Below are 69,849 nucleotides of genomic sequence, written 5' to 3' on the forward strand. Positions count from 1 at the left end.
GTTCTGCAGCCACTGCTCATCATCCCAGACATGCATGACGATGTGATCCCACCACTCAATGCTTGTTTCCCGCGCCCAAAAGCAGCGTTCCACTGTGGTCAGCACCTCCGGGAATGCCACAAGCAATCTCGTGTCGTAGCTACTACGTGTGGTGAGATCAATGTCGCACTCCTCTTGCATTTGTAGTTTAAGGAATAACTCCACTGCCACTTGTGACACGTTATCGAGAGCAAGCAGCATATTGGTCAGCAGTGCGGGATCCATTCCTGCAGACCGAAGAGGCAGGGTGCGTAGAACACAAACCATTGAAAGATGGCGCCAAATGCGGACGGAAGCACAGGTATTGCTGGGACGCGAAGCAATGCATCACGGGTCATTGGGACAGGACCCAGGATGCCCTGCGACCCCTCTGCCTTCCCACAATTCTTAGCGTCAGAAGAGGAAGAGATGCTCAGTGGGAATAGCTGTCCAGAGTGCACCGCTCCGAATACTGCTGCCTCAAGTGTGAACACGCTATTGTGCAGGCATCTGACAGTGTGAACACACAACCGCAGTTTCCCTTCAGTGCTCTCTGAGCGGCGATGGAACCGCCGGTGATGTAACTCTGCCAATGTAGACATACCCTTAGACAGGCACGTGCAGCCCTCTGGGACGTATTTGTGCCATCCTTTCCAACTGAGACTGAGCTTGTGATCGTGACTCTTTGGTGAATCTTTCACACTCTGGCCCTGGGGAAAGCCCCTGCACCTACAAACTGCATCAGGTGCCTTTAACATCTGCACAAAGGAAAATGAGCTTCCCGCTTTTAAAGGGGCCTACGAAGAGTTCTTGCTTCTTTACGATGGATAGGAAGGGTCTGAACGGTCTATGGATTTATTTTTCTTGCTTCTTATTTACCCTGTAAGTAGCAGGAATGTCAAGTCTGCTCTACCCTGGGGTCTCTGGAGGACTGGCTGGGTATCCCACAGCATGTACATTCGGCTCTCACACCGTGGTTGACTGGGGCTAGACCTTGACTTTCACAGAGTTCGCCTTTCCCCACAGTGTTCATTGGTCCGTGGAATTAAACAGATGGTAACAAAACACAAACAGAACAAGCAAGACTTGTAAGGAGTCGGACAAGCTATTCCTCCCTCTCTCAGGCCTTCGCTTTTAAAATCAGTTTAGTCCAACCCATGCAAGCCGGTGGAGGAGCTCCTGTCGGTCTGAGAGAAGAGTTGATTCTGGTTTAGCTTCAATTCCTAATTGATTGAACGTAAACTAAAATAACCTCCGTCACACCACAATAAGTGCATCCACACTGGGGTTTTCACAGGTGTAAGTAAACTGGTTTCAAAACTAATTTCAGTTCAACTGGTTCCATTTTCATGTAGACGTGCGTAACGAGGGCAGCTCTGCCAGGCGGGGCTGGAACCCGGGGGGCTGTCGCTGACGCTGCCCTCCCCAGGGTTAAAGCCAAACCCCACAGCAATGACCGAAGGGCTGGGGAAGGGGACAGAGTCATGGTTACAGGATCTGGCTCCTCTAAGGATGCACAGGAGCCGTGTGAGGAGCAGCAGCAGGGCAGGAACAAAGCGACAAAACAGCCTCACAAAGAGGTGGGTTTTTGTATTTTGTTTTACACTGAACCTGCTGCTCCAGGCAGGACGGGCAGCAAACCCCAGGGGTCCCCACTGCAGCCGCTGGTCCCCGCGTGTGACAGACAGCTGGGATCACGCGGGCCAGTCTGGAGGCTGAGAGATGGGAGAGCAGGTGGGATGTTTGCACAGCGAACAGGGAGGCGTTGGCTGAAGAAGGTGCTAAGGGGGATAGTGCAGCTGGTTCGGGGAAGAGCAGCAGCTGAGACGAGGCCTGTCCGTGCCCCCCCGATCCTGGGGTGTCTGGCTCCTGGTGCGGCGCTCTCAGGATGGGAGGGGAGGGGGCTGCCCAGCAGGGGAGGGGGCTTCAGCGGGAATTTTCCATCGTGTCGGCGTCAGGGGCTTTAAACAAACACAAACATCCCCTGAGACAGAATCAAAATCACCCCCCCACACACCCGGCAGACACCTGTGGACATGGCCCCCCAGAACTCTCCCAACCCCACAAAGACTGTCCCCTCAGAGTCACCCCCCACCCTCAAGACAGATTCCCTTGTGCCCCACATAGACCCTTCCCCCAAGATGTCTCTCCCCCCACACACATGGTCCTGGTGGGTTCCATGCTCCCATCTCCCGTCCTTTGCCCTCTACAACACACACAGACCTCTCCGGCCCATGGACTCCCCCCAACCATAAAGTTGTAGGGACTGGAGTTGTGTGTGGGTGCAACATACCTACCTGAGCCGCAGGGGGCGCTGTACTCAGCCGCTGTGTGTTCACCTGCAACAGCAAGGGATGTAAGGAATGGAGGAGAGACCCAGTGGGGGGATGAGAACCCCTCCCCCTAATCCCACACAGGCAGAGTCTGTTACCCCAGCCCCAGGGGATCCCTGATGTAGGTCTGAGCCCTACAAGGGAGTGAGAGGTCGCCCCCAGCTGTCTGAGTGGGGCTGTGCGCTCTCTCCCATCCCCCATCTCCAAGTAAGTCAGACGGGCCCAGCAATCACCACTGAGTCACCCCTCAAAACGCTCAAGGAAACCGTCCTGCCACCTCCTGGCCCAGCACAAAGGGTTCTGGGGGCGTCTGAGGAGCTGGATGGCAGGGGAAATGTGGGGGGCCCTGAAGGGGCGGGACTCGCCTGCTCCTGCTGGGACGGCCCCGTTACACCAGCCGCACCATCCCCACTAGCCCAATGAGCACATGGCTCCCGTGTCCCTCGCGGTGAGCGACCCCACAGATCGAACCCGGGAAGGCTGTGACCTGAGTAGGATTTATGGAAATGGGGCACTTGGCACCTGGGGAGATTTCAGTGACCCCACGCCCTGAGTGTGACACAGAGCCCACGAGAACAGCTGTAATGGGGTGGAGCCAGGGCAGGACATGCCCACCCAGCCACTGACTGTGACACAGAGCCTAGAGAGTAGCTGTAATGGGGGCGGAGCTAGGACGGGACTCACCCGTCTCGTAGTAATCGTACAGTCTCACTGGGGCTGCTCTGAGATTCTTCACGGGGAAATCCTGCTCCAGGGAGAAGGTGAAACTCGCCGCCTCCTTCGTCAGCTACCGAGAGAGCGACAGAGTGAGCACCTGGGCTGAATGGCTGCAATGGCAACTCGAACCCCCTTCTCCCCGAGGCTCGGCCTGGCCCAGCCGCTTCTCCCTGCCCCTGCGGCCTGAAGCAGTGAGAAAATGCTCCCTCCGAATCCCTGTTCCACCGTCCTGCAAAATGTGACCCCTTTCATCACACTCAGGGCCCAGCTCCAGCCCCCCAACCCTGAGCTCCCCGTCGCTCCGTTCACAGCCCTCCCTGGGGTTTGGCTGAGTCTGGTCCCATCTCCCCGTCCTTTATGGATACGGGTCACTTGGAACCAGGGGAGATTTCAGTGACCCCACGCCGTGCGTGTGACACAGAGCCCACGAGAGCAACCGTAATGGGGTGGAGCCAGGGCAGGACACGCCCTCCCCGTTCACACCAGGCCCCCAGAGCCCCGAGCCGCCCGCACTCACCTGGTCCAGATAGAGCGTCACCTGGTCGTTCTGCACCTTCAGCCACTTCACCAAACGCTGCTTCTCCAGCTAGGAGCAGAGGGAGGAAACGGCTGAGCCAGGAACGGAGGGGCTGGGGCCGGAGTCACTACTCTGCTGGGGCTGGGACATGGGGCACCAAACGCCCCCGTGGCCGAGGGGCCTGGCTGCCACCCCCCATGTCAGACACACCTGAGCACTGGGTGTCTGCTGGGGGAGGGGCGGGAGTCTAGACATGGGCGTTGTGTTGTAGGGGAAGCTAAGCAGGGTCAGGGAGTGCGTCTATATCGTGATGCCAACTTTTCCCAAGCTAGCACTGAAAATTTCCCAAATCTGGTGAAAAATTCCCAGATAAAGTTTTTTATTTCAAAATCTCAAAGGAACATAATATGTGTTTTTTTAATAATTATATAATATATATTATATCCAAATTATTCTTATTCGTTCGAGATATTTCACATTTATTATAATTTTTATACATATAGATGTTTTTCAATTTTAAATTTATGTTACTTATACAGTAAATAAAATATTTAACACGTGAGGAGTAGGCTTGAAATTATAGAAAACAATGTATTTTACACAAATTTCACTATTTAAAAAACAAAAGTATTAATAAGTACAGCATGTGGCCTGCAGTGAACTGTACATCAAGTATCAGGGGGTAGCCGTGTTAGTCTGTATCTACAAAAACAACAAGGAGTCCGGTGGCACCTTAAAGACTAACAGATTTATTTGGGCATAAGCTTTCGTGGGTAAAAACCTCACTTCTTCGGATCCACTGTACATCAAAGTTACTTTGAAAAAATAAAAAGTAAACATATGATTATAAAATAAGATAAAAAAGCAAACAGAAAGAACAAATAACACTCTTTTATATAATTTTCCTTATTATTATAATCTCTGAGTTTTATCCATTTTCCGACTCATGGTCTGAGTCATCACTGGGAACATCATTAATATTTTAACTAGTTTTATCACTGTCATTTTTACTGTACATATTTTTACAATGTAAATACAAGTGCTTAAAAGTAATTATAAAATTAGAACATTTCTCTTGCTTTGCTTTCAAAGCTGATGTTATAATTACACTAGAATTGAGTGCTTTGGTTGTCCGACAGTTTCTTTTTTTGGTTTTTATGTCAGTTACCAGGGAAAAAATTCCCAAGTTGAAACATTTTACTCAAAAATTCCCAGATTTTGGGAAATTTCCCAGGATATAGAAGCACTGGGGTCCGGACCTGCTCAGTGACTGGATGGGAGACCCAGGGCTGCACAGTGCCCCACGGCAGGGGGCAGGGCTCTGCAGGGGGAGCTCCCCCTGGGGGTCAGAGCTGCAATCTGTGCTCTCCTGGGGGTCTGGCTCTCCCCCATGGATCAGCCCCTGGTTTCATGCTGTGTGACTGGCCCGGCCTGTTCTCCTCCCTGGGAAGCTCACCTGCCGCAGGGAGCTCTTGACGGGGGTGTAGCCGGACGGCAGCTTGGCCTCGATGATGGCCATGTTGGAGGCTGGGCGCTCCCCGCTGTACCTGCAACAGGAGCCGTGCGCTGAGCTCGGGGTTTGCCCTGGATACAGACCCCAGGGGGATGGAGGGGGAGGGGAGGCCCCCCCGTCTTCTCGGCCCTGCAAGCGTCTCTAATGCCCTCTGCCTGCTCTGGGCTGTGAGCCCCGCTAGCCCCCGGCCAGCCCTGAGCTCCCCAGGCAAGGGGCCCGGTGCCAGGAGCTCCTTGGGAGCCGACTGTCCATTAGATCAGCCCCGGGACCAGCCCTTTAGTCCCTGGCACATCCCAAGGGGCCCTGCCTCTGCCCCGAGCCCTGTGGGGGGATGGCTCCCCCGACGATCGATTCCCGGCCCTGCAGTGGGGCGGCTCTGCCCCGGCCATTTCCCCGCTGCCTGGGGCCTGCCCCTGCCCCCGGGCGCTCGGACCCAGCAGGGGTGGAGGGTTGGGGCTCGTACCGGGCATGCAGCACGAGGCTGAAGCGGGATCTGGCGCTCTCGGTGCACTCCTTTGGCTCCGTCTCCACCCGCAGGTCAAAGGTCGCGGCGCTCTTTGGGGGCGGCACGTTGTAGCGCAGAGTCAGCTGGGAGAAAAGCAAGAGAGTTGGGGCAGAGCCTGCTGCCTCCGTCACAGCAGATCAGAGCCTGGGCCCAGAGCCAGGCGCTGTGGGGCAGGGCAAGGGCACAGGTAGTCACCGCTGGGGCGGCTGGTCCCCGGGGCTCCTGCACTCACCTGCACAAAGACACAGCCCTTGCCGCTGGCCCGCACCGTGTACTGCCCGGGGATCTCCTGCAGGGCCGCTCGCTGCAGCACCAGCCGGTTGGCGTTCTCCACGTGGAATTGCTGCCGGGCCCCGGCCTGGGAGCTCACTGTCACCGACACAGCCATGCTCGCGCTGTACGTCAGGGCCGCGTATTTGGCCAGGGCTTGCAGGGCCACCACCGTGTCCTGGGGAGGAGAGTCACCGAGCTGCTGTCACGCTCTGGGGAGAGGAGCCCGGCTCAGACTCACTGCAGCAGGATCAGGACCCGCCGGGGCGCTGACACCGGGATCCCAGCTCCCAGCCCCTGAGGGCAGGGGGCTCTGCCCCCACGACTTCCTCTCCCAGGAAGGGCCCCAGGTCAGCTGTGGAGATGTAGCCCCTGGGGGGCTCCTGGCCCCTTCCTGCACCAGGGCCCCAGCGCTGGTTTGCCCCGAGGGCAGGGGTATTACCTGCGTGGAGGCGAAGCCCCCAAAGGGTTCCTGCTGCTTGCTGAGCCAGCGGACGATCTGAGCGGCAGTCATGTCAGCAGCGGACACATTGGGCAGGGAGAGATAGGCCAGGAGCACGTAAGCTGTCATCTCCACCTCCGCCGACAGGGCCTGGTTCCTGTAGGGGCTGGGCAGCGCCTTCACCTTCCTCTGCCAGTAGAGCTGTCCCCCTAGGAGAGGGACCGAGGGAAGGGCAGCCCCACGGCTGCAGTTACAACACAGTGGGTCACCTGTTTGCTTTCCAAAGGGGCCCCAAGGGCTTCCCAGGCCAGTGGTACTCCTGCTCCCCACTGAATGCAGCCACCTCTGGGGCAGGACACGGCAGGTGATTCACAGTGCACAGGAGGGCTACACAAGTGTAACACGACACCCCTGGGTGGATCGTCAGCAGGGACTGAACCCTGGATGTCTGTCTCGAAACCCCTGAGCCTCTCCTGCCTGAGCTAAAAACCCAGCTCCGGTGGGTCACTGGCTGCAAGTGACCCCTAAACCTATGTGGTGCGGCCGCTCAGGGGCAAAGGTGGTGCTAACCCAAAGGGGGGCCTAACAGGAATATTCCCCCCCACCACCAGCCCATTACAAATATTAGCTGCATTATATCCACAAACCAAGAAATAGCCCTGTGATGTTGCACTCCATATTCTTTTTGAAAATATGCTTATGAGACGAATATGACATCACTGAGATACACGTTACGCAAGATGGCTCATGTGAGATATCATTGGAAAGGTTCTGATTTACTGAATGTGATTATCCAATTCGTATGCATGTATCATCTCTGTATCTAAAGTTAGGCATATGGACTATGTAACCATTACAAGTGGATGTGTATTGGGAAGACACCCACTTACGACAGGCCATCAGATCTGATGGGCCGTCAGGAAGGAACAACAAGACCATGAGGATACTAATCTCTCTCCCTGCTGGGAAGCATCCAGGGATGTAACTGTGACACTGCTAGGTCAGGTGGTCTTGTCACCTGATACTAAACATTACCTGGGACTTCTTGTAACATTCCACTGGAAGGGAAAGAGGGTCAAGTCTGGGAAACAAAGGATTCCCACCTTATGTAAATGCTAGTTAAGGGTGGGGAGGAAGGCAAATGGGGGGACTCCTCTCCATGGCCTGTCTGCCCAAAAAGAAAGACTGCTAAAGCCACCTGGAGGGCAGGCAAGGGGGGAGTCTAGACTGAGACAGGGGTCCAGTCTGAAAAGAAATATAACTGGAACTCCAAACCACAGAAACTTTGAAACCTGCCTAAAATAACATTTAGGGTAAAAAATTACATTTTGTAACCTGTTTCTTAAGTATATTGAGCTTAGCTTGTGCACTTTGTTTTATTTGCTCAGTAATCTGCTTTGTTCTGGCTGTTCTCTGTTATGTTCCCTTACAATTCACCTTTTGTAGTTAATAAACTTATTTCTTATTTATAATATAACCCAATTTGTTCACTTTCGAACTGGGGGGAGGGGGCAGGAAGTCAGGCACATCTCTCTTCACATTGAGGAAGAGGGCGGATTTTTACGAGTTTGCGCTGTGCAGATTTTTCTATACAGCGCCAGACAGTATTATTCTGGGTTTATCTCCCAAAGGGGTGTGCACGTGAGTGCTGAGGGAGTCCTCTCACACAGAGCTGACGTCAGTCTGTGTCTGCAGCAGGGTGTGGCCCTACCTGTGTGCATGCTGCAAGAGGCCAGAGAGCCTAATTCAGCAACGCACGGAGAGGGAACCCTGGGGATTGAGCAGGGGAGGCTCAGGCCTAGTCTACACTGGAAATGTTAAAGCTTTAATGTGACTTGTGTGGTCGCGGCGCAGCGCTGGGAGAGAGTTCTCCCAGTGCTCTAAAAACCCACCTCCACGAGGGGTGCAGCTCCCAGTGTTGGGGCACTGTCTACACTGGCGCTTTACAGCGCTGCAACTTGCTGTGATCAGGGCGGTGTTTTCCCACACCCCTGAGCGAGAAAGCTGCAGCGCTGTTAATTGCCAGTGTAGACAAGCCCTCAGTGAAATCCCAGTACATCAGATGGTATCCCAGAAGGGGGGTCCATCCCATCACAATCCCAACCCCCCCCCCCCCCCCGCAACACTGACACCCTGGTAAACAGGCCATGTTACATTAGATGAACGGGTTTTGGGGATAATACCAAACTGGGGGACCCATGAGCTTCTTGGGACCCTAAGCAATTGCTTAGTCTGCTTGTGCCTCGTGCCACCACTGCTAGAGGGGGGCAGAGAGCCCCTGAGAGACTGCGGGACCCCCTGGGGCTGGGGGCAAGAGGGGAGCACGACCCAGGTGAAGGGCAGGGATGGCACTGACGCCTGATAAACACGCCCCTCCACAGGGTCTTTGTGACCTCGGAGACAGGTCCTGTTACCCGAGGGCTGTTTTACCCCAGTACCTGGCGGCCCCTTGGTGGCCCTGGGAGCAGAGCCCCCACCTCTCCCCTCTCTGGGGCAGGAGCCACGTGCTGCTCCCAGCACTTCTTACCCACCTCGGGGAGGGGCAGGAGGCGACACACACAACTCGCTGGAACAGACCAGCTGCAGCCGCCGCACCAGGGCTTGGAGAGAAGGGACTTTTCACCTGAGCCGAGACACGACAGAGCCACCCGGACCACACAGGTGGCTCCTCTCTGTGGGGGGACGTCTCCCCAGGACCTGGCAGGAACCGAGTGCTCCAGGCCTCAGCTCCAGGCATGGCTCAGTCTGAGCTCGAATGGCGCCGAGGAGACACACAGAGATCACTGGGGCGTGTTCATGAGGAGTGTGAGGGACTCAACCTGGGACTCCCAGCGCCCCCTGGCCTCATGCCGAGGGCTCCTTCAGCTCAGCACCGACGCGGGGCAGCACCGCCTCCTGCAGCCCCAGCCGCACTCCCAGTGGGCCTCAGGCCTCCCATGGGACCTCCCGCCCTATGGGCAGCTGGCCCCAGGCTGCATCACTCACACCGGGGCTGGGCTGGGAATGGCACAAACCCAAGAGCATCTGTGAAGGGAAAGGCTAGGGGAACTGGAGCTGGGGGACGGGCAGCCTCCCATGGGTCCCTGGGGGGCACATGGTGCAGACAAGGGGGCACCCAGAGACCTGCTTCCCTGTACAACCCCCTCTCCCAGAGACAGAAGGCCCTAGCCGGCCCTGGCTCAGTGATGCCCGTTCCCTTCCCAGTATTAGCCAGGCCAAGCTGAGAAGCCTCGGGCAGGGACTCCCCAGCTGGATGTCCCCAACACAGGATGGGGGCTGGGATCCTCTGGCATCTCCCCAGGGCTCGGTTATGGCCCGTTCCCCTTGGGAGCTGCCTACGCAAGGCCCTGCCCCACAGGCTCTGAGCCCACTGGACCCCGTCACGCTCCTGGCCCCGGGCGCTTTAGAGGGCTGGGTTGGGACATGGGGCTTTGCCCCTCTAGGTTCTCAGCTCCGATCCCCCCAGGCTGACAGCGACCCAGCCTCGTCCCCCTTCGCTCCGTGCGCTGGGCCCTGGGAAATGGCGGGACGATCTCACTCCAGCTCTGAGGGGAGAAGTGTCCCCACGACGGAGCCCAGCGCGTCGGCCCCTCGCTGGCAGCCTCAGCAGAGACCACGGACTGACTGGGACACGGAGACCCAGCTCCCCTGCCAGGCTGAGGAGGCCCCGGGGCAGGGGGCACCTGGGTGGGCAGGGCTGCAGGGGGCAGCTGGCCCTGCCCTGTGTCTAGAGGCCGGCAGCGAGGAGAGCACTAGAGCGAGGTGCTGCCGGTACCGGTGCTGCCGCTGTGCTGGGCCAGGCGCTGCAGAAGGGTGCCCCGGAGCTCAGTGCTCCCCGCCAGCCCGAAGGCGTAGGCCAGCAGCGCCTGCGTATAGAGGTCGCTGGTGCTCGACTCCCGGAGGCATTGGAGGGCCCTGGTCACCATGGGGTCCTGGGACGGGGGAGACACCGAACAGACACCCCGTCAGGCTGAGCCGGCCAGAGGAGACGCCCCACGCCTGGGTGTGTCCCCCGGCAACCACCCCATGGGGCACAAATACCCCCTCCCGCCAGCCTGTCGTCACCTCCCCCGACCCATGCCCCCACCGCCACCCGCACCCTGCACCCCCCAAGCCTTGCCAGACCCCCTCCCCCGAGCGCTAGACACCAAAACAGCCCAGCCCCACCCGGACCTACTGAACCTTCCTCCGACCCTGACCCCAGCCCAACTCTCCACAGCACCCTGACCCCCACCTTGGTAACAACCCCCCCGACCTGTCAATTTCCCCTCCCCCCACTAACCCGCCTCCTCACTGCGCCCCACAGCACCCTGTCACCCCCAAATCTTGCCGGCCCCTCCCCGGGGACAGCCAGGCTTGGCCTCACCGTGAGCGGCTGCCCCAGCTCCAGCAGCACCACCGTGATGTAAGCCGAGAGAGAGAGCTCGTCCACCACGCCGCCCTGAGGGGGATGGAGACACCGGGAGCTGGCTCAGACCGAGCTGCGGGACCTTGTTGCCAGGAGCAGGTGAGCCGCTGCCCAGGACAGGCCCATTGGGCCTGAGAAGACCTGGCTCCAGCGCTCCGAGTGGCTGCGTTTGTGTCCTGCCTCCTGCTGGGTCCTGTCAGGCCCATCTGGGTCCCGAGCAGCTGCCCCCAGTCGTAGCAGCCAGGGAGGCCACACGGTGGCAGTGAGTTCCACAGGCTACTTTAGGAGAGGTGGTAGCGGCTCCATAGCCATGGCTGCACTGGGCTCCCAGCATAAAACCCTATCTGAGCCCCCCTGGAACCAGAGGTTGGGAAGTTGGTTTGAACTGACATTTGCCAGATTTCCTGTGAAGACCAAGGGCCGTTTCTGCAGAGGCTGAGGGATTCACCCCTCGCTGGGTGAGTCGATGCTCATTAAATAGTCCCCCTGTGCGGGAATCCGGACTTTGCCTAAGATTTGTCTCCTTCTATCTCCCAAACGGCTGGATACAGCCCCAGCCCATTGTGACGTTATGAGTGTAATATAATATCTCACTGAAAGGTGACAGGGCCAGAACGAGTTAATTAACTCACAGACTGACCTGGCCCATGGCCGAACTTTAGAGACTGGTTAGGAAGATATGTAAATGAATAGAGCTTTGAAATGCAAGTCTGCATTGTTAGAGATCGAATGGGAGATGTTTGCTCAGGTCTTGTGATGTAAGCAAACGAGTCTTGTCTATTGCTATAACTTTAATTCAAAGATCAAAAAAGGAATATTAACATTTATGAAGACACTTGAGAGAAATAGTATTATTGTCTCTATGTCTCTTTGAAGGTTGTGGTAACCTGTATCTGAACTGTTTAATGGATAAATTACCCTGTGCTAATTGCCATGATGTTTAGGAGAAGGAGAGTTAAGCCTATTGTTTTCTCAGGCCAAAAGGCTGCTGGAAATGTATAAAAACCTTGGGACACGATCCTTCTTCATCTCAGATCTGCTTTGGGTTTCAAGAGAAGGAAAACTTAATCCACAAGGATTGAGATCCCCAGTCATTGACTGGAGTCACCCTGAATATGGACATTGGATTATAACCTATGGATTTTTTCCAAAAGGACTTTTGGCAACTACAAGCTCATCTCTGCTATGTATCAGAACCTCAAGAATTGAACTCAAGTCGGTGTGTATATTGATCTTTTAACCAACACTCTTTCTCTTTTCTTTTTTAATAAATTTTAGTTTAGTGAATAAGAATTGACTATAAAGGTGTATTTTGGGTAAGATCTAAGTTATCATTTGACCTGGGTCTGAGGCTTGGTCCTTTGGGATCAGAAGAACCTTTTCTTTTATATGATGAGATAAGATTTTCAGTAATCATCATCATATCTGACATGTGTGTCTGGATGGCGGCCTGAGGCTGGGCACTTTAAGGGAACTGTGTTGTTTGGACGTCTGCATAACCAGTGAGGTAATACAGAATCTGTTTTGGGCTGGCTTGGTAAATCTAAGTATTGGAATATCCACCAGCATTTAGGATTTGTCTGCCCCGTTCTGTCTGCAGTTCATCCTGATTGAGTGACCTCAGCTGGCTCCCACGGGCAGCATCGTCACACCCCACTTGTAGATTCCCGGCTCCCTGCAAACTCCGGGCAGTGGCAGGAATTAGGCTGTGACTCGAGCTGGGTGGGAATTTCCTGCTGAAATGATTTCTCGACAGATGATGCAGTCTCCACAAAACCAAAACTTTGAGGGAAAACGTTACTTTTGCTGAAACGTTTCGATTTCCGTTGGGAAAATAGAAACGCAACATTCTGCTGTGGGTCGGCGGGGCCCAAATCGCAGCCTCTCGGGTTGGTGACCTGAATCTAAACCTTCCACTGCGAACCGGTTCAACATTCAGCTGCACAGGCCTCGTGCACCCGTTCCCCCATGGACTCGGGCTTCTTTGGACTACATCTCCCATGATGCACCGCGACCGCCCTTCTGACTGAGCCGCATGGGGAGTTATGGGAGTCACCCTCAGGCTCTCCGTGCCAGGCAATGAGTGCGGGGTCTGCTCAGTGCCTGCAGGGAGACCGGGCTGTGCAGGAGCCAGGGGGGCTGGGCCAGGGCTGCTCCCTCGTTCGGTGCAATAACCCGCTGCCCCGGCCGTTCCAGCCATTCAGCCATTCCAAAAACCCAGGGAAATCCCCCAAACCGACACGGGTCACAACAACCAGCTGCCATGAGGGGCCCCCACCCCTTCCCCAGCTTGTCCCCTCCTCCCCCATCCCATCAGCCCATCCCCCCAGCCTCCCACCTGCAGGGCGTTGTTCAACAGCTTCCCCACACTGCGGAAGCAGCCGGTCTTCCGCTGGCGGCGCTGCAGCCACCTTAGGGCGTCCTCTAGGTGCTTCTTGTCGATGGAGATGTAGGGTCTGGCCTGGCCAAAGGACTTGAGAACGAAGGCCGTCAGCCTGGGCGGGGAGAGACCCCGTGAGAGGGACACTCTGCAGGAGATGCTGCGGGCCAGGAGGGAGGTGTGTGGGGGACGGGCTGGGGGTCAGCATTGTAGGGGGTGAGCAGAGCTGTCAGGGGAGCCCAATATGGGAATGGGAGGATTTGGAGTGAGTAAGTGGGGCAGAGCTGTGTGGGGAGCAGGACTGGAATAGCAGTGGGGCTGGGGGTCAGGCTGCAGCCCGGTAGGCCCTGCCCACCCAGAGCCCTGACTCGCCCATGCCGTGCGGCCCCTCACCAGGTGTTGCCCCTGGCATCTCTCTTCCTAGAGGCGCTGTAAGAGCCGTCGTTGTGTTTATAGAGCAGCTCGTGCTGGTAGCCTGCGGGGACGGGAGAGAGACAGCTAGTCCTGGATCCGCTCACCCCCCGAGGGGCTAGAATCCACGCCCAGCCTGCGCCCCGTGGGGCCCGCCAGCCCTCCCCTCCCCCACAACGCTGAGACTCAGAGATTCCAGGGGTCGGTTTGAATACGGGTATGGAGTTAAGGCTGAATAGGGCCCTGATCCCCCCAAACGCTCCAGTGCCCCGACCTGGGGCTCGATCCCAACCAGCGCCCCCTAGAGGGGAAAGGGCTCCTCTCCCATTCCCTGAACCCTGAGTCAAACAGTCCTTATGACCTGGGCCTCGGGACTGGTGCCCCAGAGAGGAAAGGCCAAGGATCTAATTCACTGACCCCCAGAGTCAGCCAGGGCCCTGATCTGGGTCCGGATTGGAACCCGGGCCCCAGAGGTGGCATGTGCAGGGCCCTCGCATGGCCCCGCCATGCCCTGGGGGCGCAGGGGTGGGAGGACACTCACCGCTCTGGAGGAATCCCTGGGCCTTGTCTCTGATCTCCGGGCTCAGCTGCCCGCTCTTCTCCAGGTACTGCTGGATATAGATGTTGGGAGCGAACCAGACCATGTTCTCCTCTCCGGATCCGTCGGGCATGGCCAGCAGGTGATCTATGTTCTGCAGAGCCGTGCCCATTATGTCTCCTGGCACCAAGGGAGTTGGGGAAGCAGAGAATTACCAGGCTGCACAATAGCTGCCCCGTCCCTAACACCACATCAGTGGAGCCCTGGCACACAGGGGCCCAGAGCCCCCAGTTTGATTCAGGCCTGGTGGGGATACGCAGATACGTGGTGATGAATGGCCAAGACGCCAATGCCCTGGCACAACTTCATGGCATCACCACAGGAGTCTATTGCCCCTCGCTGGGGACAAGGCCCTGGAGCACAGACTGCAGGGACCACTCCTGCCCTGGCCCCAGACACCCACAAGACATCATTGGTCTTTTCCATCCGTGATGCCCCGGCCTCTCTGATCAGAGCCCTGGGCCACAGATGGGCTGGCTGGTGAAGGGCACCGTGCCCTGGCAGGGATGTGTGGTGTTTAGATGCTGCTGTAATTATTAGAACTGGGAGCACTGGCTGTTGGGAGTCTGAAAGGACAGGAAATAGGAAGGAAGGGGGAGGAGTTGAGGAGACAGAGTGAGCGTTACAGAGGGTGCAGCAGCAGCTTGGTAAAGAGGTTTCCACTGTAAAAATAAAGTCCTGTTGAAGTTTGTTAGTACCTTGCCTGGTTGATACAACATTTTGGCGACGAGGATGGATCTTCTGCCTATGAACCCACCTGCACCCTTTCTGCAAAGCCCAGGTGAGCCTCCAATTGCTTTTACTGTCTGGAGCCATATGTTTGAGCCTTATCTGCTTGCAATCAGTGCTACAGAGATTTCTGAAGTAAGAAAGCCATGCTTCGTGTAAGAGAACGCTTACTTCTAGAACCACAACTTACACTAGAAAAAGCAATAACCATTGCTACTCAGATTGAGTCAGCTACAGATACAGGAGGCACAGTCCAGGCTGTGACTCCTTTGCAGAAAAGTTCACTATCGCTGCAGACAAACAATTGCAAGAGGAAAACTAATGAAAAGCCACTGAATCAGCAAATTCGAAATACAGTAAAAGCATACTTTCGCTGTGGATCCCCACACCATCTTGCAAGCTACACAGGATGTCCAGCAAAACTAGCTCAGTGCAATCATTGCAAAAAGATTGGGCATTTTGCTAAAGTATGTCACAGTAGCCAGTCCAATCAACAGGTGCATGCAGTTACAATACCAGATGTTACTGTGCTGCGTGTGGACAAAATCACTACTGCACATATTCCAGAACAGATAATCATAGAATCTCAGGGTTGGAAGGGACCTCAGGAGGTCATCTAGTCTAATCCCCTGCTCAAAACAGGACTAATCCCCAGACAGATTTTTACCCCAGTTCCTTAAACAGCCCCCTCAAGGATTAAGCTCACAACCCTGGGTTTAGCAGGCCAATGCTCAAACCACTAAGCTATCTCTCCCCCACTGCATTGTAAATGTTTCCACCATACCCACAGGCAAATCACACTCTGTTCAGCTAATGTTGGACACTGGCTCAGCAGTATCTATACTACCTGATTCCATTTATTTGCATTACTTTAAAGATGTGCCTCTTACTGAACCCAAACTTCAGTTGGTGTGCTATTTGCAAAACCATATTCCAGTACATGGCTGCCTGCCAGCAATAGTTACTTTTGGTGATTGCTGTGTAACTGCAGAGTTCTACGTTGTCCACAAAGGCACTCCTATCCTTGGCAGAGATTTATTGTCTGCTTTAAATCTCAGGGTAGTTAATGGATGAATTGATCTTCCTCAGCAAAGCACTCTTGCGGTACACACACCAGTTTCAGCTGGGACCCAACACCAGGTTGAGGAGAAACTCAGCTGTGCTTATGGGTTTCTGCATAATGTTAAAATGCGGAATAATGTGATGCCTGTACGACAGAAATTACAGTGCTTACCATTTTCAGTCAGGGAAGCTCTTTCAGAGGAACTTAGAAAACTTGTTCAAAAGGACATTATTGAAGAGATTAACTCCTCGGAATGGGTTTCACCTATAGTAGTGACGCAGAAGAAGTGTGGAGACATTTGCCTTTGTGTGGATTTAAGGGAGCCAAATAAAGCTATTGTGATTGACAGCCATCCTCTTCCTCACATAGAAGAAGTATTTGCAGAACTCCGTGAAGGAAAGATGTTTTCTACTCTTGATTTGCAGAGTGCATACCACCAGGTTATGTTGCATGAAGATAGCAGAGACCTCACAGCATTTATTACACATGATGGACTATTTCATTTTAAAAGTGTTCCATACGGTCTCACATCAGCCCCAAGTGCCTTCCAAAAAATGATGTCAGTGATTCTGAAGAATCAACATGGAGTTCAGTGCTATGTGGATGATATTATCGTGTTTGAAAATACTACTGAGGAGCATGACAATAACCTGCAGTCTGTACTAAACTGCATCAGCAAAGCAGGCCTCAAGCTCAATAGATCCAAATGCAAATTTAGACAAACAGAACTCTCTTTTCTGGGGCATACAATTTCACAGGCTGGACTAAAACCTGACCCAGATCATATCATGGCAATTTCAAATGCTCCTCCTCCAACAGATTTGCAAATCTTACATTCCTTCTTGGGTCTTACCTCCTGGTATGCAAAATTCATTCCCTATTATGCCTCTGTCATTGAACCGTTACAAGAATTACTACGGAGCAGTTCAACCTTAGTGTGGACAACGGATGCACAAGCTAGTTTCGAAACCGTGAAAGACTTGATTGTACATAGTTCAGTACTTGCACTATTCAGTCCCGCATTGCCCACAATTGTAACTACTGATGCTTCTGATTATGGACTTGGGGCTGTCCTCACACAACTTCATGAGGACAGCACAGAGAGGACTGTTGCATTTGCTTCAAGGACACTAAGAAATGCTGAGAGAAAATATTCTACAGTCGAAAAAGAAGCACTTGCTTGTGTCTGAGCTACTGAAAAATGGAGAACTTACCTGTGGGGCCGCACGTTCAAGTTGTGCACAGACCACAGCCCTTTGACAACGTTGCTTACCACAAAAGGACTGGGAAGAGCAGGATATCGTATTGCTAGATGGTCTGCAAGACTACTCTCTTTCAATTATGAACTGGAATATAAGCCTGGAAACAAAAATGTGGTAGCTGATTGCCTTTCTCGCCTGTCTTTGCCTTCACCAGATGGTCCACCGGAGGATGAGGATGTAGTAGTTGCGCTTATTACAAGCACTCTTACTGCAGCTACAAGAGAACAATTTCAAGCTGCTTGTTCAGCGTGTCCAATTCAACAAAAACTACGGGAATTTCTGACAAAGAGATGTCCCAGTAACCCTAAAAGCCTTGACCCAGTTTTGCTACCTTGTTTTAGAGTTCGGGATGAACTTTCTTTGCTCGATGGCTGTGTGCTACAAGGTACACACCGGCTACTTGTGCCAGAAGAATTACAGTCAAAACTCATACACCTGGCACACGATACTCATCAAGGAATTGTCAGAACCAAACAACGACTACGGGATCTGTATTGGTGGCCAGGGATGTACTCTCAAACTGAAGCACTCATAAAATCCTGTGTCACTTGTCAAATGCATGATAAGACAGCAGTGACATGTACCCTTCCATTACAGCCTGTTCCTCTTCCTGAATCTGCATGGGAAAAAGTGGCGATTGACATTGTAGGACCCTTTGATACTGCTCCAATTGACTGTCGTTATGCCATCACCTTAATAGACTATTTCAGTAAATGGCCTGAGGTAGCGTTTACATCGCAAATCTCTTCTGCTACAGTAATTAAGTTCCTCTCTTCAGTTTTTAGCAGGGAAGGTAACCCCAAAGAACTGGTTTCAGATAATGGTAGTCAATTTACTTCCCTGGAGTTTGAAACTTTTCTAGCAGAGAGGAACATTTTACACAGAAGGTCATCCCTATATTACCCTCAAGCCAATGGGGAAATTGAACGGTTTAACAGAAGTTTGAAAGAGAGTTTGCAAACAGCTAAACTGGAAGGGCGATTGTGGATACCCTTCACTACTGATTTCTTGCAAGCATACCGGGCTACACGACATGCCACAATGCAAAGATCACCTGCAGAGTTACTGCATGGGAAACAGATGACTACTAAACTGAACATTGCTGGATTGTTAAAGGCACTACCTGATGCCCCAAACGAGGATGATGTGAGAAAAACAGTTGAACAGAACCAAGCAAAGTCTAAGGCTTTCACAGACAAGCGGTGGAGTGCTAAGGAACCAAAGTTTGAGTGTGGTTCCTTCGTTAGAATACGAAAACCTGGAATCTTACGCAAAGGGGACCATAAATTCACAGCTCCTCTTAAAATCATACAGAAGAAGGGACCTTACACCTATCGACTTTCTGATGGGAGGGTATGGAATGCTTCTTATCTTGCACCTGCCTATGCACCAAGAGGAGATTATGCCAACACCCAGTCTGCATTGGATGATTTCACTGTAGAACCACCACAACAAGACATTGCACTGGAACCGGGGCTTGAGAGACGGCCTGTCAGACCCAGACGACCACCTGCCTGGACTAGAGACTATGTTATGTACTATCTACAGTGTTTTCAGTGTAATATTTCTGCCAACAGTATAGTGTCTTGTTTCATATTTGTTCCTGTGGTTAGAACAATGTTTATTTTAATTGGGAAATTTTCTTAAGAGAGGAGGGACTGTGGTGTTTAGATGCTGCTGTAATTATTAAAACTGGGAGCACTGGCTGTTGGGAGTCTGAAAGGACAGGAAACAGGAAGGAGGGGGGAGGAGTTGAGGCTGAGTGAGAGTTACAGAGGATGCAGCAGCAGCTTGGTAAAGAGGTTTCCACTGTAAAAATAAAGTCCTGTTGAAGTTTGTTAGTACCTTGCCTGGTTGATACAACAGGATGGGGCAGGGGAATTCCTTACCCAGGACAGTCACGTGGGCCCGCTCGGACCCCGCCAGGACGTTCGCTGGCAGCTGCAAGTAGATTTCTTCGGAGGCTGCGTAACACGAAGGCAAAGACAAACCGTTAAAGGCCTGTTGGGAACCTGCCCCTGCCTCCAGCCAATCAGATCCCTCCATTCCTCACCATCTGGGGCTCTCACCCAGTCACAGCCCCTCTCTCAACCCCAAGCTCCCCCCACCATGGCACATACGTGCCCTTGAGGGCGAGGGCTGGGGGCTCTCAGCGGAAGGTCCTGCCTGTGGGAGCTGGTCCCTCTCCTGGCCCCAGAGAGCCGGTGTGACGAGCTCTGCAGGGACCATCGTACACACGGGGGCCAGGCTGCAGGGGAGAGGAGCTGGTGCAAGAGGGGCTAGTGAGACTCGGGAGCAGGAGCCGAACGTGCTCGAGCCTTCGGCCCATGGCAGACGGTTCCATAACTGCCCACTAGGGGGTGCATCTTCCCCAGGCAGCTGGGCCTGGACCCTGTGCCAGGCAGGACATTGGCCTGGATGCCCCCTGGTCCGGTCCGGCCTGGCGGCTCCTGGGCCCCTAGCTGGGCCATCTAGTGGCTCAGCCATCACTGACGTGCCGCAGCCAAGATACTCCCCGCGTTAATGACACCCACTGAGCCCCGCACAGGCGCTGGGATCCTACCTTCCTGGCAGAGCAGGGAGCTGTGCGCCTTCTCCTCCAGGATCCCCCCCGGCTGTGGGGAAGGAGCATCAGACAGAAGGTCAGGAGAAGGGACCACGCACGGCACAGCCTGACAGGGCCTGCTGGGTCAGCCAGTGCCCCTAGCCAGGGCAGGGTCATCCCCTACAGCCCATCCTGTGGGGCTCGGGCACATCCATCTCTCAGCACCCCAGCGATGGGGCTCCCGTCCCTTCCCCGGGGACACTGTTCCCAGCCCAGCAGATCCGCGGCTTCCTTCACTTCAGCGCGGAGCTTCCCTCTGCTAGTTCCCTCCGCCCCCTCGAGCCCTCCCGTGTGTCACACTCAGCCACATCCCTGGGGGCTAACCCCCATCTCTGTCTGCCCCAGGACTCTTCTGCCAGCTCCCTGATCTCGCTGGGATGGGGCCGCGTGACGGGGCAGTGCAGGTCGGGGTCCGGGACGCGGACGGCGTGGTGCTGGGACATTATTTTCTGTGGCAGGACAAAGAACAATCACAAGTGCAGACTCGGCCCACGGCCATCAGGGGTGAGACCCAGGCACTGGATCTCCCTCCGCTCTGCCCAGAGGCCCCGACCAGACACTGACCTGGACCAGCAGGGGCTTTATCACGGTGTCCACTCGCCCCTGGGCCGGCACCATGGCCAGCTCTGTGCCGCACAGCTCCTCGGTGCGCAGAGCCTCGGTGCTCACAGTGACGTTCACCTCCCCTGCAGAGCAAGGCGGGAGACGCCCCCATTAGATAGCCCAATGCCCCTGCCCGAGGCAGAGAGGAGCCCGGGTCTGAGGGGGGAGAACAGTGGAAGGGGGAGGGGGTGGGTGGTGAAAAAGACAGAGAAAAGCAGAGGAAATGGAGAGTGAGAGAATGGGGGAGAAAAGAGAGAGAAGGAAAGGGGGGAAGGGAAGGACGGAGGGAAGTGATGAGTGGAGTGTAATGGGTTTTTCTCCCTTAGCCCTTGTGTGGGAACGACGAATGGCCACCCTGAACCTGCCCCCCTCCCCGCTGAAATCACTGACAGCTGCGTTCAGGGGGGGAACCTGAGAACGTGACATCGCAGCAGGAAGCAGCAGCGGCCAGCAGCATGGCAGAGGGGTCCTGACCTACAGGGCTCGGTCAGTGAGACTGCTGGAAGCAAGCGGGGGCAAACTGTGCTTGAATCAGATGTGGTTTGTTAAGGCAGGTAATAGTAAACATCTTCTCTTTATTTGTCTTGTAACCATTTCTGACTGTTATGCCCCATTCCTTGCACTCACTTAAAATCTCTCTTTGTGGTTAATGAACATGTTTGATTGTTTTATCTAATCCAGTGTGTTTAAATCCAAGTGTCTGAGAAACTCCATGTGGGGTGACAGGACGAGTGCATGGTATTCTCGTAAAGGAATATCGGCCGTAATGTAACTTGTATTGCCAGGAGAGGGCTGGGCAGACAGGACAGACCGTTCTGGAGGAAGATCTGGGACTGGGGGATGTTGGGGTCACCCTGCAGTATAACCCAGGCTGGCGAGAGCCAGAGTGTAACCCGGGAGTGGCAGGCAGGCTGCAGTCACACACAGATGCTCAGGGTGCAGCTTGCACGCTGGGGCTGTGTGTGAGCGGCCCAGGTGGGAGCTACTGAAGGCACCCAAGGGCGCAGGGCAGGGGTGACAGAGCTGCCCATTAGTCTGGATTGTGCCCTGCTATGGCGCAGTGGCTCAGCGGCAGAGAGACAGCGGCAGCTGGGAGCCAGCTGCAGACAGCAGCAGTGGAGGGGTTGCCAGTGAGTGGGGCCGAGCAGGCTCTGTGCTGCGCTGTTAAGGGGAAGCCCCTGATATTGAACCCGGCCCTTGTTGCTGCCAGCTCCACCTGGCACAAGGGTTAACGTGAAAGGGGTTTTTCTGCTGGGGTGTCCTCGCCCCCCCTCCCCGCAGCTCTTCCCGTCCCTTCCCCTTGGCACCGAGCCCTCCTCCTCACTCCCAGAACAGAGCCTCCAATGCCCCTTACCCGTCTGTCCCCCACGCAGAGCCTCCAAAGACCCCTACCTGCCTCCTTAGTGCAAAGGCTCCAGCACCACTTCACTGCCCCCCCCACTGTGCAGAGCCCCCCACCCCTTCCTTGCCCCTCCCCTCCGGCACAGAGCCCCCAGCACCCCTTACCCAGGCTGCTCACCGTCACGTCCCACTGGAAGGTTTTCCCTTTGTCTGTACAGAGGCAGCTGGTGTAGGCATCATCCTCGCCCACCTGCACCTGGAACTGCACAGACTCCGCCAGCGTCACTCGCACCTGTGGGGCCCAACACGAGAGCTCCCTTAGGGCTGTGGGGGACGCGCTCACACGCGCCAGCTCCAGCCGAGACGTGGCCCCTCTGGGGCTCAGGCCCCCTCACCGTGATGTGCTGACCCCAGTGGTCACAGGGTCACAGCCAGTGACTGCCGGTGCCACTCGCAGGCCTGTGCCGCTGCCCAGCTCCCCAGCCCCAGGTCACCGGCTGCAGCAGACCCAGCAGGTCAGCCCCGGGCGGCACTCACCTTGATGCACTGCCGCAGGTAGTTGAAGACAGTGGCCTTTAGGGTGAAGGTCTCTCCCCGGATCACGGAGTATGGCAAGGCCAGCTCCACAAAGAAGGGTTTGACGGCCGTGAAGGTGGCTGTGGGCGAGAGCCCAAAGCCCACCTCCGCCGTGCAGAACATCCCAGCTTTCCATTCCGTGATGGTGTCGGGCACTGAGACTGGGATGTCCTTGGAGCCCTCCTCGCTGGGCCGGCATGGACACAAACAGAGCGTCAGACACGCGGCCGCCCCCTGGGAAGCGACCACGAGCCCGGCCACCAGAGACATCCCTGCCCGACCCTCTGCTGGGCTGGGGCCCTGGGCCGGTGGCACAGAAACAGGCCAATCTCAGACAGCAGAGAGGGGAAGAGCTGTCAGTACCCCCCTCTCGTCCCCTCCTCCGCCACCCTGCTCGGGATCCCCTGCCCCTCCCACTTCTACCCCATGTGCCACCCTCCATGCCCCCCTCCCGGGGATTCAAATCCCTCCCATGTTCTCAGCCTTGGTGCTCCCGGGCACCGTGTGGGAATGAAAACACCACGAAGGGCAATGGGGTCAGGATGATAAACCCTCTGTCGACTCAATGGGATCCAGGGAATGGCTGGGGAGGAGCTGGCGTGAACCCCGCTCTGCTAGCGAGACGCAGGGTCACGGTGCTGCCTGGGCTGCCAGCCCTCTCCCCACTCTGTGGGTTCGTTACATCTGTAAAGAGATGAATCCCACAGCCCTGGGGGCTTATTATTCCCTGTTGCTGTGCTGGGCCCCTCTCCGCTGGCAACAGGGCGCAGGAACCAGCCCCACGCAGGCAGCCAGCCCTCCCCCAGCCAGTGCGCCGCCTCTGGGAGCTGCTGCTTTCGAGGGTCTGGCCTGGAGGTCGCTCCGCAGGGACGGTCTGTGACAGCTCCTCACTCACCCCACAGGGACCAGGTCCCACAGCCACGTCTCTGTGAAGTACGCACGTGGCGCTGGCTCCTCCTGGGTGCAAGCTTCTGGCGCTAGCTGGCCGTTGCTCACTGGGGTCCCTGCTGCATTATCCACACTTGCTGCCCCAGGGATCATGCCAAGAAAAGATACAAAGGGGGGTTGAGGGAGCCCCACCCTGGTTTGGGGGCAAATCCAGATGATGATTCACGTGTGTTTCCACCTGCAAAGTCTCGATGTTTGGGGACATTTCGGGGACTGCACGTGGCCCCCGGGAGCTCTGAGAACTGACCCCTGCTGGCAGGGCTGGGGCTGGAGGTGTCGGGCTGGGGGTGTCCTACGTGCAGCACACGCTGGTGGACTCAGCACGTGGGCAGGAGCCAGGGAGTCCTGAGCTCAGTCCCAGCACTGCCCCGAGCAGCATTAAGGGTATGTTGGTGGGGAGGGATAGCTCAGTGGTTTGAGCATTGGGCTGCTAAACCCAGGGTTGTGAGTTCAATCCTTGAGGGGGGGATCTGGGGCAAAAATCTGTCTGGGGATTGGTCCTGCTTTGAGCAGGGGTTGGACTAGATGACCTCCTGAGGTCCCTTCCAACCCTGATATTCTATGATAAGTTGCACTCCCAGAGCCCTTCACAAAGAGCCGCTAGCCAGGCAGGTCAAATCATTAGCCACACTGAGCAGCTGGGACATGGAGGCCTAGGGAGGCTCAGTGCATTTCTACCGCAACCACCGAGCACGAGTGGGCATTGCAGGACCTCATGTGATCACCTCCATAACACCCAGCTTGACTCTCAGATCCCAGGGCTGCGCATGGGGCTGGAGCTAGAAAAGCCATCAGTCTCCGTGTAAAGCGAGTGTATCTGGGCTGGAGTCACTGAGAGACAGGCAAGGAGTTGGGCGATGCCACAGTCACCACCATGTGGCACAGTGTGATTAGCATGTGTATTGGGGTGGTGCCCGCAGGAGGTCGGGCACCGTCCCTCCACAGGCAGCTGCAGCCCCTGCCTCAAAGAGCCTCCAGCCGAAGGGGGAGGAGCAGAGCTGAATTGGAAGGGTCAGATGATCACGTGTGCCCAGCTCCCACTGAGAACACTGGAGAAACCCTCCCACCCCCACTCCATTGAGAACAATGGAAGTGCCAAGGGCAATGTCAGAACCAGGATCAGAACCCAGGTTCCAGGCCCGATCTATGAGCCCACAGGGCTGTCTCCCCTCAGAGGGCAGAGAGGGCATTTGGAATTGCTGAGCAAAAGGGATGGAAGTGCCCAGTCCACTGACCTGGTGAGGACAATGCGGGGCCCCGCCAGACAGCCGAGGCTAGGACACCATAACTTGTTAAAAAGTGTTCATGTTCACAGGGCTCCTTGGTGTTGGTGTTGGTGAGAATTTTCAAAGCCGCATCCTGGGTGAGAAGGAAGACAGAGGAAAAAGCATCCGGAGCTGCTAAAATAGGGGACTGTGGCATCATACTTTGGCCTTACTCCTCCCCCACCTACCCTGGAAACAACAAGAACACTGGGAGGACAAAAACTTCAACTGAGGAGACTGGTCCCAGGCGTAAAAGGGGAAGCCTGTGTGTTAAGAACTGTAACCTCTAGTGGGGTGAGAAAGCTGCTTGATCCAAATACTGCCTGGAGTAATAAGGTTTAAGATTTAGACTGTGCACTTACCTTTTATTTTCTTTAATAACGATCTCTGACCTTTTGTGCCTACCACTTATAATCACTTAAATCGATCTTTCTGTAGTTAATAAATCTGTGTTATATTTTACAGAAAACAGGGTGTTTTGGTTGAAGTCTTGGGAAATCTCAGCTGAGGGCTACAAAGGCTAGTGTGTGTCTTCTGCACATCGAGGGGGGGCGGACTGGGTAATAAACTTACACTGGCCAGGCTTCTGACCAGGGCAAGACGGTACAGTTCCGGGGTGCAAGGCAGGGGGCTTGGGAGATTGGCTGGTGCCTTTCTCTGTGTGATTCGTATGCGGCTCTGGGAGCATTCACGCAATCTAGCTGGGTGGGGGGCTCCACATGTGGTTGTGCTGAGTGATCACAGTGCTTGGAGGGGTTTGCTGCTTGTTACTAGCAAAGCACTGTGAGAGACAGCCCAGGCTGGAGAGTGAAGGGGGCACAGCAGTATCCCAGTTCCAGGGTGTACCGGGGATCCCATCACACAGAGCTGTGCCTGCGACAGGACGAGAGGGGCACGTGAACCTCGAAGGGTCCAGTCTGCCTCAGTCCAGCTCTGAGGAGCCTGCTTGGATTCTCCTAACCGGGTGCTGGAGGCTTTGCCCTTCCCTCTGCTCGATGCTCATTTCCTTGGCAACCCTCTGCAGGAATGGCAGCGTCTGCACGTGGCTCTTACAGCCCTTGAAAACATCTCCCTCAACCCCAGATTTCGGTATCGGGCAAAACTGCCAAACGGAGCCTCTGCAGAGCGCAGGCAACGGGCGCAACCCACAGCCTCCGAAACCTGCCCCGGGTGGGACCTGAATTCACAGCCCGTGGGCACCCCGGAGATTCACGGGCCACAACACGTCCCCTGGTGCCCCTCGGTCACTGTGACACCAGACTGCCTGCAAACCCGCTGGCTCAACGGAGCCCCAGCCTGGCTGCACATTCGCCTCCCACTCTCTGGGGCCTCCGTTCAGGTCGCCCACCCCCCCCCATCAGGGCAAACAGCATGATAAGAACCGGGCGGTCATGTAAACACCTTTTATGAGGGGGGGGCTGTATCTTGCCCCCCCTCAAATGTCCCCACATGTGGCCCATTAGCCCCACCCTGCCCTGCCATGAGGCACAGCACATCTCAGGCCAGGCTGTGGATGTCAGAGCACTCCGACACTCCTCTTTAAACAGCCAGTGACACTCAACCTCCGCCCGAGCAGAGCTGCCGCCCCCCCTGCAATGTGCAGCACCCACCCACAGGGCCGGCCGCGCTCCCCGAGCTCCCCCCGTGGCAGCATCTGTCTGGTCCCCTGGTGCCCAGAACCCAACGCCCCCACCTGCCTGGGGGACAGTTCTGGGGAGTGACTTGACCACTGGGCAGCCCCTAGATGCCGCGGTGCGCGCGGTGCTGGGTGCCATGGGCAGCACGCTCACTGTACGGGTGCTGGCAGGGGGAGGGCGGGTCCCGGCCCATTCCACTATGGCCGTCTGACTGGGCTCCCAGGCCCTGGGGAGGCTGCCAGCACTCAGAGCAGCCCCCAGCTGGGACAGAGCCCCGGTCTCCTGACTCCCAGCCCCTGAGGGCTTTGGGAGGACATCGTCCATCCCTCCCTCTGGTGGGCCAAGACACCATCACCCTCCGCACCCATCCCCCCACCCCCTCCTTGCCCCTTCTGCACCCATCCCCCCTGCACATTTCACTCAGGCGGCTTCTTCCTCCTCCAGGCTGCCTGGGACCGGCAGGGGAGCACTGGAAGCACCAGAGGCACCGTCTCCAGGAGCTCCGTTCCCACACCCAGTGCCACCGCAGGTCCTGCTGGCCGGGAGGAGACATTTCAGGAAAATCCTGCTCTGCCGCCGTGGCCCCGGGCTGGAGCAGGCTCAGTCGCTCTGTGGCGAAGGCGCACACAGGCCAGCCGGCACATAGGAGGGGATGGAGCAGGCGCGGTGCAGAGGGATTCCTCGCAGAATAATGCTGCAAACTCCAAACCTCTGCTGGGCATGTGAGTCCTGCCATTCCCAGGGGCTTCCCATTCAGCCAAATGGGGCTTCAAGTCATGGGAAAGGCAAAGGGCACCTCCCTGACCCCAGGGTGACCTCCAGATCAAGGGTCAAGTCTCTGCTCCGAGGGAGGGAGCTTCTCAATTAAACAGCTTCATTTTATCATGGGAAAACTGAGTTTTTTCCCCATCTCCCCTTTTGAGCAACTGCTGAGCTGTGTTAGCTGAAATGCCTCAGAAAGTTCAGCCTGAGGCCGACCCCTGGCTGGGGAAATTTCAGCCCCAACCGTTTCAGTCTGACAAAGTTACAAGAACATCAGAGGAGTGAAGTTCTGGAACAGCCTTCCATGGGGAGTAGTGGTGGAAAAGACATATCTGGCTTCAAGACTAAGCTTGATAAGTTTATGGAGGGGATGGTATGATGGGATAGCCTAATTTTGGCAATTAATTGATCTCTGACTATTAGCGGTAAATATGCCCAATGGTCTGTGATGGGATGTTAGATGGGGTGGGATCTGAGTTACTACAGAGAATTCTTTCCTGGGGGTCTGGCTGGTGTGTCTTGCCCACATGCTCAGGGTTTAGCTGATCGCCATATTTGGGGTCGGGAAGGAATTTTCCTCCAGGGCAGATTGGCAGAGGCCCTGGGGGGGTTTCACCTTCCTCTGCAGCGTGGGGGCACGGGTCACTTGCTGGAGGATTCTCTGCACCTTGAAGTCTTTAAACCACGATTTGAGGACCTCATTAACTCAGACATAGGTCATGGGTTTGTTACAGGAGTGGGTGGGTGAGATTCTGTGGCCTGCGTTGTGCAGGAGATCAGACTAGATGATCATAATGGTCCCTTCTGACCTTAAAGTCTATGAGTCTATGAAAACTTATGACGGGAAATGCCAGAGAACCGTAACTGGAGGTGGTGCTGCCAGCCCCGCAGGTAATATCCCTGTGCCCAGGAGTGGGGCGGGATGGGGCATTCCTGCTCCCTAGATACGCCGGGGATCTGTCCCAGGGTCTGGGCTGTGTCTGAAGGTGGCTGGGGAGGTTTATCCCAGGCCTGAGTTTGCTAGGAGCATCCCTGGGGATTCATTGGAACAAGCCGGACCGTTTGGTGGGATGTTGCCCCTGGTTACCAGCAGCTCTGGGCACATCGGAGCCAGTTTAGTCCTTTCAGGCTAGAGGAGTGTGAGGCCTGGCCAGGCCCAACCCTACCTTAAACAGGCTGTAGACATTAGGCAGTGGGGGAGTCCAGCTGCTAGTCCCTCTGCGACGCCTCCTCCTGCCAACGCGGCAGTGAAGAAATGGAACCGCACCGGCGCTACCCGCACTGATTAACCAATTACTGTTGTGTGGAGGAGGATCACATGACTCAAGATCTCGCACTGCATCGGGATAGTCTCCTCGGTGAAAATCGGGGAGCAGGTTATAGACCTAAAGACAAACACAGACAACATCAGCCATGAAACCAAGACACGAGCTACCCCAGAGCCAGCTCCTGCCCCTCCTCTCACTAACACATCACCCCACAAACCTCTGCTTTCGCTCCAGCCTCATCTCTAGCCTGGACACTTCCCCTCACCCTGCCCATCCCCCAGCCCCATCCATCACATGGGCGTCTGTCCCTGCACCTCCCCCCCCCAGCCCTAGGAGAGGTTTTTGGGGTAACAACTGGCCCATCGAGTCCCGTCTCCTGCTGCACCACGGGGCTTGGGAGGCTCCACTCGCCGTGTGCAGAGCCCGTGAGCCACTGGACGGCAGGCGCCAGCGATGGGCCGAGTGCGATTCCGTATCGTCACCTGGGCAGGGAAAACTCCCACAATGCACCTGGCCAGTTGTCCCCTGCTGTACATGGGGGGCAGGGAATTCTCCTGCCCCTGGGGACCAACTCTGCCCTGGAGAGCGAGCTCCGGTTACCCCAGCCATTATCCCAGCTCCGACCTCCATGTTCCCAGCTGGAGCCGGGGGGAGGGGGTGCCGGGAGGGGGGCACTGCAAGGGCTGATGGGAGAATGGGCAAGGCAAGCGGGGACCCCTCAAAGTTAGGGGGTGTCAAGTCCCATGGGAGCAGCCCCCAGACCGGGGAGAGGTGGCCTCGAGGGGTGTCCCCCAGCGGCCGTGCATTGCCCCTCCCTGCGAGGGGGGAGGACTCATCGGGGGAGGGGCCGGGCGACCGGCTCTGGACTCACCGTGTCGACGCTGAGCTCGGCCTCGGGCTTCATGAGCAGCACGCTCTGATCCACGGCGCGGACGGCGCACAGAGACCCGGGGGCAGCCTGCACCCGCAGCTGGAGCTCTGAGCCCGGCAGGGCCCGGTCCTGCGAGAAGGCCAGCTTCACCTGGCGAGGCACAGCGCGTCACAGGGGAGGGGGAGAGAGACCCCCAGGGGCAGGAGGAGACAGGCCTGGGCAGGGGTGGGGGCAGGCACCGAGTGTCACTCTGGCCCCAGGCCCCGCTGGCTGAAGGGTTGGGGCTTTGGGAGTCCGTGCTGGGGGTGGGGGGGTTGAGTCAGCCCAGGCTCATTCAATGCCCCCGTGGAACGGCTCAGGGAGCTGCAGTTATTCATAGACACCCGAGGGGGGGAGGGGGGAGATAGGAGGTGCAGGGGGGTACGGATACGACAGGATCACCAGCCCCACCAGATAAAACTCATGAGCTGAAGGCTGAGCGATGAGGCCAATACCAAGCAGATGCCAGTTGCGGGGGGGACAGACGCCATTGCAAAGGGGGGCATTGAAATGCCTCCGGGTAACAGTGCCCTGCCTCCCTGGGCCGGGGGGCAGACGGGTCACACTTACCCCCAGTTGTAGATAAATCTCTGCATTAAGCATCTTCACATAACTTTCATATGACTTGTATTATGCCTCTATTTTCATACAACTTTGTATCAGATCTTTATATAGAAAACTTTGTATTGAGCCTTGGTATAATGTTAAAAAAATGTCTTTTTGCTAGGAATAGAATAAGATCTCTCCCCCGCCCCCTTTTAATCAATTGCCCTGTTGAATGAATGAGGTGTGAATAAGGAAGGCGTGGGCTCACTAAAGAAGAACAGACATATTGACGGCCTCGGGGGTTAGAAGCAAGCACCTTCTTTTGAAAACACCCTCTTTGAACAGTACTGGGACAACACTCAGAAGAAAGTAGCACAAAGGACCAACAGACACAGACACAGATTTTGAATCTGGTATAGATTTGTGTGAGAGGGAAGCTGCTATAAATGTGAGGTGTCTTGCGGAGGACCCTGGGTCTCGTCTTGTCAACATGGGAGCATCGATCCAGATCGACAGAAGCCTGGCTCCACCCCTCCCCCATCTAACTCACCTGGCCAGTGAAGTTAAGGGGAGCAACTAATTGGTAACAACAACAAGACGGACTGTGCTTGTGTGTGTGTGTAAGTGCATAAGTGTAATATATATCATATGCATATGATACAGTTTTGATTAATACATGTATTACCAATAAATGTGGCGCTTGGCCTCATTCCCCCTGAAAAGATCCTGTGCAGTACTTTAAGTACAACAGGGTGAAGTGGCGGGGAGCAGAAGGACTCAGCCAGACCCCACAAGATGAAGGGGAGAGGTAGAGGAGGAATTTTGTATCTTTACCTCCACTTTAAGTACAACAGGGTGAAGTGGCGGGGAGCAGAAGGACTCAGCCAGACCCCACAAAATGGAGGGGAGAGGTAGAGGAGGAATTCTGTATCTTTACCTCCCTACTCCCAGGGGGGAAGGGCCTTCCCCCCAACTGACCCCTATGTGCAGTGGGGAGGGGGTTGACGGCTGGTCCCTGGTGAAAGCTTTTTCTCAGTGACAGAGAGGGGAGCCCCAGCCTTCATGGGGGAGAGTTTCTATTGCTCAGCTGGGTAAGAGTGGGAGCCAACTGCCGGCCCAGAGGAAGGGAGGGGCCCCTCCTCTCATGACACTTGTGCCCCAGTCGACTGGAGTGGCAGTAGCCCCTTAGAAGCCCTCTAAAGAATTATGGACAGCTGGCCACCCTCGCAAGCCTCCAGAGGGGAAGGGGGCTCAGACCATCATATCCTGCCCCCCGCCCCAGGAATCTCCCAGGGTGAGCAGGGGCAGGCGCGGGTTGGAGGATGGGCAGTGGGTAGGGTTGAGGTGGCAGAAGTTCTGGGGGGTGGGGGAGCAAGTAGCTGCAGAGACTGGGGAGTGGGGAGGGCTCAGGGCAGCAGGAACCTGCCGGGGAGCCCAGAGTGGGACGGGGAGGGGACGGGTCTCAGGTAGCTGCCTGGACCTGGTCAGTGGGGTGGGAGGGATGGGAGAAGCAGGAGCTCTGGGGAGCTGGGTACAGGGAGGGCGAGGGGTGGGGCAGGCAGGCAGCAGGTACATGCTGGGCCCGGAGTGAGAGGCTGAGCCCGCGGGGGAAGCAGGGTGGGCTGGGGAGGCAGGAAGTGTTTGGGGTTAGGAGGTACTTGCTGGGGCCAGGGAGAGTGGAATGGGAGGGCAGGCACCTGCTCCTACATTGTGTGGGGGCCGGAGCTCTTCCTGTCACCGCAGGAACGCCTGCAGGGGGGGACGAAATGGCTACTGATCAATTCACCAGAGCTGGCACTAATGCAACGACCCTAGCGCGGCTGTAAGGCCGGGGAAGGGAAGGGCCAAGGGTACCCAGCGATACCTCTGCTCAGGGCTCCTGTTATGGGGCCGGGAGCAATTCTCCCACCGCCAAGGCCCCTCCGCCCTGAGCCCCAGGCTCACCTTGTTCGGGAGGCACTTGGCCACATGCAGCCGGGCGCGGTCGGCAGCCATCTCACCATCGGGCAGCACCGTGTAACCCAGCACCTTGGCAGCAGGCGCCAGGTCAGCGCCGACGGGCAGCTCCACGGAGAAGGAGCCCTTCAGCCCTAGGGACGGTGGGAAACACCCAGGGGAAGTCAGGACCAGCCAGCAGAGCCCCCTCCCCCAACCCAGCACCTGCTCAGGGGTCTCAATCCCCAGTTGCCCCTGAGTGCCCCTTATATGCACAGACCCCTCCCCTGCCACTTACCAGCCCCCTCCCTGAGGTTCAGCCCCTTGTGGAGGATCCTGACAATGGCTCCCTTGGCCACGACCTGCAGAGGAGGAGACGGGAGTCACTGAGCTGTGTGATGCTGTGTGGAATCTGGGAGACACTTTATGGTATTGTTGATACCAACATTAGAAAATTGCAGGGAATCTGACCAGATATGCCATGGAAGGTGTCTGTGGAAATGGTGCGATTTGCCAAGTATGAGGATCTTGTTTATATGTTTGTATCACATTTGTATTGTGCTAGGTCTGTGTGGTACATCTGTATTTCAAAACTCAGGCTGTGGTTCTGGGTGACACCCCCAGACAGATTGGCATCAGCACTGCCGAGCCTGTTCGATGGCCCATCACGGGTCATAGCCCGACAGTGAACCCATTGAAAGGAGATACAGCTTATGAGCCAGCAAGGCATGTAGGGGCAGGCTGGTGGACAGAGAACTCTAAGGCTTTTCCTTGCCATGTGCTGTGCAGCTTGTGTTTGGGACAAAGGAAGTACCAGCCGCATGGCAAAAGGAATATAAAGGGCAGCTGCATCTTCTCCATTTTGTCTCCATTCCTGCTTCTTACCTCTGGAGTAACTTTTCTACAAACGAAGCTCTGAACAAAGGACTGAATGACCCATCCAAGCAGTGGATCTGTTCCAGAGGGACTTTCAAGCCAGCAAACTCACCAATACTGCTCAGAACCTGATATATGGACTTTGAAGTCTCTGTTTCTATGTGATTGTTTTACCATTTAACAACTCTCTTCTTGTTCTTTCTTTTTTCCTTATAACAAACCTTTCATTTCAGACACTGAAGGACTGGCTGCCAGCATAGTATTTTGGGTAAGATCCAAACTAATATTGGCCTGGTGACATGGCTGACCCTTTGGGGTCAGAAGAACATTTTGTATAGTGAGCAGAGGTTTTAAATGACTTCTCACTGCACTGGACCTAGGTGCTGATTGGGAGCCAGAGAACTGGAATGCAGTAAAAGGGGCTGTGTGATTTCTTTTTTAGCTTCTTGATAACCAGCGTCAGGGATCAGGACCAGTTTGCGATTGGTTGGTGAGTCGAACTTCAGTGTGAACCACCAGTTTTGGGAGAATCTGTTCTTTTGTTTGCAGCCTGCCCTGACCTTGACATTTCCAGTGAGGGCTGCCCCAGGCACACTGGGTCACAATCTGATGCTGTACAGGGGGCTGACAAACTCCCTGACGTGGGGATGGCCACGCAGTCTGGAGTCAGGGCAGGGTGTGACCTCTCCTCCCCATGGACTGAGCCAGCAGAGGTGGGGGTGCAAGAAAGAGCTTCAGGCAGGTATCCCATTCCCCAGACCCCCAGGCCAGCCAGCCCCTGCTCTGGGGCCAGATTGGAACCAGAGCCCCTAGTGGGGAAAGGGGAAAAGCCCCGTCCTGATCTAGCCCCACCCTGGTAATTCAAAGGAACCGTTCGATTCTCCACTGCTCTGCTGTGGGGTCACAGCGCTGATTCCACACCTCCTACTCTCTCTCTCTCTCTCTCTCTCTCACACACACACACACACACACACACACACGCTTTAGTCTCCCAGGACGGGCTCACCAGGAAGATGAAATCCAGGCTCCTGGACCCGTTCCCCAGGGCCTCCCTAGCAATGACGTAATCCACCTGGAGCTGCTGGGCCTGGTCGCAGGGCAGCACCCCTCCCAGCGAGCGGATCTTCAGGAAACTCTGGCTCTTGGAGTAGAAGGGCGTCAGGTGAAGATCGGCATCTGGGTAACTGGGATAGACTCTGTCATGCTCAGCGCTGTTGTTCACCTGCTTGTAGTGCCCCTGGGGGATAGAGAGAGCGATGGGGCTCGCCGGGGTGCAGAGCACCCAGCACAGGACAGGGATGCAGCCGGGGCAGGCCAGGCTCTGATGCTGCCGACTGAGCTCACCCCCATGGCCCCTCGCCCTGCGTCCCAAAGAGTGACATGGAAAACCCCAGCGGTTCGAATGGGGCAGCCCCTGACCTGAGCTGCCCGAAGGGGGCGACCTTCCTAACTAAACCCCACCCCAAATATTAATGAGAAGAGAAGTGGCGGCACTAAGATGCCATTTGCGTCACCCCATTGATGGCTCTGCTGGTGGGTTCTGCACCTCCCCTCACCTCCCAATCTGTCCTGGCTATTCAGCCTGCAGGCACTTCGGGCAGGGCCGTTTGCTACGCTGAGTGTGTGCAGCACCCAGCACCATGGGGCCCCGATCCTGGCTGCTCCTTAGGCACCACCGTAATAAACATCAATTAATGGAGATATCCCATCTCCTAGAACTGGAAGGGACCTTGAAAGGTCATCGAGTCCAGCCCCCTGCCTTCACTAGCAGGACCAAGTACTGATTTTGCCCCAGATCCCTAAGTGGCCCCCTCAAGGATTGAACTCACAACCCTGGGTTTAGCAGGCCAATGCTCAAACCACTGAGCTATCCCTCCCCCCATCAACAATCACAGACACAATAACAGAGGCTGAAGAGCACGGGCCCCACTGGAGCTTGGAGGCCCATTGCTTACCCTCAGAGTGACCGTCCCGGTCCAGCCGGAGGTGTCCAGCTCGAAGGAGGCTCTGCCAGACTCATCCGTCAGGAAAGTTTGGTTCTTATTCTTATCCCCATAGCTAACAAAGAGCTGCAGCTTCTCATTCTTCAGCACAGAGCCATCTGCTGTCTCCAGGAGCATCTGAGACAGGAGAGAAATGGGGAGATGCACCACTCAAGGGAGCAGACTCCTGGGAGAGTGTTGCCCACTAGGGGCTAAAGAGCTGGCTGGGAGCAGAAAGGGACAATGCAATCCAGCTCTGAGATGCACTGGGAAAGCCCAGGGCTGGGAAGGGATGTTGGGGGTGAGGACTGAGGGGCATTAGCAGATCTGGGAAGAAGTTGGGGCAGGACGGGAATAGCTGGGGATTCTGGGGTGAGCACTGAGGGGTAACAGGTTGTCCGACCCCTTGACTGAGCCCTCCCTTGGGATGTGGGACTCTACAATCCAGCCACCCCCAGGCCCTGAAACCAGGACCTGAGATCTCCCAGCCTCGTTGCTTTGCTTACACACATTCCCTCTGAGTCCCATCTGGGCTTTGGCCACGCTGGGCTTTAAGATTAACCCCTTAGGGACAATGTGATAGGCAAGCAAGGAACTCGGGCTTAACAAAGGAATTTCTAAACCACAGTCACTTAGACGGCTCAAAAGTTACAGATCTTTGCCAGAGAACAAATGTCCTGATGAGCACCCTTCTCTAGTCTGATCTCACCCTGCCTCTGACTCTGGGGTTTGTCAACAGTTCAGGCTGGGCAGAATCCCTCCCACCTTGTCTGTCTCCAGCCAGTTCTTCTGGCATGTGGTGATGGTCGGCACGGCCGCACAGAGCAGCGCCCCTTCTTAAGTAGAGCCTCTCTAGACCCTTCTGCCATGTGCTCAGCTGGAAAACTCCTTCCCCCTCCCCCAGACGTGTTCACCCCACCTGCGGGCCCTTGTGTAGAAATAACATTGTTCTGTGGGGGTGGGCCAGTAGTTGAGAGACAATCAAAACTGATGGTGCTAGATTGCCATCTTGAGATCTACTCCATGACAGTCCTTCAACAAAGTATCACGCACCTTTTCTAGGCTGGGCACCTGTCGAGAATGCAATATGATAATCTGCCTTGGGTAAATTTAGGCGTGTGCACGGCACATCATACAATGGGAAGGTACTTGCCTGTTAGTAACTAGAGTTCTTTGAGATGTGGTGTCTATATGTGCTCCACTTCTGGTGTGCATATGCCCCATGCACCAGAGATCTGAATGCATTAGCCACCAGTGTCCATTGGTTGTGCCTGCACCCTGCATGCCTCCCTTGGGAGCTGGGATCTAAGATATAACTAGTAAGATGTGTCAAGTATCAGAGGGGTAGCCGTGTTAGTCTGAATCTGTAAAAAGCAACAGAGGGTCCTGTGGCACCTTTCAGACAGAGACCAACACCTACAAGATCTTCACCAAGCATTCTCAAAACTACGATACCCACACAAGGAAATAAAGAAACAAATCAACAGAGCCAGACGTGTACCCAGAAGCCTCCTGCTACAAGACAGGCCCCAAAAAGAAACCAACAGAACTCCACTGGCCATCACCTACAGTCCTCAGCTTAAACCTCTCCAACGCATCATCAGTGATCTACAACCCATCCTGGACAATGATCCCTCACTTTCACAGACCTTGGGAGGCAGGCCAGTCCTCGCCCACAGACAACCCGCCAACCTTAAGCATATTCTCACCAGCAACCACGCACCGCACCATAACAACTCTAACTCAGGAACCAACCCATGCAACAAACCTCGATGCCAACTCTGCCCACATATCTACACCAGCAACACCATCACAGGACCTAACCAGATTAGCTACAACATCACCGGCTCATTCACCTACACGTCCACCAATGTTATATATGCCATCATGTGCCAGCAATGCCCCTCTGCTATGTACATTGGCCAAACTGGACAGTCACTATGCAAGAGGATAAATGGACACAAGTCAGATATCAGGAATGGCAATATACAAAAACCTGTAGGAGAACACTTCAACCTCCCTGGCCACACAATAGCAGATGTTAAGGTAGCCATCTTACAGCAAAAAAACTTCAGGACCAGACTCCAAAGAGAAACTGCTGAGCTCCAGTTCATTTGCAAATTTGACACCATCAGATCAGGATTAAACAAAGACTGTGAATGGCTATCCAACTACAGAAGCAGTTTCTCCTCCCTTGGTGTTCACACCTCTACTGCTAGCAGAGCACCTCACCCTCCCTGATTGAAATAACCTCGTTATCTCCATACTGATTTATACCTGCCTCTGGAGATTTCCATTACTTGCATCTGAAGAAGTGAGGTTCTTACCCACGAAAGCTTATGCTCCCAATACTTCTGTTAGTCTTAAAGGTGCCACAGGACCCTCTGTTGCTTAGTAAGATGTGGTGCACTGGTCCTTTGGGAGCAGCAGGTCTGGTAATTCTGTGAGTGCCCATTGGAGAAGGGGCCGGACACTACAGGGAACGCTCCGAGGACCGGGGGCTATTACTCCCAGATCCTTTCCAGCAGCACTATCACCTGGCCAGGTGTTCCTCATTTTGGTAGTTGTTCATTTGATTTCTCCTTCCTAAGGATACATCCACACTGCCTGCCGGATCGGCGGGTAGCGATGTATCTATCAGGGATTGATTTATCATGTCTCAAATAGACACGATAAATTGATCACCGAACGCGCTCCCTGTTGACTCCGGAACTCCACCAGGGCGAGAGGCGGAAGCGGAGTCGATGGGGAAGCCGCGGCCGTCGATCCCGCGCAGTGAGGACGTGAGGTAAGTCGATCTAAGATACGTCGACTTCAGCTACGCTATTCTCGTAGCTGAAGTTGCGTACCTTAGACCGATCCCCGCCCCTAGTGTAGACCAGGCCTAAGTGTAGTTCCTCACACGGCGCTTTAATTAATTTCATCTTGTTGATTTCAGACCAATTCTAATCCTGTCCTCCAAAGTGCTAGTAACCCCTCTCTGCCTGGTGTCATCCACACATTTTAGAAGCACACTCTCCATTCCATTATCCAAATTTTTAATGACAATACTGAGTAGTACCGGACCCAGGACTGACCCCTGTAGGACCACACTAGGAATAGAATAAGACACACTAGACACGTCTTCCCAGAGTGCAGCAAACTACTGACAACAACCCCTTGAGTATGGGGTTTTCAAACAGTAGTGCACCAACCTTACAGTAATTTCATTTAGACCAGTGATTTTCAACCAGGGGGCCACGGCCTCCTGGGGGGCCACGAGCAGGTTTCAGGGGGTCCACCATGCGGGGCCAGTGTTAGATATGCTGGGGCCCAGGGCAGAGGGCTGAAGCCCCACCACATGGGGCAATTGCCCTGCTTCCTACCCCTTCACGCTGGCCCTGACTTTTATATGCAGAAAACCAGTTGCTGTGGTAGAGGTGTGATGTGGAGTTTTTACACGATGTGGGGGTGGGTGGGGCTCAGAAAGGAAAAGGTTGAGACCCCGACGTAGACCACATTTCCCTAGTTTGCTTATGAGGATGTCAAAAGCCTTACTACAAACAGGATATACTGAGTCTACTGCTTCCCCCCTAGGCCAGTAACCCTGACTGCTAGACATGGCTTTTCTTACTGGGGCCTTTAAAATCTCCCCTATTGCTCCTCAAGGACCCAACAAAGGGGCATCTGGGAGTTCAGAAACGGTCCAATCACCTGGTACTGTGCCTGTTGGTGCGGGATGTGAAACGAGATCCAGCACTGTCAGCAGCAGCACGGAAGGACCCGTGCAATGGATGCTGAGTGCAGGAAATGGGACGTCCGTGCCACAGGTGCGGGAAGCAGAGGAATTGAGGAGAGCGGCACCTGGTGCAACGAAGGCGAGAGCTCCAGGGGTGATGCGTCGGTGCGGCAAACAGTGGTGCCAAAAGCAATGACTGTGCCGCAAGCAGTGGTGCTGAGAGGCCACCACCAAGTGAAATCCTCTCTGGGCACCAAGGGATGAGCTAGCACCAGAACCAAGGACTCAGGACTCCTTCTCTCTGGGCGCCAGAGGGACCAGGGATTGGCCTCGAGCTGCCCTTCTCAAGTGACACAGAAAGAGGTGACGTAGCAGGCACCTGAGGAGGAGATCTACTTCCGTGCTCCTTGGCAGGATGGCGTCCATCACACTTGAGGTCGCTAACCGGGGCAGGCACAGCCTTAGAGGCGGAAGAGATGGCTGCCAGGGTACTTTTTACCCAAGGGTGATCGTTCCTAGGAGGACCCTGCATCTCTTCAGGGACTGAGCCTGGCCTCCTAGACTTCTCCAGGAGAAATCCCTTCAGTCTAGTCTCCCTGGATTTCACAGCCCGTTTGGGGAGGGCTCTGAGGTCCCTGCACTGCTCTCTAATGCATGTCTGCGAACCCAGACCGTACAGACACTTAGAGTGTCTGTCGTTCCGGGCATGGCAGACCCACATGAGGGACATAATTTAAATCCTGGGGACTAAACCCCCCTGTACCTGGAGAATACAGGAACTGCTCACCTCAGAGCCCCACCCCGCCCGTAACAGGATTCATAGACTCCAAGGCCTGAAGGGACCATTGTGATCATCCAGTCTGACCTCCTGCATAGCACGGGCCAGAGACCTGCCCCAAAATAACGCCCAGAGCCGACCTGTTAGAAGAACATCCTATCATCATTTACACATTGTCAGGGATGGAGAATCCACCACGAACCTCGGTAAAGTGTTGGTTAATTATCCTCATTATAAAAAATTTACAATTTATTTCCAGTTTCAATTTGTCTAGCTTCAACTTCTAGCCGTTGGATCGTGTTCGGCCTTTCTCTGCTAGACTAGATATTTGTTCCCCGATATTTACAAACTGTAATCAAGTCACCCTTTAACCTTCTCTTTCTTAAACTAAATAGATCGAGCTCTTTGAGTCTATCACTATAAGGCATCTTGTCTAATCCTTTCACCATTCTTGGGGCTCTTCTCTGAACCCTCTTCAATTTATCAATATCCTTGTTGAATTGTGGGCACCGGAACTGGACACGGGGTTCCAGCATCAGTTGCACCCCTGCCAAATACAGAGTATCCGACTCGAGAATCCCCTGTTTATACATCCCAGAATCGCATTAGCGCTTTTGGCCACAGCGTCACACTGGGAGCTCATGTTCAGCTGATTATCCACCACGACCCCCAAGTGTTTTCCAGAGTCCCTGCTTCCCAGGCTAGACTCCCCCACCCCGTACGTATGGCCGACATTCTTTGCTCCGAGGAGAGGGAGTCTACGACTGAAATCCTCCCTACAACAGGACAGTTTAGCTAAACTAACTAAACCACTATCTCCAGTACCAATTATTAACTATGAAAATGACTATTTACAAAACGTAAAGAGAAAAACTTCAGCGGAGCAGGAGACCGGACACTGCTGCTGGCTCTGTCTCTCAGCCAGAGGCTGTGAGAAGGAACTGAGGGTTGGCTGGTTGCTCAACCCCCATTGTGCCCTCGGTAAGAGGGGGCTTGAGGACTTGGAGCGCAGCTAATGCATCCGATCTCCAGTGCATGGGGCACATGAGCACCAGAAGTGCAGCACATCTGGCAAGAAGTCAACATCAATGGAGGTTACAGTGTGGTACAGACATATCCCACTCTGTCACACTGGTAATCCTGTTACCTTGCCAGTGTAGGGGATTCCAGCCTTGTAGATATCGTCAGCGTCCTCAAAGGTCACTATAGGGATTTTAGACACGATCTTGCAGCTCTTGGTCCCGCTGAGCTCCACCCCTAGCAAGAGAGGCAGGGACGATAGGAGGAAGGTGCCGGGAGTGACACCAGAGTTCAGGCTACGTCCCAGATTTCTCTCCATAACAATCCGTGCAGCCATTTCTACCCCCTCTCACTATGGACTGGAGGGTGTGATTCGGGGGAGAATTTGGGAGGTTCGGCTGGGGTCAGAGAAGGATTTTCCTGGGGTCTGGAAACTAGAAAATTTAGATCCACCTTCCCCTGGGGCTTAATCCCAAACCAGCCACTTGACATTTGCCAGCAGGGTCTCCTGGTTCTGTGGCCCTTTCCGCAGCAGAGAGCTCGTTACTGAACGGTCCCAGAGCTGACCCAGCACACAGGCCTCTCGGCACAGGGCCTGCCCCCAGAAAGGGCTGTTTTCAGAAGTGCCCAGTGACCCGTTGCCATTCTGGACCCGCTCTCCTCCAGCCACTTCACCATCGCTGATGTCAGCACCCGAGGGTAACGTTGTAGCCACCCCACAAGTACAGTTTTCAGCCAAACGGGTGTCGGCTGCTCTGGAAATCAGGATTCTTCTGGGTTAAATGTGGAGTTATCTGGGTTCGTTGCTAAGCGATTAGCACTTGCAGTTTTGAACGCTAAGCGCTAACGTCACTGAGGCCGTGACTCAGGGCCCAGCGACACAGGCTGGGCCTTCACTCCGCTCTGCCAGCTCAGTCCACAGCCAGAGGCCACTCGCGGGAGGGTGTTTAGTCTTTGCGTGAACGTGCCCAGGTCTGAGCTCCTCATGAGGAATCGATCCCAGTGATGGGCTGAACCAGAACCTCAGATCCAACCCCCCAACGCTACCTCTGGGCCTGTCTCTAAAGCAGCTGGGCTACGAATGACATGACCATACGTGCAAGTGAGACCCCTCTGCCCCTGGGGGTTCAGTGCTGGGGGCTGCCAGGCTGGGGGTGTGCATGTGTGCTTGATTTCAGACCCACCTGTCCCCTCCTCCACGAGAGACGCCTTGGCCTGGAGGCTCATCCCGTAGCCAGAGTCGGTCGGCACTACGCGAGCCATCTCCACCTTTCTGGAAAAGCAGCCATTGCTCTTAGTCTGGAGGGAGAGAATCACAGCCCGTTAGCAGCAGCTCTGCACCAGGCCCCGCAGATGTCAGCTCAGCAGGTCTCTAATCGGGTTTGGCCTGGTTAGTGCTGGGCCGGGAGACACTCAAAGAAAACCTGGGGGCTGAAGTCAGCAGCAGGGGGCGCTCTCACCTTGGATTCAGCCCTGACACTGGTATCCCACCGTGGCGCTAGGGGGCGCTGTGCAGCTGGAGCTGCTGTGGTGGGGATGAGACGTAAAACAGGCCCTGGCCACCCGTTCCCATCACAGATCCCCTGGTGCTTGTCCCCCATCGTTGTGGTAACGCTGGCTAATTCCAATCGCCCCCCTAGCCCCCCAGGGACTGAGAGCATTCGGGGAGATCTGTATCGTTCCATTGCCCCCGCCTAATCAGAGCTGCTGATGAGGAAGGGCGGCCCCGTAACCTGGGGCACTAGCCTAGGTCTGGAGAGACCTGGGGGCAAGTCCCTGCTCTGCCAGAGGCTGCCGGCAAGTCCCTCTGAGTACGGCTCCAGCAGAAACACCCTGCGGCCGCGAGACTCAGAGCCCAGCCCTGCTGACCCCGCTTGTGCTGCGGGGCTAAAACCAGCAGGTCGACAGTCGGGTCCAGGCGCTAGACCCGGGGAGGGGGGAGGGTCTCGGAGCCCAGGCTCCAGCCGAGCGTCTACACTGTTCCTTTAGCCCCGCGGCGCAAGCCCCAGGCAGCAGAGCTGGGCTCGGAGACGCTGCAGCAGGGCTTTTGCTGCGCAGACGGACCCTAAGCATCTCCGTGCCTCAGTTCCCCATCTGTACAACGGGGACAGGAGCCTGCCCCGCCTCCCGGGGGCTAGGAGGATCAGTGAGGCACTGAGATATTGTGGGGAAGGGGGGGGGGGGCGTATAAGTCCCTAAGCCCAGCTACACAGCTGCCAGTCCCCACCCCCAGCCTGCCAGATGGGGACCCGGATGGATCCAGGGCCTGATTTGCCTGCACTTACACCAGCTTTACACTAATGTCACCAACCTCATCATGGCAGATCACAGCGCCCCCTCTGGCCAGTGTAAGAAAAACATGGAGAGGAGCCTCCTCCAGCAGCATGTCATGTACCTCCCCCCCCCCCCCGCCCCCCCCCCCCGTCACACTCACCTGGCCAGTAAGCTCCTTGCACAGAGACATGGTTGCTGACTCCTGATAATAACCATACGGGGACCAGAGATATGTTGGTTGTTTCTCCCAACACAGGCTGGCCTGGACCCTCCCCAGGACAGGCTTCCCGGAGGTGTATCTGTTTATCAGAGGAGAGGGAGAGGGTAAGTGGGAGGGAAGGAGGCCAACGCCCCTGCCCATGGGGGGCGGGTTCCTGCTGGGGTGGGGCTGGTCATGTGACTGGGAGTGAGAGCCCCAGGGACCCCTGCCTGACCATGAGCATGGGGCAGAGGGGGGCGCAGGCAGGGAAGGGGCAGGTCAGATCCTGGCCTGGGGGGCGGGGGAGGGGAGTCAGGTCCAGGGCGGTACCAGCCCCCCCTTTATCATCCCAGCAGGGCTGCTTTCACACTCACCGGCCGCACACCCGCAGCAGGAGCGTCTCATCCAGCACCGTCATCATGGGGGGCAGCTCCAGGGTCACTTTGAACTTGGGCAGCACTGGGGAGGCAGAGAGGGACGGGGTGAAACCGACCCGCAGCCCCGTCTCGGGCGTTTAATTGCGATCCTCAGCCTTGGAGCTTCTCCCCGGGTCTTGCAGCCCCCCACCAACCTGCCGGCCGGGCTGGGAAGGGGAAGGGCCCGGAAATGGAGCAGGGTTGGGAAGAGGCTGCAGGCTGCAGCAGTAGGGTTGCCAGGTGTCTGGTTTTCGACTGGAATGCCCGGTCGAAAAGGGAACCTGGCGGCTCCGGTTCACACCACAGACCAGGCTGTTAAAAGTCCGGTCGGCGGGGCAGCGGGGCTAAGGCAGGCTCCCTGCGTGCTGTGGCTCCACACCACTCCCGGAAGGTGCACAGGTGGGGCTGGGGGGCACAGGGCAGATGTGGGTGGGTGCTGGGCTGGGCAGAGGTGGGGCTAGTGGGCACAGGGCCGATGTGGGTGAGTGCTGAGGTGGGGCTGGGGGGATAGAGTTAGATGCTGGCGGGTTGGTGAGAAGCTGGAAACTCCGTCTCATCTGGCAGCCAGCGAGCTCCAGCAGCAGGAGCCGGGATCTGCTCCTGCGATAACTTTAGTGACACAGTAACTGCCCCCATCACCTCCCACAGACACAGGGCGGAGGCGGGTGGGAGGGCTGCAGAAATCCAGAGTCAGACCAAAAACATGAAACAGCCATGGTTTTGACTCATGATGTTGGACGCACAGACATCGCGCCCCAAGGAGACTCAGGAAACCCCCTCCTGCCCGACGTGCCGGAGCCGCGGCCTCAGTTGCTGACCTGGGCCCCGCTGCGCACCGTATTCCTCCACGCTGAACGAGTGCCTCGTCCCCTGCGCCTCGATGGCGTACGTCCCCAGGGCTGGCTCTGCAGAGAGCGGGAGGGACAGATCCATGATGCCCTGCTGCGGAGTCACATCTCGCCACTGGGCGATGCGGTTCCCGCTGGGATCCTGGCACACGGACACGGCCTGCTCAGCTGCTGCCCCAACACACAGCTCGTCCCCAGCAGCCCCCGAGTGCCTCGTGCTGCCGACGGGGGCTGGATCGACGGCCGGGGGCTCAAATCCTCCTCCTTAGCCTGGAGCAGGCACCGCCGGGCAGCCGCTGGGTAAGGGGCCCCTGCCAGCGCCCCTCAGCCCTGACCAGAGGGCACCACCCCTGGGGGGAACAGGCTGCCGAGGGACACCCCATCTCCAGACTGGACAAAGCCCAGGGAACTCGCCATAGGGACTGTTCCCATCTCAGTGCTAGGCCTCTGTGGGTATGTTCCCTGTTCCCCTCCCCCCACGCAGCCTCCCCAAACCTCCACACCTCCCCTCTGCCCCTGCAGCTCCCAGAGACCCTCCCTCCTCCCCTTCCCTTCCCCTATTCAGGCTCCCAAGGGAGCTCCCCTCTGAGTTCCCCACTGGCCGTATCAAGTCACTGCCTGACCCAGAGTTCGGGGGCTGGGAACTTTCAGGGTGAGCGACTCAGGCAGGGATCCCAGCCAGGCCCAAACCCACCTGCCTCCCGGACAGACAGCCCCAGACGCTGCAAACTCGGGGTGGGGAGGACGTACCCAGATGGCACAAATGTCCCCTCGCTGCCCCCATGTGGCCCTGCCCAGAAATGCCCTGTGCTCTGGGACCCTTTGCACCCGCACAGCAGGGCAGAGGGGTCTAGGGCTGGATTGCTGGACACTGTGGTCACAGCCCAGACTCCTCTGGGATCCCTACGACTGAACACCCCCGGGGGCCCTCGGATGAGCCAGACAGGAGGAGGAGGAGGCTGGAGAGGCACAGACTGACCTGCACGGTCACCAGGGGCAGCTGCAAAGCAAACAGACAGGAGATGGCTGGTTAGAGGGACGGGAAACACCCCCCACTGCCCACGGGTCTGCCTGTGACCTCCCCAGGGCCGGGGTGTCTCTGGGGCCTTGGGGGATCATGCGGACAGCAGCGGGGGTGACTGAGAGAGCAGGGACAGGAAGGGGAGCCCATGAGGCTGGAGCCCTCACACCTCCCATGCCCCCCCCCCATGTTGGCGGATATGGGGCAGTGGGTGGCTGGTCTGTGCGTGGAGGAGCAGGGCGAGATGCTGGGGTCTCTGCCAAGGGGCAGTCTAAGGGCCGGGGGTCTGCATTGCAGCCAGTGCCTGGGCGAGGTGGCTGGGAGGGGAGCTGTCAATCTGTATTTCCACACTGGGCCCGATTCTGCCACCTCACTCAGAGCACACAGCACGGTTAGGCTGAAAGCTGCTAATGACTGTCATCCCAGGGGGGGGGGGGAGGGGGCTGGCATCCACAGCCAATCACAGACTGCACTAAAGCCAGTGGGTGCCCAGTGCCCTCATTCCAGCTCCATACAATGTGCAATCAACCCTCTCTGCGCAGTAAAGAGACTGCAACCAACAGAGGCCACTGCCCAAGGCACTAGGTCTGTAGACCAGGGGGCTGCTCCACACGGCTGTTTTCAGCAGGCCAGCACAAGCCCTGCTACTGCAAGTCTGTTAACCTGCCCTGGGAGACTCGCCCCCTGCAGTGAAGACCCGGGGGGCGGCTGAGGCATTCCCAGAATACCGGAGATCCCGGGATTTCCAGGACTGGTGTGGGTAGGGTGACCAGACAGCAAATGTGAAAAATCGGGACAGGGAGTGGGGGGTAATAGGAGCCTATATAAGAAAAAGACCCCAAAATCGGAACTGTCCCTATAAAATCGGGACATCTGGTCACCCTAGGTGTGGGCCTGTCCCCTCTGGTGTGACCTCGCACACTCGGTGTGTGTGAGTTCACGCCAGCAGGGGTGGAGCAGTGCGCTCTTCCAAATGGCGCCCCCCACCCAATACCAGACACAAGCATGTACTGGACGGGGGCAAACCACCCATGAAGAGGACTGTCCGATTTCAAACCGGATGAATGGCCTGCCTGGTGTAGACAAACCTAACATGTCCAGTGCACCAGGGCCCTGTTACCTGCCCCCCTGCCCCCACCCCCAGCTCTCACCTTCCGGGTACTGGGAATGAAGTCTTTGTCCAAACTGATGATTCGAAACTTCACTGGAAAGGAGCAGAGGCAGAGGCAGAGGCGGGAATCAGCCCCGGCTTGGTTTGTCTGAGTGAATTCCCAGCTGGGGAAGGTCCCAGCCGGATGTCCTGGGCACTGACGGCCTCTGTGAATCCGCAGAATGGGCCCAGCCCGGGCAGCGCAGCGCCAGCTTCCCCCCGCTGCCCTCTGCCAATGAGCCACGGCCCTGCCCTGCGTGGCTGCAGGCTGCCCGGGGAGGCCGATTGGTGCCCCCTGCAGTGTCTGTGCCATCACCAAGGACGGGCTGAGACCCCCACTTGGTTCCATACAGGCCCCCAAACAGGCCTCAGGCTTTGGGCCTCTTCTCCCCTGGGGCCGGGTGCAGACAGGGGCCTAGAAGTGAGAGTCCTGAATCCCTCGCTAGGCCCCCAGCCCATCCCCAGAGCCCAGGAGTCCGTCCCAAGTGCCTGGGGCCCCAGGAAACTCCCTCCAGTAGCTCCTGCCCTCTCACCTGTCTGTCCCGGCTTGTAGACGGCCTTGTCCGTCTGCACAAAGGTCCCGGGCTGCAGCGCCTGCAGCAGCACTTTCTTCCGCTCAGAGAACTGCAGGGCATCTCCCCGGATCGAGACGTGCAGCTCTGCCACTTCCTGCTGCCCCCCGGACGGGGCTGGAACCTGCACACGGGAACCCCCAGCAAGGCCACAGCGGCCGGTAACCGGCCGATTGTGGTGCAGACCCGCTATCGCATGGGGGGGCAGTGGTGTTTGTGAGTCCCTGTTCCAGCCCCCCCCAAAACACAGGAACCCCCCTCCCCAGCCTGGGGGCCCTGAATGGGAGGGAGCATGAACCTGGGGCGCTCGATGGAGTTGGAAGCCAGGGTGCTCTCTGTACCACCACCCCATCCCCGCTCCCCCCTGCCTGTCGCTGCTGAGGGATGGGCTCGAGTTCTGTGGCTACAGCTGCCCATTGAGTGACCAGCTCCGTGCCCATGGCCAGTCCCCTGAGCCCTGCTGTGCCCGGGGCCTGAGGCTGGGCTGGGGCTGCAGACCCGGGGCTGACGGGCTCCGTGCCCATGGCCAGTGCCTGGGGCCGTGCTGATGGTTGCAGTCGGGGGCTCACCTGGAAGCGCACGTTCTCGTGCAGACGGGGCTCCTGGACCTCTCTCTCCAGCAGGGTGATAGCGCTGAGCCCATCCCCCCTCTCCAGCCGGACGCTCACCCGGACGGTCTCGTTGAGGTCGCTGAGATGAACTGACACCGTCCCCGTGTGCGGGTGGTAGAACACGGCTGGGCTCACCACCACATAGTGCCTGAGGAGGGGAAAGCACCGTGGGCAGTGGAGGAGGGGGATGGGAGGGGACAGCCCAGAGCCTCCCCCAGGACCGGGGGTGACTCCCGATTTCTGAGTGTCCCTCCTGCTGGGACAGAGCTGGGTCGACGGCGCTGGAGGCTGATTTTTTTCTCTAACCACAGGGCAGGGGCAGGGCAAGGCTCCCCCGCTACATCCCCCACCCCAGCCGGCCTCCCGCGGAGCTGGAGGGGCCCCGGGGGCGCAGAGAGGGGCTCAGTCCCCCTCCATCCCCAGCCTCTCGGCTGCTCGGTCTGTCCAGAAGGGGGCAGCTACTGGTGCTGAGAGTGAGCAGAGACCCCTGTGCACAACGGGGGAAGTGTTATACCAATTAAAACTAGCAGGATCTTATTAAAGGGGACAAGATAAAGATGCCACATTTATTATGATAACAATTTGATTTATGACCAATAACTAATATCTTAATCCTTATACACACACATTATACCTAATACCTACACACACACACACACACACATCCATTAGATGTTCTGCAGCTGCTGCATAGTTACCAGTCCTGCTTGAGTCTGTGGCTTGAGTTTGCAGCTTGGGTTCGTAGCTTGTGGCGGTAACTGGCCAGGAAACCCGGGCACAAGGATGAGCTGGGTCTCTGTTGGGAATGCACCGATGCCCTTCCATGTTGGCAGCAGAATGTTACCCTCCTCCAAAGTTTTCCATCTCACCCATCCTTTTTGTAGGCTTTAGTTTGAATCCAGAGTCTATAGGTCTTGCTGTGTCACGCTGCCTCTGGGTGTGGTGATTGATCACCCGTCAATTGCAGACATGACTTTCAGCCTGGGACCGGGCTTTAATCTTCCTTCTATTGTACCGTTTCTTTTTAGGGTGGACTCTTCTTACTTTGTTAGGGCTCTTGTCTGCATCTTCAGCCGTTGGTGTTTGAACTCTATTTAATCAGGACAGGCTGGGGCTGGAGGTTGATTCCATCATCCATACATACCTCATTCACACATCTAAACTAAACTAATAAGATTACAGCAGGGTTTGCAAAAATGAAGGTTGCAGCAAGCCCTTACAAAATGGAGTAAGCGTTTTAAAATGGGGTTTGAATTACAATATGGCAAACAGTGAACAGAAGTTACAATATAGACAAGTATAATGGATGGCAAACAGTGAACAGAAGTTACACTGTAGGCAAGTGTAATAAATGGTGAACAGAAATTACAGTACTGAAACAGTGCAAGTCTCAGGCTTTGTCTTCACTACCCGCCGATCCGGCGGGTAGCAATCGGTTTTTCGGGGATCGACTTACCGCGTCTAGTGAAGACGCGGTAAAATCGATCCCTGATCGCTCTGCCGTCGACTCCGGAAATCCACCTCGGCAGGAGGCGGCAGCGGAGGCGGCGGCAGCGCGGCAGCGGTCGACTTTCCCGCGTCCTCACCGCTAGGTAAGCCGACCTAAAATACGCAACTTCAGCTACGGTATTCACGTAGCTGAAGTTGCGTATCTTAGGTCGGACCCCCGCTGCAGTGTAGACCTAGCCTCAGTGATTTAAGCAGGAATTGGATTGATAGTGAAACTTACAAAGGCAGCTGACTGAACAGCTATGGCTCTTAACAAGCATCTTAACTGTTAATTAGCCAGTTATTGGGGTAACCGGTTTTATGAATAAATATTGTTTCATTTATAAAACTTTACTTATGAAATTTCATTAATAAAGTAAACAATTAAAAACAATTTCATTCATGAGTCCTACAGGAGGCTGGTTAGTCTGGGGCTGTACTGAGCACCTGAGCCCTTTGCGGCCAGTAACTGGCTTAGATACAGCCCCACCCCCACCCCCAGCCCAGTCTGCACCCCGGGGCCTCCGCCCGCTCTCGCAGGAACCCTTTGGCGTTTGCACCTTCGGGGCACTCCCAGGTTCTGGCTGAGACGTTCCTTTAACGCACTGGGTTCATCAGTAATTACTGTTCTATTTCACTGGTGCCTAGAGGCCCAGCCCAGCCTGGTCACCCTGTGCTGGGACTGGACAGACCAATAGGCAGAGACAGGTCATGGCCCGAGGAGGTGAGAGGCTGATGGGAGCAGGCAGCCACAGAGGATCATCACCCCATGGTACAGGGGAGCTGAGGCTCAGAGGGTCGGTGTCTGGCCGGGGGCGCACAGGGTGTCTGTAGCAGAACCGGGCACTGAACCCAGCTCTCTTGCACCCCAAACCACTGCCTTAACCAGAGCCACCCTCCCCCGCCGCTGGGAGGGGCAGGACCAGGGGGGCCCAGGAGGGACCCAGCGTCAGGGACTGAGCTCCCAGGGGAGAACGGACCTGTCCCCTCAGTTTCGGATCGAGCAGCCCCCTCATCAGTGCCCTCGGCTGCTTCCAACCCCCTCTCCCCCGCAGCATCCACCACGCGGACAGACAGACAGACACGGACAGGGCTTACGGCTCTGCAGACGTCCCAGCTGTGAGGTGCAGGAGGAGCAGCAGGCAGGTCGGGGTTACCGGGGCCCCCATTCCTGGGGTGCAGGCAGACGGGCAGGCACAAGGGGACACACACACACACACACGTCACCCCCCTCTGGGTCCTTCTTCCTCCCTCTCTCCCCCGCTCTGTGCTGGAGACCAGCCTGCTCTGCCCTGATACAGACTCCGGAGCTGGAGCTTCGCTTTGATCTGGGGTAAACAAGGGACGTGTCAGGTCTCTGGCTGGGGCTGGGGACGCACCCAGGACAATATTTACCCTCCACCCCCAGCTGCTGGATTCGAGGCTCTGACAGGTTGTTGCAGCTTGAGTCAGAGGATGCTGCCTGGCAAAGGCTCAGGGGAGCCAGGAGGCCCCTCGCATTGGTTACACGGCAGGGGGTGGGACCCCTCTGGGGGTCGGTGGTGGTGCAGTAGCCGGGATGCTGGGGAAGCCCTGGCAGGAGCAGGGGGGAGGAGCTTGCTGAGAAATGAGTTTGTAACCCCTCTGCCAGGTGGGGCCGGCAGGAACCAGGGCCGGGTTCAATATCTAGAGGTTCCTTTTCAACAAAACAACGCAGAACCGGCTCGAGCCCCCACCCAGTAACCTGGGAAAATTACACCCCACCCCTGGGTGCCTCTGGGAGGCAATACTGCCCCACTCGCAAGCACAGAGTCTGAGTGTAGAAAGGAAACGTTTAATATAAGGAGGGAAGTCACCTGACAGTAATTAGGGAAAAAGCCACAAGCAGGATTCATAGACATAGAACTGTGAGCAGGACGCCCAGCCCAGAGTCCCTGGGGCCGAGTCTTCTGCCTTCTGCCTCATGTTCCTGAGTTCTACAGCCACAGCTCCTGTTCTGTGCCCCTCTCTGCTCCCTCACCCCACCCCACTCACAGTGGTTGTCCGGGTCAGTGAGGACCCAGGGTTCAGAGGTGCAGCTGTGTGAGTTCACCTCCCACCCCGGGAAGAAGGCACCTTGCTTGCTCTGCCATCTGAGCCCTTGTGCTTGCTGGCCGCCTCGCCAGCTGCTCGTTCCGCTCACCGGCCGCTCATTCACCGGCTCACTGCTCCCCGGCCAACTGTCAGTCACCTGCCTGTCTGCTGTGACCTCTTCTGGTCAGTGAGTTTCAGCTCTTTGCAGGCTGGGCAGAAATGCTGTCCCATGACAAGTGATTTCAGCTCTCATTTGAGCGCTTTAACATAACAAAAGGCTCTTAATGGAGCCTATTTAGCTCTGTCTTTGAAGGGTGGGAGGAACAGCTGAAACCAGACTGTGGACCCTTAGGGAGAGTTTACATCTCCTGGCTGGGATACCTGTCCCCTCCCCTCTTACTTTCTCCAGGGTCTGGCATTCAAGCTCCTGGCTTAACGAGGCCCTTTCAGCGGAGGGCGACCCCCTCATTAAGCACAGTTCTCCTGCCCTTTATTCATACAATAATGACAACACTCTGATAACAGCATTTCACACCGCTGCAGTCAGTACTAATGCGAGTTTTAACCTAACACCAGCCGAGTTGATTGCTTGGAGCGACACCGCTCTATCTGCTGGATAGCTGGGCAGAGTAGGTGTGTTTACGTAAAATCAGTTTGCTCCTGAAGTCTCTCCCCGTCCCAGGAAGCTTTCAGGGGAGAACTCAGTCAAACCCTGCTCACAAGTTCGTTAAAGTGGGTTCTGGCCACAGGTGCCGACCTTCAGCTTTCCCCAGCAGTGCTCAACACAGAATTAAAAATGAACGATAGCCTAGGTACAACTGATCATTACTTAATCACATTTACAATGTGCCAAGAGAGTAAAGTCCAGACCAGTAATATTTCTACTTGGTGCTTTGAAAGGGCCTGTTTCACAAAACTGAAAACAATTATGAGCCAAGCCAGCTGGGAGGAAGAATTTAATCAGAAAAATGTGACGGATAATCGGGAATTGTTTAAGAACACTTTACTAGATGCCCCAAAAGCCACAATCAAGGAAGGGGACCATACTGGTTAAAAAAATTGACCTGTCTTAGAGGGCACATGAAAGCAACTATACAATATTTTTTAAAATGATGTATATCAAAGGGAAGAAAGCAGAAGTTGACATTAATGAATATAAATCAGAAGCTAGGAACTGTAGAAAATTAATAAGGGAAGCAAAGTGACACATGAAGAAATCTATGGCCAGTAAGGACAACGAGAAGGAATTTTTAAAGTATATTAGGAATAAAATGAACCCTAACAATTGCATTGGTCCATTGCTAGATGAAATGGTAGAATTATCAATAATAAAGCAGACAGGGGTGCCAGAAAAGGGGGGGTCCAGGGATCCATGGCCCCATCACTTTTAAAAGTAGGAGAGCTATGCCCTCCCACTTTTTACTGTCCGTAAGGGTGAGCGACAGGGGGGAAGGGATCAGAGAGGAGCGAGGAGAGGTGTGGTCTTAGGGGGAAGAGCCGGCACGGGGGTGGGAGGAATGGCAGTATGAGCACAGGACCTCAGGGAGAAGGGGCAGTGTGGGGGTGGGATCTCAAGAGGAAGGGGAGGTGTGGGGCCATGATTCGGTGCCGGTGGGCCCCCCACTTTTAGGGAGCATCCACCACTCCTGAATACAGAAAAGGCAAAACTGTTCAATAAATATTTCTGTTCTGCATTTGGGAAAAAAATGATGAATTTGTCATATCATATGAAGGGGAGAACACTCATTACATTCCACTAGTATCTGGGGAGAATGTTAAACAGAAGTTACTAAAGACAGACATTTTTAAATCAACAGGTCCAGAGATCTTATAGCTAAGAGTTTTAAAAGAGCTGGCTGAGAAGCTCACTGAACCCTTAATGTTGATTCTCAGTATGTCTTGCATACTGGGGAAATTCCAGAAGACTGGAAGAAAGCTAATGTTGTGCCAATACTTTAAAAAGGTAAATGAGATGACCTGGGTAATTAGAGGCCTGTCAGTGTGACATGGATCCCTAGCACAATAATGGAGTGGCTGATACGGGATTTGGTTAATAAAGAATTAGAAGAGACTCTCATGATTAATGCCATTTAGCATGGACTTATGGAAAACAGATCTTGTCAAACTAATTTAATATTTTTATGAGATTATAAATTTGGTAGCTAAAGGTAATAGTGTTAATATAATGTACTGAGATTTCCTTAAGGTGTTTGACTTGATACCACATGACATTTTGATTGAAAAACAAGAATGATATAAAATTAACATGGAGCACATGAAATCGATTTAAAACTGACTAACTGATAGATCTCAAAATGTAACTGTAAATGGGGAATCATCATTGATCGGATGAGTTTCCAGGGGATCACGTGGGGATCAGTTCTTGGCCCTGTGCTATTTAACATTTTTATCAATGACCTGGTAGAAAACCTAAAATCATCAGTGATAAAGACTGCAGACAACACAAAAATGGAGGGAGTGATAAATAACAAAGAGGGCAGGTTACTGATAAGTTATGGATAACTTGGGAAGCTGGGAGCAAGCACACAATATGTCAAGTATCAGCGGGGTAGCCGTGTTAGTCTGAATCTGTAAAAAGCAACAGAGGGTCCTGTGGCACCTTTAAGACTAACAGAAGTATTGGAGCATAAGCTTTCGTGGGTAAGAACCTCACTTCTTCAGATGCAAGTAATGGAAATTTCCAGAGGCAGGTATAAATCAGTATGGAGATAACGAGGTTAGTTCAATCAGGGAGGGTGAGGTGCTCTGCTAGCAGTTGAGGTGTGAACACCAAGGGTACATCTATACTTACCTCCGGGTCCGACGGCAGGCAATCGATGTTCTGGGATCGATTTATCGCGTCTTGTTTAGACGCGATAAATCGATCCCTGATCGATCCCGGAAGTGCTCGCCGTCGACGCCGGTACTCCAGCTCGGCGAGAGGAGTACGCGGCATCGACGGGGGAGCCTGCCTGCAGTGTCTGGACCCGCGGTAAGTTCGAACTAAGGTACTTCGAATTCAGCTACGTTATTAACGTAGCTGAATTTGCGTACCTTAGTCCGAAGTGGGGGGGTAGTGTGGACCAGGCCCAAGAGAGGAGAAACTGCTTCTGTACTTGGCTAGCCATTCACAGTCTTTGTTTAATCCTGATCTGATGGTGTCAAATTTGCAAATGAACTGGAGCTCAGCAGTTTCTCTTTGGAGTCTGGTCCTGAAGTTTTTTTGCTGTAGGATGGCTACCTTTACATCTGCTATTGTGTGGCCAGGGAGGTTGAAGTGTTCTCCTACAGGTTTTTGTATATTGCCATTCCTGATATCTGACTTGTGTCCATTTATCCTCTTGCGTAGTGACTGTCCAGTTTGGCCAATGTACATAGCAGAGGGGCATTGCTGGCACATGATGGCATATATAACATTGGTGGACATGCAGGTGAATGAGCCGGTGATGTTGTAGCTGATCTGGTTAGGTCCTGTGACCACAACTTGTTGCTGAGCTCTGTGACTTTATCCTCACGCACAATTATTTCAAATTTGGTGACAATATATACCTCCAGACCAGTGGCACCACTATGGGCACCCGCATGGCCCCACAATATGCCAACATTTTTATGGCTGACCTGGAACAATGCTTCCTCAGCTGTCATCCACTCATGCCCCTTCTCTACCTACGCTGCGCCCCGAACTGCCGGTTCTACAAAGAGCTGGACGCGATACTCGGTGGCAACCCCACATCCACTGCGAAGGCCACTGGGGATATTTTGGTGGCTCGTGTGCCAGTCGAGAGTGGACCTAGCCAGGAGGAGGAAATCTTGGATGAAGATGTGGAGGGGTGGGGGACCCAAACGCAGAGGAAGATTTGGAGATCAGAGATGCATGCAGCCAGGAGCTCTTCTCTACCCCGGAGGAGGCTAGCCAGTCACAGCTGTTGGAGCTTGGCAAAGTGCAAACAAGAGAGGAGGCCCCTGGTAAGTGGCTTTGATTTTGGGAATTGCTGAAGCGAGATGTTGGGGGCAGGAGGGTTGCAGAAAGCAGGCTTGTGTCTGTATGATGCGCGTACCACCACATGCCTAGTCTGAGCGGCGGAACAGGGTGTTGATTGACTCCCTCACTTCACGGGAATCTGCCTCAGAGATCTCCACGAAACTCTCATGGAGATACTGGGCAATCCGCTGCCACAGGTTATTTGGCAGAGCTGCTTTGTTTCTTGCCCCATTAACAGTAACTTTCCCGCGCCACTCTGCTGTCAGGGGGGAAAGGGGCATTGCTGCACACAGGCGAGCTGCATAGGGGCCAGGGCGGAAGCCGCAGTCTTGGAGACGACCCTCCCTTGATTCCCTGCTCACCCTCAACAGCGAGATATCTTCCCTAATGAACACAGCCTGTGGAAAATGTGGGGACAGGAATGATTATAAGGCCCCCCCCCTATAGTGCTGGCTCTCCCCAGGAGCCACGTGCCCCGTGTACAGTACGGTCCTGGAACACTGATTTCCCTTGCCCCTGAGGCTACTCACCAGTTTGGGGGTCTTGTGGCTCAGGTGTGCTTGCCTGGGGTCAGCCAGTTACTGACAGGTATGTGAATAGTGGCTGTGTTTTAAATCACTAAAAGAACAGGAGTACTTGTGGCACCTTAGAGACTAACAAATTTATTAGAGCATAAGCTTTCGTGGGCTACAGCCCACTTCTTCCGATGCATATAGAGTGAAACATATATTGAGGAGATATATATACACACCCATACAGAGAGCATGAACAGGTGGGAGTTGTCTTACCAACTCTGAGAGGCCAATTAAGCAAGGGAAAAAAAATCTTTTGAAGTGATAATCAAGATAGCTCAGTACAGACAGTTTGATAAGAAGTGTGAGGATACTTACAAGGGGAGATAGATTCAATGTTTGTGAATCACTGGTCTGTGTGTTGCAAACAATACAGCTTCCGTAAAATGCTGTATTTTGGCTTCACAGATATGACCTTGGGAGCCCAGCCTCCCTCTTTGTGATCACCGGCTGAACGGCTGCGCAGAATTAGAAAGCGGCCACAAAGAACTGAAGAGGACTTTCTGTGTGATGTTATGATGCACTCCGCAGGCGAAAAACAAGAATTGAACGAGTGGCGGGACAGCAAGAAGAGGGACCGAAAGGAGAACGCAAGCGCGCCAGAACGAATCCACGGAGCGGCTCTTAAATGCTATGGAGCACCAAGCGAACACGCTCCAGGTGCTACTAGCACTGCAAACCGAGCAGTTCCGCACCCGCCCTCCCTGCAGCTGCTGTCGCAAAACTCTTTCCCATGCTCCCCCCAGACACCGCCAACACACCCTTATCAACTTCCTGGCTCCAGTCTGTACCCGCTGCATTCCACTCCTGCCCGTCACAGTCCAGCCCTGTGCACTCCCACTACCCACTGCAGTCAACACCCGTCCCTCTGCAGTTTAGCCCTGGTGAAGTACAGTATCCGCTGCACTGTACTCCAAGGAACAAAGTTGCATATGATACCTGGACATACACAAATCTTTAACCGTCCCGGGATCCCACCTCCTCCTGGGACCCTCCCTTACCCCATTCCACACAGTGCTGATGTGGTTTTGGTCTGACCCAGTCTGGCCGTTCTTATGTTCACATGGAGACCGATGGCTTTTCCAGCACCAGCCCCACGCGCTGCCCTGGGATCTGAGAATCAAGCTGGGTGTAATGGAGGCGATCACATGGGGTCCTGCAATGCCCACTAGTGCTCGGTAGTTGTGGTAGAAACGTACTGAGCCTCTCTAGGCCTCCATGTCCCAGCTGCTCAGTGTGGCTAATGATTTGACCTGCCTGGCTAGCAGCTCTTTGTGAAGGGCTCTGGGAGTGCAATGTACTCGGGGCAGAGCTGGGACTGAGTTCAGGACTCCCTGGCTCCCGCCCATGTGCTGAGTCCACCAGCGTGTGCTGCACGTAGGACACCCCCAGCCCGACACCTCCAGCCCCAGCCCTGCCAGCAGGGGTCAGTTCTCAGAGCTCCCGGGGGCCACGTGCAGTCCCCGAAATGTCCCCAAGCATCAAGACTTTGCAGGTGCAAACACACGTGAATCATTGTCTGGATTTGCCCCCAAACCAGCGTGGGGCTCCGTCAACCCCCCTTTGTATCTTTGTATCCAAGTGTGGATATTGCAGCAGGGACCCGAGTGAGCAATGGCCTGCTAGCGCCAGAACCCGGCACCCAGGAGGAGCCAGCGCCACGTGCGTACTTCCCAGAGACATGGCTGTGAGACCTGGTGCCTGTGGGGTGAGTGAGGAGCTGTCACAGACAGTCCCTGCAGAGCGGCCTCCAGGCCAGACCCTCGAAAGCAGCAGCTCCCAGAGGTGGCACAGTGGTGGGGGAGGGCTGGCTGCCCGCGTTGGGCTGGTTCCTGCGCCCTGCTGCCAGCAGAGAGGAACCCAGCACAGCAACGGAGAATAACAAGCCCCCATGGCCGTGGGATTCATCTCTTTACGGACGTAACAAGCCTACAGAGCGGGGGAGAGGGCTGGGACCCCGGCCAGCACCAAGGAACTGTGCGGCACAGAGCTGGCCGTGGTGCCGGCCCAGGGGCGAGTGCACACTGTGATAAAGCCCCTCCTGGTCCAGGTCAGTGTCTGGTCGGGGCCTCTGGGCAGAGCGGAGGGAGATCTGGTGCCTGGGTCTCACCCCCGGGTAGCCGTGGGCCAAGTCTGCACTTGTGATTGTTCTTTGTCCTGCCACAGAAAATAATGTCCCAGCACCGCGCCGTCCGCGTCCCGGACCCCGACCTGCACTGCCCCGTCACGTGGCCCCGTTCCAGCGAGATCAGGGAGCTGGCGGGAGAGTCCTGGGGCAGACAGAGACGGGGGTCAGCCCCAAGGGGGGTGACTGAGTGTGACACACGGGAGAGCTCGAGGGGGTGGAGGGAACTAGCAGAGGGAAGCTCCGCGCTGAAGAGGAAGAAGCCGCGAGATCTGCTGAGCTGGGAACAGTCTCCCCGGGGAAGGGACGGGAGCCCCATCGCTGGGGCGCTGAGAGCTGGATTTGCCCGAGCCCCACAGCACGGGCTGCAGGGGATGATCCTGCCCTGGCTAGGGGCACTGGCTGACCCAGCAGGCCCTGTCAGGCTGTGACGTACATGGTCCCTTCTCCTGACCTTCTGTCTGATGCTCCTTCCCCACAGCCGGGGGGGATCCTGGAGGAGAAGGCGCACAGCTCCCTGCTCTGCCAGGAAGGTAGGATCCCAGCGCCTGTGCGGGGCTCAGTGGGTGTCACTAACGCGGGGAGTCTCTTGGCTGCGGCACGTCAGTGATGGCTGAGCCGCTGGATGGCCCAGCTAGGGGCACAGGAGCCGCCAGGCCGGACCGGACCAGGGGGCATCCAGGCCAATGTCCTGCCTGGGACAGGGTCCAGGTCCAGCTGCCCGGGGAAGATGCACCCCCTAGTGGGCAGTTATGGAACCGTCTGCCGTGGGCCGAAGGCTCGAGCACGTCCAGTTCCTGCTCCCGAGTCTCACTGGGCCCCTTTTGCGCCAGCTTCTCTCCCCTTCAGCCTGGCCCCCGTGTGTATGATGCGCCCTGCTTGGGCTTGGTCCCACTGGAAGTGATGCAGGTGATGGGGCTGTTTCTGTTGACTGTGAACCGCTCTCCACTGGTGCACTATGTGGTATTTCAGGCTCCAGTTGAGTCTCTTGCGCCGGTTTAGCTGCTGCTGTAGGTGCAGGCTCTGTGGCACCCTTTGGTGCTGGCTCCCCTGACTCTGGTGGGGTTGCAAGCACGGGCTCTGGTGCTGACTGCTCCGCCAGTTCCGATCCTTGGGCTGGTTCTGGCTGGGTCTCCGGAACTGGATCTACAACTGCTGCCATAGACTCTGGTCTGGGGTCTGGTTCCACCACCTCTGGCTGGGTTCCTGTAGGAGGCTCAGGAATGGAGTTAGGTGTGGAGGCCTGTTTAGCCTGGCTGCGGGTGACCATCTCCACCCTTTTTGTTAGCCTCACATGGTTGGCTAAGTCTTCTCCCAGCAACATGGGAATGGGATAATTGTCATAGACTGCAAAAGTCCATATTCCTGACCAGCCCTTGTACTGGACAGGCAACTTGGCTGTAGGCAAGTTAAGAGTTGGCCTTAAAGGGTTGCACCATCACTTGGGCCTCTGGGTTGATGAATTTGGAGTCCACCAGGGCTTGGCGGATAGCTGACACCTGTGCGCCAGTGTCTCTCCACGCAGTAATCTTCCTCCCACCCACACTCACAGTTTCCCTTCGCTCTGGGGGTATTTGCGAGACATCTGGGCCTGAAGGCTCTCGGTGGAACTCTGGGGTGATGAGTTGTAGTCGGCTGGTGCTCTTGGGGCAGTTGTCCTTCACATGCCCCAGCTCATTACATTTAAACATCGCCCAGCTGACTGTGGGCTGGGGCGAGGCGGGTGGTTGGAGAGTGGGGTGGTGGGACGAGAGGGCATCGGGGGTCTCCCAGGCTGTGTAGAGGGCTCTTCCTTGTGAAATGGGGCCTTGGGCTGACTTCGATGATGGGGTGTCGTCTTGGGTTGTCCCTTCTGGTACCCCCACCAACTACTACTAGCTTTCTTCTCCTCCGCCACCTCCACCCATTTGGTTCCGATCTCCCCCACCTCGGTTACAGTTTTGGGCTTCCCATCTGGGATGTACCTTTCTATTTCCTCAGGAGCACCCTCTAAGAACTGCTCCATTTGCATTAGGAGAGGCAGATCTTCCAGAGATTTAACACTTGCTCCTGATATCCAGGCATCCCAATTTTTTACAATGTGGTAGGTGTGTCGGGAAAATGCCATGTCTGGTTTCCACCTTAGGGCTCTGAACCGCCGACAGGCATGCTCGGGTGTTAGCCCCATTCTAATTCTGGCCTTTTGTTTAAAAAGTTTGTATTCGTTCATGTGTTCTTTAGGCATTTCAGCTGCCACCTCTGCTAAGGGTCCACTGAGTTGCGGCCTCAGCTCCACCATATACTGGTCTATAGGGGTGTTGTACCCAAGGCAGGACCTTTCAAAATTTTCTAAGAAGGCCTCTGTATCATTGCCTACCTTGTTTGTGGGGAATTTCTTGGAATGGGGAGTGGTACCTGGAGAAGGACTGTTAGAGCTACCTGGTTGACCCAGCTTAGCCTTTTCCATCTCTAAGTGCTTTAGCTCCATTTCTGCCTCCAAGCATAGGCACTGACTTCCACTGTTTCTGGTGGGTGTTCGACCCTCCCCCCGCCCTGCCCCCGCCCCTGCCCCCGCCCCTGCACTGCCCTCATCCCGCCCCATTCCACCCCTTCCCCCAAGTCCCCATCCCTGCCCTGCCTGTTCTCCACCTCCTCCCCTGAGTGCGCCGCATCCCCGCTCCTCTCCCTCCCTCTCAGAAAGTCCTAAGCGCTCCCAAACACAGTAGGAAGTGCTGGGATGTAGGCGGAGGAGCGGGGATGTGGTGTGCTCAGGGCAGGAGGAGGAGGTGGTGCAGGGGGTGAGGGGAGCTTTGCTTCCGGTGGGTGCAGAGCACCCACTAATTTTTCCCCGTGGGTGCTCCAGCCACAGAGCACCCACGGAGTTGGCACCTATGCCTCCAAGCACTTCACCTGCATTTCTGCCTCCAAGCGCTTTGCCTCTGCTTCTCACTAACACGGCACGAGTGGCAGTGGAGTTATTGTTTAAACTACGAAGGGAAGAGGAGTTCAATATTGATCTTGCCAGGCATAGTAGTTACGACATGAGATTGCTTGTGGCATTGACGGAGGTGCTGACCACAGTGGAATGCTGCTTTTGGGCTCAGGAAACAAGCACTGAGTGGTGGGATCACATTGTCATGCATGTCTGGGATGACAAGAAGTGGCTGCTGAACTTTCGGATGAGGAAAGACACATTCATGGGACTGTGTGATGAGCTCGCCCCAGCCCTGCGGCGCAAGGACATGAGAATGAGAGCTGCCCTGTCATTGGAGAAGCGCATGGCGATTGCACTGTGGAAGCTGGGTACTCCAGACTGCTACCGATCAGTCGCTAACCAGTTCAGAGTGGGAAAGTCGACCGTCGGACTCGTGTTGATGGAACTGTGCAGGGCTATTAATCGCATTCTGCTCTGAAAGACCGTCACTCTGGGCAACATGTGTGACGTTGTGGATGGTTTTGCACAAATGCGCTTCCCTAACTGTGGAGGGGACATAGATGGCACGCACATTCCAATTCTGGCACCAGACCACCTAGCCACCGAGTACATTAATCAGAACGGGTATTTCTCTATGGTTTTCCAGGCGCTTGTGAATCACCATGGGCTTTTCACGGACATTAACGCAGGCTGGTCCAGAAAGGTGCATGATGCACACATCTCTTTGAACACTGGCCTTTTCAGGAAGGTACAAGCAGGGACCTTCTTTCCGGACCAGAAGATCACCGTAGGGGAAGTCAAAATGCCCATTGTGATCCTGGGAGACCCTGCCTACCCCTTAATGCTGTGGCTTATGAAGTCATACACGGGGCACCTTGACAGCAGCAAGGAGCAGTTCAACAACAGGCTGAGCAAGTGCAGAATGACTGTTGAGTGTGCTTTTGGCAGTTTAAAGGCCCGCTGGTGCTGCCTATATGGGAGGCTGGACCTGGCTGATGACAATATTCATATGCTTATAGCCACATGCTGTACGCTCCACAATATTTGTGAAGGGAAGGGTGAAAGCTTCACTCAGGGCTGGAACACTGAGGCTCAGTGTCTGGAGGCTGAATTTGAACAGCCAAAGACCAGGGCTATTAGAGGGGTGGAGCATGGGACCATAAGGATTAGGGATGCCCTGGGGCAGCAATTTGAAGCTGAAAGCCACTAATATTTGTTGTTTGCTTGGGAGTGCCTGTTGCTTTGAAGGGTTCTGTTTGCTTTCAGTTAATGGAATAAAGATTGCTTTCAAACCAAAACAGTTCTTTCATTAAAAAACAACAGCCGGAGGATTGAAACAAACAAAAAAAAGCATCAGCACTGTGGGGGATGGGGGAAGGGAGGGTCCCAGGAGGAGGTGGGGTCCTGGGATGGTTAAAGATTTGTGTATGTCCAGGTATCATTTGCAACCTTCTCCCTTGGAGTACAGTGCAGCGGGTACTGTACTTCAGCAGGGCTAAACTGCAGAGGGACGGGTGTTGAGTGCAGTGGGTAGTGGGAGTGCACAGGGCTGGACTGTGACGGGGCAGGAGTGCAATGCAGCGGGTACAGACTGGAGCCAGGAGGTTGATAAGTGTGTGTTGGCGGTGTCTGGGGGGAGCATGGGAAAGAGTTTTGCAACAACAGCTGCAGGGGAGGGCGGGCGTGGAGCTGCTCAGTTTGCAGTGCTAGTAGCGCTTAGAGCATTTCCACTTGGTGCTCCACAACGTTTAAGAGACGCTCCGGGGCTTCGTTCTGGCGCACCGCCTTCTCCTTTCGGTCCCTCTTTTCACTGTCCTGCCACTCCTTCAATTCTTGTTTTTCAGCCGTGGAGTGCATCATGACATCACGCAGCAAATCCTCTTTAGTTCATTGTGGCCGCTTTCATAGAATCATAGAATATCAGGGTTGGAAGGGACCTCAGGAGGTCATCTAGTCCAACCCCCTGCTCAAAGCAGGACCAATCCCCAACTAAATCATCCCAGCCAGGGCTTTGTCAAGCTTGACCTTAAAAACCTCCAAGGAAGGAGATTCCACCACCTCCCTAGGTAACGCATTCCAGTGCTTCACCACCCTCCTAGTGAAATAGTCTTTCCTAATATCCAACCTAGACCTCCCCCACTGCAACTTTAGACCATTGCTCCTTGTTCTGTCATCTGCCACCACTGAGAACAGCCGAGTTCCATCCTCTTTGGAACCCCCCTTCAGGTAGTTGTAGGCTGCTATCAAATCCCCCCTCATTCTTCTCTTCTGGAGACTAAACAATCCCAGTTCCCTCAGCCTCTCCTCATAAGTCATGTGCTCCAGCCCCCTAATCATTTTGTTGCGCTTTCTAATTCTGCGCAGCCGTTCAGCTGGCGATCACAAAGAGGGAGGCTGGGCTCCCAAGGTCATATCTGTGAATCCAAAATACAGCATTTTACAGAAGCAGTATTGTTTGCAACACACAGACCACTGATTCAGTGATTTAAAACACAGCCACTATTCACATACCTGTCATTAACAGGCTGATCCCAGGCAAGCACACGTGAGCCACAGGACCCCCAGACTGGTGAGTAGCCACAGGGGCAGGGGAAATCACTCTCCCTGGACCCTGCTGTCCACTGGTCACGTGACTCTTGTGGAGCACCAGCACTGTGGGGGGGGCCTTATAATCATTTCTGTCCCCACATTTTCCACAGGCTGTGTTTGTTATGGAAGACATCTCGCTGCTGAGGGTGAGCAGGGAATCAAGGGAGGGTCGTCTCTAAGACTCAGGCTTCCGCCCTGGCCCTTATGCGGCTCACCTGTGTGCAGCAATGCCCCTTTCCCCCCTGACAGCAGAGTGGTGTGGGAAAGTTACTGTTAATGGGGCAAGAAACAAAGCAGCTCTGCCAAATAACCTGTGGCAGCGGATTGCCCAGTATCTCCATGAGAGTTTCGTGGAGATCTCTGAGGCAGATTCCCGTGAAGTGAGGGAGTCAATCAACCCGCTGTTCCACCGCTCAGACTAGGCATGTGGTGGTACATGCATCATACAGACACAAGCCTGCTTTCTGCAACCCTCCTGCCCCCAACCACTCACTTCAGTGATTTCCAAACTCAAAGCCATTTACCAGGGGCCTCCTCTCCTGTTTGCACTTTGCCGAGCTCCAACAGCTGTGACTGGCTAGCCTCCTCCAGGATAGAGAAGAGCTCCTCTCTGCATGTATCTCTGACCTCCGAATCGTCCTCTGCGTCTGGGTCCTCCTCTCCCTCCACATCCTCAGCCAAGATTTCCTCCTCCTGGCTCCATCCACTCTCAACTGGCACACGAGCCATCGAAGTATCCACAGGGCCTTGGTAGTGGAGGTGGGGTCGCTGCCAAGTACCACGTCCAGCTCTTTGTAGAACCAGCAGTTCGTGGGTGCAGCACCGGAGCAGCGGTTTGCCTCCCGGCCTTTGTGGTAGGCATTCCGCAGCTCCTTCACTTTGACCCTGCACTGCAGTGTGTCCCGCTCATGGCCCCTTTCTGTCATGCATCGTGAAATCTGTCCGTAGGTACCATAATTCCTATGGCTGGAGCGCAGCTGGGACTGGACAGCCTCCTCTCCCCAAATGCCGATTGTGACGAACTGGGACTGTTCTTACTGTGGTCTTTGAATGTTGACAGGGGAGTGTGGCTAGGATAGTCTGCATTGGGGGATGGGAGACTGACCGACGGAGAATACCTGAGCATGTAACATGAGAACCCAGGAAAGGCTTAGAGGCCAGGTGACACCTTTGCCCGGGAAACTGAACAAAGGCTGTGGGAGGGGTCGCTGAAGGGAGAGTTTCAGAAGCTGGCTGGTGAGATGGCTGGGAGGCAGACGGGGCTCTGACCTCCCAAGGGGGCTGGGGCGCCCTGGGAGCCCAAGATGGACCTAACCAAGGGGGGTCCTGTTGTCTGTGCCTGCAAGACCTGTCTTGGACTCTATTCCTGTCGTCTAAATAAACCTTCTGCTTCACTGGCTGGCTGAGAGTCATGGTGAATCGCAGGAAGCCGGGGGGGGGCAGGGCCTTGTGTCCCCCCACACTCCGTGACACCGATGAGGCCCAGCAGCTCGGCATTGCTCCAAGCGGGGGATCGCCTGGTGCGTGGAGGAGGCATGGTCACCTGGAACGATTGGATGAGACCACTGAATGTGTCACCGAGCAAACAGGAAGGGGAGTTTCAAAATTCCCAAGGAATTTAAGGGGTGGGGCTCACGGTTTGTCACCTGAGGGCAGGGCAGTAGAGTTCAAACCGATGACCAGAGAGGCAAGAACAGGCATTGTGGGACACCTCCCGGAGGCCAATTGCAGCGCTGTAATTGACCAGGGTGTCTATACTGGCACCGCGGCGCTGTAGCCCTAGAGCAGAAAGCTATACGCCTCTGTGACGAAGTGGGGGGTTTTCCTGTTTTCTGTGGGGTTTCAATGGTTTGCATGCAGAGGGGGTGGGACTCAGTTTCCCTGGGTGTTACTGGTTTAACGAGGTGAGGGGAGAGGGAGTGTGTTTTGCAGAGGACCGGAGAGAGGATGTGGGGACCCAGACGGTGGCCGGGAGGATGGATACCCCAGCGACCAGTGACCTGGCGACCTGGTGACCCAGAGGCCCAGCTGAGGAGACGCAGCCGGTTCTGGCCAGTGGGAGGACAATGGGCTGCAGAGTGAGGACCCAGTGACCTAACCAACCGGTTCCAGCCAGAGGGAGAAGCAGGAGAGGAGGCCCCGGTTTACGACCCTGTTTACCTGGAGGGAAGACAATGGACAGAGTCGGGGCCTGGGGCCGGTGATCTGAGATGCCCAGCTGGGAGCAGGGGGGCTCCGGGCTGGAGAGGGGAAGCAGGCAGAGCCCACCGGCATGCAGAGAGACTGGGATGTGCTGGGCTGAGGGAGGCCAGGCCTGAGGGTCAGAGAGGTTCCTGTGCTGTGTTCAACTCTCAATAAACCCTTCTGTTTCATGCTGGCTGAGAGTCACTCCGGTCTAGAGAACAGGGTTGCATCAACCCCTTCGGGGGTGGAGGCCCCGGGGGTCCAGAGCGCGTGGACTCCCTGAGGGGGCCCACGGCAGAGACAGACGTGCTAAGGCTCAGAGAGGTGCGGATCCAGGAGGTGGAGGGGCCGGACCCCGAGAGAGAGTGGACCCCCGAGAAGGGCTGTCTCACTAAAAGGGGCATCCCCCACGGACCGCACGGGGCCAAGAGTGGTCACAATCTGTGAGTCCGTGACAACGTGGTGTCAGAAGTGGGATTCTTCGTGGATGCACCCTGTAGACGTTGGCTGCGGGCGCAGGCGCTTTGCAGTGAGTGGCTGCCAGCGATAGAATGAGGGTATTGAACGGAACCAGCCTGGAAATGGCCTATAACCAGCTCCGTAAGAGCGACCTGGCCCGTCTGTGCAGGGAGAGGGGGCTGAGCGTGGGGAGGCTCACTAAGGAGCGGCTGATTGCTCAGCTTGTAGAGAATGACCCGTCTGAGGCGCAGGCTCCAGACCCCAGGGGGGCTCCCGGGGTGCCCGTAGAGCCGGGGAGAAGCCGTGGGGGCAGTCTGTGTAGTGACCGGGAGTGGGTCAGACCTGACTCCCCAGTCAGCACCGGGGGGCCCCAGTCAGGTTCCTCCCTAGAAGAGCTGCGGAGACTGGAGCTGCAGCTGAAAGCAAAGGAGCTGGAGCTAGAGGATCGGAGGCTGGTGGACAGAGAGAGAGAACGAGCAGACCGTGTAGAACAGCGGAAGCACGAGTTGGAGATGGACGAGAGGCGGGCCAAGAGGGCCTGCCGCGGGGTAAGTGGGGAAGGGCCCCGAGACGCCAGTGGTGTGGGGAATCTAGACACCAAACTGCTGCCCCAGTTCAAGGAGGGGGGGGGATATTGATGCCTACCTCACAGCCTTTGAGAAGGCTTGTGAACTGAACCAGATTGACCCTGCAGACAGGCTTCGCTGTCTGACCCCCCTGCTGGGTCCCAAAGCCATACAGGCGTTCAGCCAAATGGATGGTGTTGAGACGGGGGACTACGACCTATTCAAACAGGCTTTGCTGCTGAAGTTTGAACTGACCCCCGAGGCGTACAGGAAACGGTTCCGGGGTGTGCGCAAGGCCTCAGGTGTCTCTTACAAGGAGGTCACCAACTTGCTGGGGGAATATCTCCGCAAGTGGGGGAAGGGCGCAGGGGCCACTACCGCAGAGGATGTGTATAACCTGGTGGGGTTGGAGCAGCTGTATGACATCTGCCCTCCGGACCTTAAGATGTGGCTAGTGGACCGGAAGCCCAAAGATCTGCGCCGTGCAGGGGCGCTGGCAGATGAGTTCGTGGACAGTAGATCGGGGGTAGGGGGGAGACCCACATCAGGGACTCCTAAGGGGAGTCACCCTGAGCCCTCTCAATGGTGGGACTCCAGGAAGCCCAACTCAGGGGTGCCCGGGACTGCCGGGGCGGGGCGACCCCCCTCGTGGGACTTGAGAGACGTGAGGTGTAATTATTGTGGCCAAAAGGGGCACAAGGTGGCACAGTGCCTGAAGATGAAGGAAATGGCAGCCAAGCAGAACCCACGGGGAGTTAACTGGGTGGAAGCCCACCGAGAGGGGGCACCGCCGGGCCCAGGGTCTGCAATCGAGAGGGCCGTGCCAGGGGGAGGGGACCGCCAGGCCAGGCCAGCAGGGGAAGGTGGGGCCCCAGGTCCAGAGCACCCGTACCCAATCCGCCGGGTGAGCGTGGGACAGGCCCCGGGGAACAATCGCCACATCATCCCCATTGAGGTGGGGGGAAGACGTGTCCAGGGGTTCTGGGACACGGGTGCAGAGGTGACGCTGGCGCGGTCCGAGGTGGTGGACCCCGACCAGCTGGTGCCCGATGCCTACCTGACCCTGAGGGGAGTGTTTGGGCCCCCCGTCAAGGTGCCTGTAGCGAGGATACACCTGAAATGGGGGGCTAAGGAGGGACCCAAGGAAGTTGGGGTGCACGACCACCTGCCTACCGAGGTGCTAATGGGTAATGACTTGGAGAATTGGCCGGATGACACTCATAGCGCCCTGGTCCTTACCCAGAGCCAGAGCCAGCGAGGGGCGCGGGACCTCCCGAGGGGGGAGGCCGAAGCGCCAAGGGTAGGGCTCGACAGGGCTGGGCTGGAGCCTCCGTCCCAGGGTGAGGAAACTGAGGCGCCACCAGCCAGGGCTGTAGCCTCAGACCCAGCAGCTGAATTCCAAACGGAGCTGCAGGTGGATCCCTCCCTGGAGAAACTGAGGGCCCTGGCTAGCCACGACAGTGCAGAATCCCAGGGGGAGGACTGCCGGGAGCGATTCCTGTGGGAGAGGGGATTCCTGTACCGGGAATGGACTGGTTCAGGGCGAACTGAATCTTGGAAAGTCGGGAGGCAGCTGGTGGTTCCCCAGAGGTACCGCCGCAAACTGTTGTTCTTGGCCCACGATATCCCCCTTTCGGGGCATCAGGGCATCCGGCGCATCAGGCAGAGGCTGCTGCAGAACTTTTACTGGCCCGGGGTCTTCGACGCTATCCGACAGTATTGCAGGACCTGTGACTCCTGCCAGAGGGTGGGGAAGGCCCGGGATAAGTGTAAAGCCCCACTGAGACCTTTGCCTATCATAGAAGAGCCTTTCCAGAAGGTGGCCGTGGACATAGTGGGGCCCCTCAGCAGGGTGACCCGGTCAGGGAAGAAATACATCCTGGTGGTGGTAGATTTTGCTACGCGCTACCCCGAGGCGGTGGCCTTGTCCTCTATCGAGGCAGACACCGTGGCCGACGCACTGCTGACCATCTTCAGCAGAGTGGGGTTCCCCAAGGAGGTCCTTACAGACCAGGGGTCTAACTTCATGTCGACCCTGCTCCAGTGCTTGTGGGAGAAGTGTAGGGTCCGACACACCTGGGCCTCAGCCTACCACCCTCAGTCCAACGGGCTAGTGGAGAGGTTCAATGGGACCCTAAAGAGGATGCTGAAAACCTTTATGGACCAGCACCCGCAGGACTGGGACAAGTATTTACCCCACCTGCTGTTCGCATATAGGGAAGTGCCCCAGGAATCCACAGGGTTCTCCCCGTTCGAGTTGCTGTACGGAAGGAGGGTGAGGGGTCCCCTGGACTTGATGAGAGCCGAGTGGGAGGGAAAGGCCTCTCCCGATGGGGAATCAGTGGTAGAGTATGTACTGACTTTCCGGGAAAAGCTCGTGGAGCTCATGGGCTTGGCTAGGGGGAACCTAGCAAGGGCCCAGAGGAAGCAGAAGGTCTGGTACGACCGCTCAGCCCGTGGCCGCTCATATGCTACAGGGGATCAGGTGATGCTCCTCATCCCCGTGAGGAAGAACAAGCTGCAAGCGGCCTGGGACGGCCCCTTCACGGTCATCAGACAGGTAAACGAGGTGAACTATGTGGTGGAACTGTCCAACCGGGCTCACAGCCACCGGGTGTATCACATCAACATGATGAAGCCGTACTGGGACAGGGAGAAGTTGGTGCTGGCTGTGTGTGGGCAGTGGGAGGAGAAAGGAGAGGACCCCCTGGTGGGACTCCTCCCTGAGGCTGGGGCTAACCCCTCGCTAGAATCAATTCCCCTCTCAGACCAGCTAACCCCTGCCCAGCAGGCAGAGATCAGAGAGGTGCTGCATTCATACCGGCAGCTGTTCTCCAGCCGGCCTGGGCTCACTAACCTGGCTGTCCACCGGGTGGAGACGGGAACCAACCCTCCCATCAGGTGTTCCCCATTCAGGGTCACTGGGAAAACAGCCCAGGACCTGGAGAGAGAGGTCGGGGACATGCTGGCTTTAGGGGTGATCCAGCCGTCCGCCAGTCCCTGGGCCTCACCCGTGGTGCTGGTCCCCAAGAAGGACGGATCGATCCGGTTCTGTGTGGACTATCGGAAGCTCAATGCCATTACCGTGTCCGATGCCTACCCCATGCCCAGGACTGATGAAATCTTAGACAAGTTGGGGGGTGCCCGGTACCTCACTACCCTGGATCTTATCAAAGGCTACTGGCAGGTGCCTTTGGACCCGGAGGCCAGGGCGAAGTCCGCCTTCACCACACCAATAGGGCTCTTCGAGTTCCTGGTCCTGCCTTTCGGCCTCAAGGGGGCACCTGCCACCTTCCAGCGCCTGGTGGATCAGTTACTAAGGGGGATGGAGGGCTTTGCACTAGCGTATATTGACGATATCTGTGTCTTTAGCCAGACCTGGGAGGAACATGTGTCCCAGGTAAAGAGAGTGCTGGGTCGCCTCCAGGATGCAGGACTGACCATAAAAGCGGGAAAGTGCAAGGTGGGGATGGCAGAGGTTTTATACCTGGGCCACAAGGTTGGGAGTGGCCACCTGAAGCCGGAGCCGGCCAAAGTGGAGGCAATCAAGGCCTGGCCCGCCCCCCAGACTAAGATGCAGGTCCAGGCTTTCATTGGGATGGCAGGGTACTACCGGAGGTTTGTGCCCCACTTTAGCTCCCTGGCAGCACCCCTCACGGAGCTGTGTCGAAAGGGAAAGCCGGACAAGGTGGTCTGGACTGAGCAGTGCCAGAGGGCTCTCTGTGCGCTGAAGGGGACACTTATCCAGGGCCCGGTGCTGGTAAATCCGGATTTTAACAAACCCTTCCTGGTGTTCACCGATGCCTCGGACACAGGGCTGGGGGCGGTACTGATGCAAACTGATACTAAGGGGGAGAGACACCCCATTGTGTACCTGAGCAAGAAGCTGCT

General features: G+C 55.9%; 1 protein-coding gene across 1 annotated transcript; it reads right to left on the bottom strand.

The window, feature by feature from the left end:
* Positions 1-1,944: 1,944 nt before the first annotated feature.
* On the bottom strand, positions 1,945-49,684 carry LOC135894709 (alpha-2-macroglobulin-like protein 1). Its single transcript, XM_065422847.1, has 36 exons — positions 49,614-49,684; positions 46,986-47,175; positions 46,378-46,540; positions 45,846-45,898; positions 44,653-44,673; positions 43,662-43,815; positions 42,784-42,868; positions 42,371-42,509; positions 41,121-41,235; positions 40,064-40,173; positions 34,394-34,558; positions 33,445-33,675; positions 31,861-31,924; positions 31,572-31,717; positions 29,043-29,192; positions 28,070-28,288; positions 24,475-24,598; positions 23,187-23,316; positions 22,253-22,478; positions 21,881-22,007; positions 20,336-20,457; positions 19,730-19,781; positions 19,056-19,130; positions 14,056-14,232; positions 13,497-13,578; positions 13,062-13,218; positions 10,682-10,756; positions 10,091-10,247; positions 6,316-6,524; positions 5,836-6,051; positions 5,562-5,686; positions 5,042-5,132; positions 3,586-3,654; positions 3,036-3,138; positions 2,316-2,357; positions 1,945-1,979 (listed from the first exon to the last, which is right to left on the bottom strand). The coding sequence occupies exons 1-36, from the start codon at positions 49,682-49,684 to the stop codon at positions 1,945-1,947; spliced, it is 4,470 nt and encodes a 1,489-aa protein (XP_065278919.1).
* Between the last annotated feature and the right edge of the window lie 20,165 nt (positions 49,685-69,849).

Source organism: Emys orbicularis, chromosome 25 (genome assembly GCF_028017835.1).
Source record: "Emys orbicularis isolate rEmyOrb1 chromosome 25, rEmyOrb1.hap1, whole genome shotgun sequence".
Classification (NCBI taxonomy): domain Eukaryota; kingdom Metazoa; phylum Chordata; order Testudines; family Emydidae; genus Emys; species Emys orbicularis.

Bases quoted from the DNA above. Each gene is read 5' to 3' on its own strand.
- LOC135894709 (XM_065422847.1), bottom strand. From the start codon at position 49,684: ATGGGGGCCCCGGTAACCCCGACCTGCCTGCTGCTCCTCCTGCACCTC. The intron at 2,358-3,035 runs GTGAGTCCCGTC...TTGCTGTTGCAG, and splicing joins GTACGATTACTACGAGACGG to GTGAACACACAGCGGCTGAG. The intron at 1,980-2,315 runs GTAGGTATGTTG...GTTTGTTTAAAG, and splicing joins CAGCGCCCCCTGCGGCTCAG to CCCCTGACGCCGACACGATG.